This window comes from Sturnus vulgaris, chromosome W, assembly GCF_052056855.1.
Source record: "Sturnus vulgaris isolate bStuVul1 chromosome W, bStuVul1.hap1, whole genome shotgun sequence".
Lineage (NCBI taxonomy): Eukaryota > Metazoa > Chordata > Aves > Passeriformes > Sturnidae > Sturnus > Sturnus vulgaris.
Genome location: NC_142282.1, coordinates 19,369,066 through 19,441,154, shown reverse-complemented (window position 1 = coordinate 19,441,154; position 72,089 = coordinate 19,369,066). Strand labels below are relative to the sequence as shown.

At 45.5% G+C, this 72,089-nt stretch overlaps 2 pseudogenes; one reads left to right on the top strand and one right to left on the bottom strand.

The window, feature by feature from the left end:
- Positions 1–443: 443 nt before the first annotated feature.
- On the bottom strand, positions 444–4,038 carry LOC148220024 (uncharacterized; annotated as a pseudogene).
- Positions 4,039–36,466: 32,428 nt separating this feature from the next.
- On the top strand, positions 36,467–51,204 carry LOC148220023 (endogenous retroviral envelope protein HEMO-like; annotated as a pseudogene).
- Positions 51,205–72,089: the final 20,885 nt, after the last annotated feature.

The window sequence follows — 72,089 nt, the reverse complement described above, 5'->3', positions numbered from 1 at the left end:
ACTGAGACCTTATTAATACCCTACTGCACTAAAAAAAGAACTTTCACCATGTGCTCGGGAGCCGGGCTGCCGTGGGCCCGCCCCCCTTCCCCAATTCTTTTGCCTCTGCTCCAAGCTTTTGCTACATTGTAGCTCTGCACGCCCTGCCCTGCCGAGACCCCCCACAGCTCCAGCTACAGTTGCTGACTTCTGATACATCTCATCTACCACTCCGGAACTTTGCTCATCCCTGCCTTCCCAGCTTGCTACTCCGAGGTTTCCCTGCTACAGCTCCTTTTGGTATCCAGGGAGGACACTGGGATCGGCTGTTCCTCGGGTTTTGTAAAGGAAGCCCTGTTTCCATCCCTTCTGCCGAGCCCGTCCGCCATTGCTCATGTGGAGAAAGATGGACATACCTGTGCCACAGCGCCTCCTCCAGCCGAGGAGGAGTCATCGCACCTGCCTTACGCCGCCAGGAGCCTGCCCGCCCCCCCTGCCAACTGCAACCGTAAATACACCAAAGGGGAAATTGCCTGCAGTCAAGAAGGCTGCTACTGGGTTTCTGGTTTTGTTTGTTTGTTGTTAACGTTGTTGTTTGTTTGCCTTATTATATATACATACCAGTAGAGAACTGTTATTCCTTTTCTGATAACTTTGCCTGAAAATCTTTTAATTTCAAAATTATAATAATTTGGAGGGAAAGGGCTCATATTTTCTATTCCAAGGGTGGCCTTGCCTTCCTTAGCAGACACTTATCTTTCAAACTGAGGTAGATTTTAACACCCAATGTGGGGCTTGAAGGCATCAAGCGGAAAGGGTGAAAAAGGAATAACAGCTCCTGGGTAACCAATATTTGTGTGCGGAATATAGAAACCTCTTTAGGCAGCACCATGTGGCCTAGCTTACCGTGTTTTGGGTGGCATGTGGTGGCAGCTATATTTTTTCCATTTACAACTCATTATCTAAATATGGGTCCTATGACTAAGGCTACCATGGTTTTTATCCACTTTGCAATATGGGTCAATAGCGTGATAAATTCATGCATTTTTAACTTCCTCAGGAAGATGGGCACAGGGATACAGGGCTATCATACACTAAGTGTATGTTTTTGGGGTTATGTTAATAGTGGCACCTTCTGTGAGGACATGACACCAGGGGAAGTTTTCTCCCAACCCTTCACCCAGTTCTTTGGGCCTACCCCACCAGCTTTTGAAGGATTTAAATTTCCTCTAGATACTAATCAAGTGTTGCTGATAGGCCTAGTCTATTTAGCATTCAGAGATAAGGTGAGATTGACTTGGATAACCACCCAGACACCTACCCAAGAGACTAGGGGTGCTGCTCCAGAACCTGACCTTGCCTTACAGCCTGACCCTGCCTCAAGCCTGACATTGTCCAATGGCCCATTTCAGAAATGATCCACCCAGATTGGATGGGGGTAATGGAGGAGAACATACACCAGGTGCTGAGGGATTACATCTCCCCACCTGGTGGGACACCCTCTCCCTGCCTCAAAGAGAGAGAGTCTGATGGTAGCAGTAGAACCCATAGATGTTACAACCATCCAAGTTCCAGCTAAACCACAAGGGCAGCCACAGCCAGCAGCAGTCACTCCTCTGCAGAGGAGGAAGTATAAGACCAAATCAGTGCACCCAGTTAATGATGATGGAGAACCAGGGCCCTCACAACCAGCAGGGGAGCCAGAGATTGAAATCATCACTGACTAGCTGTCGCATAACAGTCTCTGTAATCTGTGAAAAGACATTGTGTGATGGGGGTGCAAGGCTTACACGACCTGGCTACTTCAGATTTTGGATCTTATGGGTACAGGCGTGCAACTGGATAGTGGCAAGGCAAGGTATTTGGGATCCTTGACCCGGAACCCGGGTGTGGATCAGGTATGTGTGAGGGAGCCAGGATCCCTTTCTCTCTGGGAGCAGCTTTTAATGAGTCTAAGAGAGAGTTTTTTTCACAGAGAGAATGCAGCAGTACCATCAGAGAATGTGCTGGAAGACACTTGAGGAAGGCATCCAACAGCTGAGAGAAGTGGCAGTATTATTCTTTGGGAGAGACAGACAGCATGATAATGACCTTGACAAGGTCAGGTACACAGGGCAAATGTGGAACCTGGCAAATCTAGGGCCATCCCAATACACCACCTTCATTGCAACGATTAATGTTGAGGACAACCAAGAGACAGTGGGTTCTGTCGCCAACAGGCTCAGGTATTATGAGAGTCTGGTCAATGGCTCAATGCAGGCTCATGTCTCTGCTGTGGTTAAGTGTCACTGGTGGGGTTTTTGGGGTCCCTTTGGGATCTCTGAGACTGCTTCTGCAGCCCTCAGTGACGGAGTACGTTCCCGAGTCTTGCCCAGATAGAATTGTGGCTCGCGGTGAGCTCTCAGACCAGCGGGGAAAAGAGACCAGCATATGCAGAGAGGCACAAATCCATAGTTTATTCTATGAAGGCATCCTATCTAGCATATACCAACGGCTATTGTTTTACAGGGGTTTTTATAACTTTTGAGGGTTTTACAATTTGCACCAATTACCAAGGGAATTCTGCTTTCTAACCAATCCCTGAGGGATTTTACATTCAAAGCTGGCCTATGGATACTAAAAGAAAATGAGCCACTAATACTGAAGATAGATAAGAGGGTCTACCAAGGGGGGGAAAACTAAATTCCTTTTGTATTCGTCATTTCACCAGCCATTTCTTATCTCTAAGCTATGGTTTTCCAAGGAGCTTATTCTGAGGATGCAGGGAGACTTTCTTCTGTATGAATGTTTTCTGCTCCCTCCACAACTCCTCTATCTGTATTTACTAAAAAGGTGCTTCCAGCAACTTTATTAAAACATTGAACAAAGCATGCAAACATAACTAGTACAATAACAACTACGATTAAAATCCATAGAAGTCCCTTGACCAGAGATGTGCCCCACCCCGTCAGTCCCCATTGTCCAAAAAGGTTGTTGAGCCAGTCTGGGGTGGTTTCTACTTTCAAATCCTTCACGATGTCCTTCAGCTTCTGGATGTTTGCCTGAATGGATGTTGAACGTGAGGACAGATTGAAGCAGCACATCCCCTCAAAGTCTTCGCAGCCATGTCGGTGGGCAAGCAGCAGGAAGTTGATTGCATCTCGGTTTTGTAGGGATGCATGTCTCATGGTTTCTTCATCCTTTAAAAGATCACTCAAAGCAGCAGATGTAACATTGGCTTGCTTACTGAGCCAACACCCCAAATGAGTAATTTCACCAAGGACTTTTGCTGCAGCCACCCATGGTAAGAACAGGGAGACAGCAGCCCTTGTGGGTTTGTTCCAATTGTACAATTTAGGGTCACAACTTTCATCAAATTCAGTGTAAGATCTTTTTTCACGTTTTGATTCACTCTCCTTTTAACAATTATGTAATAAGGTTATGGTGGGGATGAAGGTAGAAAGCTTGCCAAGGCTACAGGGTCCCCCCTGAAGACAAGAGGGGATTCCAGCCCAAACCAAATCACCACAGATAAGAAACATTCCATGGGGTAATGTTTTGGGGTGGATGGAGGATTCAGAGAGAACATGAGTGGTATAATTGCACCAGTGTGGATAATTGTAGGCTTTGTTGATTGGTGATATGTCTTTTCTGTATGTGTTTCGAATTTGACTCAATCCAGGCCAATTTTGCTTTCGAGTTTTGTAATAAAATTTGACACACTATGTTGCTTTGGAGGACCCCAGCAAATCTAATTCTTGGGGTTCCTCGGGGGCATTTGGCAGTATTTTTGTCCAATGGTCCCAAGTGTCAACTGGATTTGGTCTCTTACCAGTGGTGTGGAGGAGCTCTGAGTTTTGGACAGGCCATTCGTCTGCTAGAAAGGGAATTCTTACCAAACATGGCAAGTGGGTTATCAAGGTTGCCCATGGACAGGCACATGTTATCTTGTTTTAATGTCTTTGCTAAAGTCACCCAGACATTGTGTTTGGGTTGTGGACTGATCCAGCTGAAGGCATGTGGCACGGTGACAAGGATCCAGGCAGCAGTGAGGACAGCATCAACAGAGATAATTTTCATCTTTGGACAAGGATGGGCCTTCTGATAGGGAAAATAAGTCAGTTATTTTTATGATGGGGGCAGAGAGGGTTAGGGTTTTGTCTTTCATCTCCTTCCTTTGTCCCTTCCTCCCCACCTTTTTTTTTTGTTTTTCTTTAGGAATAGGGAAGTGAATATAGGATTAGGGGTTACAGTAAAATCATTGGTGGGGGGAACTAATACTAGGGTGTTTAAGTAGAGGTAGTAACATTTAAATAAAGATCACTTTGTGGCCAGATTATGTCTGGCTTATGATTTGCCTGAAGCAGCAGAGTGCTGCTTAGTTTTTTGTTTCATCTGCTGTCTTGTGACAGGATGATATTTTCTTTGATGTGCCGGTGTTCGGCAGCGTCTTCTTCTCCAAGTAGCGCTGGTTTGGTTTTGAGGAGGTTTTGTATTTGACTCTGGGGAGCTTTTGTTGTTGTCTGTTGGAGTAGGTATTGCTGTGCCTAGGTATGGTTTTATGTTTTTTCCTGGGAACCATCTTGGTCCAGATGGCAGGGAGACGCAAGCGTACCCCCTTCCCCAGGTAATTAATTGTAAAGGTCCAGAAACCTGATGTGTTTCAGGGTCTTTCACCAGCACTGGTGGTTTTTCAGTGAGCTTTGCTTGGGTTGAGTTTGCAAAGTGTCGGAGTACTGGGGGATCTGGTTCTGACTCGGTGCCATTTAGGAAATTGATGATGTAGAGAGCTTTGCAGAGTCTTTCCACTGGAGATAAAATTTCTGTGTCTCTTCACTGTTGGTGAAGGACTCTTGATGTTCTGATGAGTTCTCTCTACGATGGACTGTCCTGTGGAATTTCCAGGAATGGTCTGAATGTGTTCAATTCCCCATTCACCGAGGAATTCTTGAAATTTGTGAGAGATGTAGGCGGGTCCATTGTCAGTTTTGATCTTTTTTGGAACTCCCAGAGTGGCAAATACTAGGAGAAAATGCTTAATAACGTGAGTGGCTGTTTCTCCTGCATGAGCCGATGCAAAAACTGCTCCAGAGAACGTGACAATGGACACGTGCACATACTTAGACTTTCCAAAAGGTGGGAAATGGGTGACATCAGACTGCCACAGCTGGCAGCTGTTCAGGCCTCTGGGATTGACTCCCGTGCCCATAGAGGGCACTTGGTAGTTATGACAGTTTGGGCATGTTGCCACAATGACTTTTGCTTGGATTTTTGGAATTTTAAACATTCTCATGAGGGCAGGTACATTTTGGTGGAAAAATGAATGTGACAGCTTTGCTTGAGCAAAAATGTTGGGGATGTTTGCAATCTCGACTGGCATGGCCAGGGTGTCTGCTTTCCTGTTTCCCTCTGTAATAAAACCTGGGAGGTCGGTGTGTGACCTAACATGCATGATATGGTAGGGTAATTTTCTGTTGGAAATGAGGGTTATTAATGAAGAAATCAATTGGTGTAATTTTGGATTGGAAATTTCTTTGAGGAAAGCATATTCTGCTCTCTTAGCTATACCAGCTATGTAAGCAGAATCTGTGACTTCAGTTTGAGTTGCCAATTTAAATAAACTTATTTTTCCTGTTGTGAGACAGAACCAGGAGCAAAAGAGCAAGGCAGGCCTAAAACTTGAGAGAGTATAAAAGAAAATTTATTAACTACACAAACAAAAAGAGAGGAAAAAAAATTTCAGAATAAGATTTTTTAGATCACTCCTTCCCTCCCTCTCCCAATCTTCATAACAACAAAACAAACATATAACAAATACTTCGGTCAGTGCCCAATTTAGTCTTTCTCAGTTCACTTCTGGAGAGAGAAGCCTCTTCTTGTTGAAGTTGTAGGGATTTTTCCCACAAGAAGGAAAAAAACAGTTATATTGTGGTTTTATCCTTCACGATTTGCATCCGCCCGGGAACCTGCAACCGTGACGCTCCTCCCAACTCTACAGCTGTCCCAAAGTTGTAGATGTGGGCCATGTCTGTCTCATGGGGTATTACTTTTAAGAATGAAATGTTCAACCACAAAGATTCTCTCTGTCTCCTTTCTCTCTGCTCAGGCTTCATCTTCAGAAAACTGAAATCCCCTTCTTTTTTCTCAGGGCAGAAATTCTCAACACAGGTGCTTTTTAGTCAAATCATCTATTAAATGGAACATTTCCATCCCCCCATGTCTCTTTCCATGGTTTATAGGAATATTCAGTACATCAGTTCATTCCTACAATTTCACAAAAAATTTTCAGCCATTTCAGCATCTTCTCATTCTCCTTCCATCTTAAAAACTTAGCTCTTACATCACTGACTTCAGAAATCTTCTTATTCCCTTTCATATTCAAAGGAAAGGCTGGAGGCTTTGCAAATCTTATCTGAACACTAAAGAGTTAAAGTTTAACACAACTACAAGAGTTGGGCCAGGCTCAGGCCGTGCTGGGGGTGTAGCTGAGGTGTTAATCAGCCTTTCTGGGGCTGGGCTGCAGCCCCACAGTGCTCATGGCCACCCGGGCAGGCCCGGCCCGTCCGGCAGCAGCAAGAGTCGGCCTCCCCCCACGCCAGAGCCGCAGGCTCATGGAGGAGGAAGCCGTGAAGGTCTTATCACACAACTTTTTCTCCCCCCGGCCATCGGGTCCCCCTCGTTGGCAAACGGGGCCCAAGCGGCCTCCAGAGCCTCCCCCCCCACATGGGGGAGGGGGAAGCTCGGGTTGATGTTACCTGCTCAGCCGCCGGAAAGACAAAGAGCCTCAGTTCCGGATTACCTTCCTCAAAATGTGTGTGCACGGAGCGAACTAACTTTCTCTAATTGGCTGTTGCAGGTATCCCAACCCCCACAGAGGAAATTCCCTTAGGAAGAACCTCTTCTGAGTTTCTTCTTCCTAAGTCAACCTAACACATTGTTAAAGGGTTTGTCTTTGAATTTTTCAAAGGCTCTAACAGAGATCCCTCCACAATTTGGACATCAGATTCCCATTCATCAGTTTTGGGGTTTTTCCAAGTCATGACAGACTTGTGAGAGGAACCTGAGCCGTCTGTAAAAACAGAGCTTTGAGAGGTGCTGTGCTTTGAACGAGTTTTGGGACCAGATTGAAGGTTGCATTTCAATTAAAAAGTTTGTGTTTTGGTATGTGTCACGATCCGCTATTAATGCAGAGCGGGGGTCGTGATGGTTCTTTTGATCTCAAAGGTGCAAACAGGCAAAATGCAGGGGACAAAATCAGTTTATTCAACAACAGAAAATCAGTTTAGTCAACAACAGCAATGCATTTCATCAAATGCCAACAATTCAGTTACGGTAAAGGGGAGAGGTACAGGATAAGGAAAGGGGAAGGAGAGGAAGGGATGGGAGAATAGCTACCAACAGACGAGACGGGCGTCCTCGCGGGTCATCCGATAGACGAGTCCTCGTCCGTGGGGAGATCTCAGGGGTCTTCATCAGTGGAGAGATCTCAAAGGGTCCTTTCCAGAGGGTCGCTCTTTTATAGTCCTTCTCCAAAGCGAGTGGCTTCTGGCCAAAAGGTGGGAAGATTTATGGGCCATTGTGTGGTGCTGCAGGAGACAGGTATGGACAAGCAGTCCTCAGTTGATGCAACACAGTCTCTGGTTGGTGCCATGACAGCACAGTCCAGTGAACACAATACACCAGCACACAGTCATGAGCATCCACCTGGCCCGGCCAGTAAACCATTGTTAGAAGTCAGCCTGGGTGGGGGTCCTCGAGGTCTCCTTGCGACGGTCGGGAGGCAAAATCGAGGGGAACTTCGGACTGACCCTTACATAGAAATTTGGCCTGTGTAGCTATCTAGAGCAAATTGAAGATTTTCATTGGTTTGGAGCAGATTTTCCAAATCTCCCATGGTCAGGGGCAGGTAGATGCATGTGAACTCACACCCTGAAAGAGAGCGGAGGCGGGTTCTGGCCTTGTTTATCAAATGTGCCATGATTTTCTGAAACGTGGTAATTGTCTTGGTGGGCTGATTGCTTGTGAAAATCCATTCAAGGATCAACAAGGGGTCTGTGAGTTGAGGGTCCCATTGAAAAATCAGTCCATAGAAGCGAGGGGCCTTTCCTGAAATGACAAATTGGAAAGGCAGATTTGGCTCAAATCTGTGTGCTTGACGTGAAGACAGGGCTTCCTGAACTTTGATGATGGATTGTCGGGCTTCCGGGGTGAGTGTGCGTGGGGAGTCCCGGTCCTCGTTGCCACGGAGGAGGTTGAACAGAGGGGTGAGGTCTTCTGTTGTGAGTCCCATTAGGGGGCGGATCCGGTTGATGGATCCACACAGGCTGTGTAGGTCTCTTAAGGTCTTTGGGTCATCTCGAATGGAGAGCTGCTGGGGTACAATGGTCCTTTCTCGGATTAGAAGTCCTAGGTATTTCCAGGGGCTGGTGTACTGTACTTTGTCTTCACGGATTTAAAATCCTGCTTTTTCTATGGTCTGAATGGTTGTTTTGGCAGCTTTTTCTAATCTTGAGGATGCAATGGGATGCTGAAAAAACAATCTTTGATGTCAATGACCACAAGTGTCCAGTCTCGAGGTAGCATCGATGGGGAGGGCAGTCCAGGCTGGTGAGGGCCCATGTCTTCAATGATGTTGTTGATTTTGCGAAGGTCTTGGAGAAGTCTCCACCTGTCTGTTCCAGGTTTTTTCAAGACGAAAATTGGGGAATTCCAAGGCCTGTCAGACTCCACAATGTGGCCTTTTGCTAGCTGTTCTTCCACGTGGGCTTGCAATGTGCGCAGTTTGACCTTTGAAAGGGGCCACTGTGCCTGCCATTGGGGGTCTTCACTCTTCCAGGTGAGACGAGGAGTGGGCGGGACAGTGCACGCTTCAATGGCCCCCATCAAAAATCCTGACTTTGAACTCGGAGAGCAGCCCCCCATTGGGTCAGGGCATCTCTGCCCCATAGGGTGATTGGGGCTCTTACCACGAATGGTTGGATGGTTGCCAGTTATCCTTCAGGCCCTTCAATGACAAAGTTGAATCTGCTACTCATGGAAACGGTGACTCCCCCAATTCCAGCCAGCATGCCTGCTACAGGTTCAAGTTCCCAGTGTGGTGGCCATTCCAAGAGGGCAATGGCAGTGACGTCAGCGCCGGTGTCTATCATTCCTGGTTTCTGAATTTTTTCCCCTTAGCAGAAAAGGTTGCACTCTAGGATGGGTTTGTTTGGACCCATAGTTCGTGCCCACATTATTGTAGGGTTGAGAGGGATCCATTCCATGTGATTTTTTGGAAGCAGGAAAGCTTGTGCAATAGGTGTTTTCTGTGGAAGAAAAAAGGGAATGTCCGTGCAACACAATTGGACAAAGATTTCTTTTCCAGGTGCTACAGTTTGTATTTCAGGTAAAACGGAAATTTGTGGTGGACCATGGAAACTGTCACCGAGGATTAAAATGTCCCAAGGACCATCTTGTGGTCCATACTTTCCTGTAGGGATACGATAAAATTTTTCATCTGTAATATTTAAAGACAAAACAGTTACCAGCTGGTGCCTGGTTCCCATTGAAATCTCACCAAATGTTGGGTCTGCCTGATGTGATCTGGAAATTTCGAGGACCATGGGTTTTGATGTTCCTCATTTGTCATCATTGGGGCTGGGTGTAAGGCAGCTTTTGGTTTGTTGTCTGCGCCCGGAGCTGAAACCGGGCTGCATTGGAAGTTTTTTGGCTGCTGTTGTTGTTTTTGTTGCCTTTGGGATTTGTGGTAGTTGCTGTGGGGGGTTTGGGTGGGTGGTTTGTTTGGATAGTCTTTTATAAAATGTCCAAGTTCCCCACAATAGAAACAACGAGCATTGTCTTTGGAGACCATCGCTGCAAAGGCTCCAGAGACTCCATCAGCAATGCCCTTGGCAACTGCTTTGGCCACTGTGTTTTCAGTGGACATGTGGCGTGTGCAGCTTTCCACCATTTGCTCGATGGTGGGATCGGTGTCTATAGGTAAAGTTCTTAAAATGATTTTGCACTGTTCATTTGCATTGCTTAAAGCAAGTTTTCTTAAAAGTTCCTTTTGCGCTTCTGTGCTCTCAAGTTGTTTTTCAAGAGGATCCTTGAGCCTGTCTACAAATTTTATAAAAGTCGTGTCTATTCCCTGCTTGATATTGGAAAAAATGCAAGCTAGGAAGAGAGTCGTCAGGGGTAAGGAGGAATGAGTTTTTTTGCTGCATTAGCAAGGTCCTGCAGTGTTTCTTCAGGAATAGAGTTTGCTTGTTCTGAGGGTTTAGAAAATTGGTTTTCAACAGCGAGTTGTTCAACAGTAAAATTCTGTCAATTGGGATCTTTTGAATACTTATCATATAGTATTTTTAATTGTTTTTTCCAATACTTTTCACATAACATAAATGTGGCCAGTGACAGAAGGCAAGTAGCTAAATTTTTGAGACCATGGGGAACCATTACAAAAGCAGCAAAAAAAGCTTCAAAAAATTTCTAAAAATGTGTGCTGATCTGCCATGTTCTTTTGCAATTTTTGCTAATTCTGTTACTTGCTTGTGTCAATTGATTGCCATTCTCATCTTTTGGAGAATCCTCCTCTGCGGCCTCGGCCTCGTTTATAAATCACAGGAAAGGCAGAGATTCTTTGGGCTAATTGCCAATTTCCATCTTGAGTTGCTTGTAACTTTGCCTTGGCCCATGTCCTGGGGTACAGTGCAAAAATGTGTATTCTATCACCATCTGTTAAAATGTGGGAGGGGTGGTGATCCTTATCTCTGTGGGAGATATCCTCTGCTGATGTGCCATCTGATGAGATCGGGGGATGATCATCGTTATCTATTCACAACCCATCCTTCCTCCAGAAGATATATTCTGTTAATGGGCCATTAAGTCCTATTGTGTGACTGATAAGATTACATCATCCCATTGGGAGATGCCCCAACCAGGGGCAGGAGCCAAGCCTTTCCTACCTAGATAAAAAACTGGGGTTTGGGACCCGAGGGCAGACCTTTCTACTGGATCCCAGAGGAAAGTCGGACCTTTTCCACATCATCGCTGGACCTCCAGAGGAAAACTGCACCTTCTACAGGAGCACTGCTTCAACAGAACCACATCCGTCATCCAGGAGGACTGCAGCCACCATTTATAGGGACTGCTACCAACACCCTGACTGACAGGGTGTCAGGTTGTATTTCTGACTGTGTTGGTGGTTGTTTCTTTTATATTATTGCATGTATTTTATTTTTTCTCTTTTTCTCCTATTAAATTGTATTACTGACTTGGAGTCTCGCACTGGTTTTACTTTCAAACCAACACATTAATTGGCGCCCAACGTGGGGCACAAAGGGTACTGAGGAAAGTCAGTATTACAATTTTGTTTTCACCATGATTCTCAACATGCTTACATGGGTTTTATATCTTGTTCTCTATATTTTTCCACACATGGGGAACTATCTGCCAGCTGTAATGCTCCTGTGTAGACCAGGATATGGTATAAAAATTGCTTTACTGGCCTATTATGTCTACTGCATGATAACCTCTAAGGCAATGAACATAATCCGGAATATATACTCGACTTTGTTTGCTTGTCCTAGTCTAGGTTGCTACATCCGGGGTTTTAACAATCACACCCAGCCCTTGGGAGGAGGGGTAAAGAATGATTTTTTCCAATCTTTCCGGCCTGATACAGTAGTTTTTGGAAATGTTGAGTTCCCGCTGGATGCTAAGGACAGCATAATATTGTTGTTAGTTCTGCTTTGTCTCCTCTGCATAGCCTTTACAGCCTACAACATGCTTAGAAACAGAACACTACATGGCGTATTGATGCGTATTCTTGAGGAAGAGGAAAAAAGAAACAAATCAACTTCGTCCACGACTGCACACAATGTCACAAAGAGGAGAAGAACCAAACAAAAAGCAACAGTGTCCGTGTCTACGCAGACTGCCACAGAGGAGGAAAAAGACAGAAGCACCATCAGCATCTCCACACAAACCATCACTGAGCCAGAACAGCCTAGACCAGTAGCAGTTGCGCCCGTTCAGAAGAAGAAATCAAAGAGCAAATCAGTTCGCATAGTGACTGACGAGGACGTGGCAGGACCTTCGCACCCAGCAGAAGTGACAGAGCCAGAGATCATCACTCGCTCTCTATCCCTGGGTGAGCTGCGTGACCTGCGGAGGGAATTCACCCGCCAGACAAATGAGTCCATCTTGACCTGGCTGCTCCGCATCTGGGACACTGCAGCCAATGACACCATTCTGGATGGATGTGAGGCCAGGCAACTGGGATCTCTGTCCCGGGATGTGGTCATTGACCAGGGGATTGGGAGAACCCAAGAAACTCTCAGCCTCTGGCGGCGACTGCTGACAAGTGTGAAGGATAGATACCTTTGTAAAGAAGATCTCCAGGTGCACCAAGGAAAATGGAGCACAATAGAACAAGGTATCCGATGCCTGAGGGAATTGGCCGTGCTGGAGATCATTTTCTCAGAAGATGAGAGATTTCCTAAGAGCCCAGACTGTGTCCGGTGCACGTCACAGATGTGGTTGAGATTTGCACGGCTTGGACCAGAGATGTATTCCCGTTACCTGGCAACGCTGCAGTGGAGGGAAGGTGAAGACATGGTAGGCGTCTTGGCCAATAAACTAAGAATTTATGAGGACACTGTCACAGCCCCATTTCGTACCCATGTCTCATCTGTGGAAACAAGGCTGGTGGAGCAAGTCCGAAGCCTGATTGAAGAGGGCCATCAGAAACTAAAAAAAGAACTTAAGGAAAACAACTACCAGATCTCTCCTGAACCAACAAGAGTTTCTGCCATTAGGAGCCGGCGTTCCTCAGGCAGGGAGAGAGGACACACTCCACGAGGTAACCTCTGTTTTTTCCTTCAGGAGCATGGAGAAGACATGAGGAAGTGGGATGGAAAACCCACCTCCTCCTTAGCAGCCCGGGTACGTGAGCTGAAAAGAGGGACACCTACCCCAAGAAGCTCATCTAGAGTCAATGCTGCTCCAGTCTCTCGTGTACAGAACTCCAGACAGTATCAGAATGATGATATGACTGATCCTCTTGAAGGAACCTCAAGAACCTATTTACAGGGAGAGAGCAACGTGTACCAGGATCAGGAATAGAGGAGCCCTGCCTCTAGCCAGGTAGAGGAGAGGGATAATCGGATCTATTGGACTGTGTGGATCCGATGGCCTGGCACATCCGACCCACAAAAACATAAGGCTTTGGTTGACACCGGCGCCCAGTGTACTCTGATGCCATCAAAGTATGTAGGAGAAGAATCCATCTCTATTTCTGGGGTAACAGGAGGATCCCCGCAGCTGACTGTAGTGGAGGCAGAAGTGAGATTAACTGGGAACAGGTGGCAGAAACACCCCATCGTGACTGGCCCAGAGGCCCCATGCATCCTTGGAATAGACTATCTTAGAAACGGATACTTCAAAGACCCAAAAGGATATCGCTGGGCTTTCGGGATAGCTGCTGTAGAGACAGACGGCATTAGAAAACTGAGCACCTTGCCTGGTCTTGCAGATGACCCCTCTGCTGTGGGACTACTGAGAGTTGAAGAGCAACAGGTACCAATCGCCAGAACAACAGTACCCCGTCGGCAATACCGTACCGATAGAGACTCGGTGATTCCCATCCATGAAATGATTCTTAAACTGGAGAGCCAAGGGGTGGTTAGCAAAACCCACTCACCCTTCAACAGCCCCATCTGGCCTGTGCGTAAATCTGAAGGAGAATGGAGATTGACCGTAGACTATTGTGCATTGAATGAGGTGACTCCACCGCTGAGCGCTGCTGTGCCAGACATGCTGGAACTCCAGTACGAGCTGGAGTCCAAGGCAGCAAAGTGGTATGCCACTATCGATATCGCCAATGCATTTTTCTCCATTCCTCTGGCAGCAGAATGCAGGCCTCAGTTTGCTTTCACCTGGAGGGGCGTGCAGTACACCTGGAATCGTCTGCACCAGGGGTGGAAGCACAGTCCCACCATCTGTCATGGGCTGATCCAGGCTGCACTGGAGAAGGGTGAGGCCCCCGAACATCTACAGTATATCGATGACATCATTGTATGGGGTAGCACAGAAGGGGAAGTCTTCGAGAAAGGAGAGAAGATTATCCAGATTCTGCTGAAAGCTGGTTTTGCCATTAAGCGAAGTAAAGTTAAGGGACCGGCTCAGGAAATTCAGTTTCTAGGAGTCAAGTGGCAAGATGGACGTCGTCAGATCCCAACAGAGGTAATTAATAAGATCACCGCTATGTCTCCACCTACCAACAAGAAGGAAACACAAGCCTTCCTAGGTGCCATAGGCTTTTGGAGAATGCACATTCCTGAATACAGTCAGATTGTGAGCCCTCTCTACCTGGTTACCCGCAAGAAGAACGATTTCCACTGGGGCCCTGAGCAGCAGCAAGCCTTCGCCCAGATCAAGCAAGAGATTGCTCATGCAGTAGCCCTTGGCCCAGTCAGGACCGGACCAGATGTGAAGAACGTGCTCTACTCTGCAGCCGGGAACCATGGTTTGTCTTGGAGCCTGTGGCAGAAGGTGCCTGGTGAGACTCGGGGTCGACCACTGGGATTCTGGAGCAGAAGCTACAAAGGATCTGAAGCCAACTACACTCCCACAGAGAAGGAGATCTTGGCCGCCTATGAAGGAGTTCAAGCTGCCTCAGAAGTGGTTGGCACAGAAACACAACTCCTCCTGGCACCCCGACTACCAGTGCTGGGCTGGATGTTCAAGGGAAAGGTGCCTTCCACACATCACGCCACTGACACCACATGGAGCAAGTGGATTGCTCTCATCACTCAGCGCGCCCGTATTAGGAATCCAAATCGCCCTGGGATTCTCGAAATAATTACAAACTGGCCTGAAGGTGTGACTTTTGGATTGTCTTCTGAAAAAGAAGAGGAGCAAGTGGCACGTGCTGAGGAAGCCCCACCATATAATGAGCTACCGGAGGCTGAAAGACGATATGCCCTCTTCACTGATGGTTCCTGCCGAATTGTAGGCACTAACCGGAAATGGAAAGCTGCAGTATGGAGCCCCACACGACAAGTTGCACAAGCTACCGAGGGACAAGGTGGATCGAGTCCGGTCGCAGAGCTAAAAGCCGTCCAGTTGGCTTTGGATATTGCTGAATGAGAGAAGTGGCCAAGGCTCTATCTCTACACTGACTCATGGATGGTATCTAATGCTCTGTGGGGATGGCTGGATCGCTGGAAAAAGGCCAACTGGCAACGCAGAGGGAAACCCATAAGGGCAGCTGAGATTTGGCAGGACATTGCTGCCCGAGTAGAGAAATTGACCATAAAGGTTCGACACGTGGATGCACATGTACCCAAAAGCCGGGCTAATGAAGAACATCACAACAACGAGCAGGTGGACCGAGCTGCCAAAGTGAAAGTATCACAGGTGGATCTAGACTGGCAGCACAAGGGAGAATCATTCCTAGCTCGTTGGGCCCATGATGCCTCTGGTCATCAGGGGAGAGATGCAACGTACTGATGGGCCCGTGACCGAGGGGTGGACCTTACCATGGACAGCATCTCACAAGTCATCCATGACTGCGAGACCTGTGCCGCAATCAAACGGGCCAAGCGGGTGAAGCCTCTGTGGTATGGTGGACGATGGTCAAAGTACAGGTATGGGGAAGCCTGGAAAATTGACTACATCACCCTTCCCCAAACCCGCCAGGGCAAACGCTACGTACTGACCATGGTGGAAGCAACTACAGGATGGTTAGAGACCTACCCTGTGCCTCATGCCACTGCCCGGAACACCATCTTGGGCCTAGAAAAACAAGTCCTTTGGAGGCATGGTACCCCTGAGAGAATTGAATCAGACAACGGAACCCATTTCAAGAACGGCCTTATCAACACCTGGGCCAAAGAACATGGTATTGAATGGATATATCATATCCCTTACCATGCGCCAGCTGCCGGGAAAGTTGAACGGTGTAATGGACTCCTTAAGACTACTTTGAAAGCACTTGGTGGTGGAACCTTCAGAAATTGGGAAATGAACTTGGCCAAAGCCACCTGGATGGTTAACACCCGAGGGTCCATCAATCGAGCCAGTCCTGCCCACTCTGAACCCCTGCACACAGTGGATGGGGACAAGGTCCCTGTGGTACACATGAAAGGTATTTTAGGAAAAACTGTTTGGATTAATCCCACCACAGGCAAAGGCAAACCAGTCCGTGGGATTGTTTTTGCTCAAGGACCTGGTTGCACTTGGTGGGTAATGCAGAAAGATGGGGAAACCAGTTGTGTTACCGCAAGGAGACCTAATTTTTAGTGAGAACTGTATGTAAGGTTTCATTTTGTATTATATATCTGTAAGAGGGTATTGGTTTGGGTGTGATGCAGATGGTAATAGAATAAGGGGTGGATTATGTCCTGGGGTACAATGCAAAAATGTGTATTCTATCACCATCTGTTAAAATGTGGGAGGGGTGGTGATCCTTATCTCTGTGGGAGATATCCTCTGCTGATGTGCCATCTGATAAGATCGGGGGATGATCATCGTTATCTTTTCACAACCCATCCTTCCTCCAGAAGATATATTCTGTTAATGGGCCATTAAGTCCTATTGTGTGACTGATAAGATTACATCATCCCATTGGGAGATGCCCCAACCAGGGGCAGGAGCCAAGCCTTTCCTACCTAGATAAAAAACTGGGGTTTGGGACCCGAGGGCAGACCTTTCTACTGGATCCCAGAGGAAAGTCGGACCTTTTCCACATCATCGCTGGATCTCCAGAGGAAAACTGCACCTTCTACAGGAGCACTGCTTCAACAGAACCACATCCGTCATCCAGGAGGACTGCAGCCACCATTTATAGGGACTGCTACCAACACCCTGACTGACAGGGTGTCAGGTTGTATTTCTGACTGTGTTGGTGGTTGTTTCTTTTATATTATTGCATGTATTTTATTTTTTCTCTTTTCTCCTATTAAATTGTATTACTGACTTGGAGTCTCGCACTGGTTTTACTTTCAAACCAACACAATGGGGAAGATTTAACCCCATTCCTGCAAATAAGCTGTGGAGGGGTGGGAGAATGCTCTCCATTTAATGCACAGTGCCTAAAGGTTGCAAATGCACAGCCGCAGAGTGCCTCAGAGCCTTAAAACACTGATTGGATTGTCCAGAGTTAAAGAGTTCAGATCCCCGCAAAGGAAATTTTTCGCATGAGCTCACTTTCACTTTTTATAGTCTACTTATGCTGGTAGTTCTGGCTAAATGCTGTGGCTTGAAGCCTAGATAATTTGCCTGGAGAGTAGGAATTTCGGTATCGGCTTCCAGGACTAATAGGTCTGTTCCGGAGAGTTTTTCCTTTTTATAAGTAAGACATGAGTTGCATGTCCTTCACTGAAAACATACAAATACCCTGCCATTCCCTGTTAGATTTAATATTAAGACATTGGTGGTATCTAATGGGGAGAAAAAACCCCCTTGACATGCAAGAATTGATCAGATTCTCGATATGGGTCTAGCTGACTTTAAAGTGAAGGGAGCTGGGAAAGTGGCCTTGCTTTGGCAGTCTAGAACATGAATTACTCACAGAATTATTAGTAGAACTTCGGTCCCCCCTCAAATTTGATGAGTTCAAATATGCAGAACTTTTTTCTGTATTTCTAAATAAGAAGGAAGCATACGAACTAGAAAAAAAGCTGTTTAGAAATGGCTTTACGAGGAAAGAAAAGCAAAGGAAATAGCACTAAACAGCTGTTGGCTGATCCAGTCGGGACTGAAGAGACAAACATGACAGACATGGACACAGTGGTGCCTGCTTTACGTGGGGGGGAGTTCCCCCCTTGCTGTCACCAGTGCTACTCATACCACTGGGGGTGGGGGATGGTGGCTCACCACCCCTGCCACTGCCACCCACTTCAAAATCAGGGGCGGCTGGCCTTGGGCCGTCGCTATTGCCCCTGCCACTGCCACCACCCCTGTCATTGTCCTCTCCAATGAACATGGACAGAGATGGAAGCGGGCTCACTATGTCCCCGGCTCCTCTGAGCCTGGGGCCGGGGGAGCCATTCGCTGCTCCTGCTGCACCATGTGGCTAAGTGTTAGGGTTGGGGCAAAGCTGCCCTGATTAAAGGCAAGTGGGACAACTCTAATCCAGATGGCTCCTCTGGAGCTGAGGATGGGGTGGGGGCCAACCGTGGTTCCCACTGCACTGTGACGTCAGTGCCAGGGCTAAGAGCAAAGCAGTCTCTGACTGGTATTTGGCTGAGACAACCCCTAATACTAATGAAGCAGCCCAAATTAAAAGCAAACGAGATGATTCCAACACAGATGGTTCCTCCAAGGGAGGTAGCAAAAAAAAAAAAAGTAGCCTGAGAGGCCATAGGAGAGGCCAGTCCAATCGCCAAAAGCATGAGATCAAAGAAAGATGAAATAGAAGAAAAAAGGCCTGTATTAGAGGCACCTCTGAGACAAGCTGTGAAAAATCAGAAAATAGTTTATATAGAGAGACTGTTCTCCCTTGGACAATTACAGCAGTGGAAAAACTCAATTAAGAGGTACGGAGACAACACAGAGAAAGTAGCTATGCATGTAAAAACAGCTATCAAAGCACAAAAGCCAGACTGAGGTGATCTGAATGTTATTCTAGATGAATTATTAAATAGCACAGAAAAGGAAATGGTTAATAAGGCTGCTGTATCTGCTATAGAAACTCAAATTGCAACTGGTAGTCTCCAAGGGCCAGTTAATGATATTTTCCCTTTAGCAGACCCAAGCTGAAATCCCAGTGTACCAGAACAAATAAAAAAGTTATAGTGGTACCAGAAATGAGTGGTCTTTGAGTTGAAATATGCCGTTCTTAAAACAATAAATTGGTCTAAGTTATATGAAGTCAAACAAGACACAATTGAGACCCCTACAAACTTCCTGAATAGACTCAAAGAAGCTGCATGAAAATACACTAATCTGGACCTCGACTCACCTGACAAACAGTTCCCATCAGGCTTTCCTGTTTATAGGTCAATCTGCAAAAAACATAAGGAAAAAGCTGCAAAAGATAGATGGAACATATGACATAAGTAAATTGTTGAATGCAGCCTGGAGAGTATACAGAAATAAAGATCCACCAAATAGGGATAAACATGGTAAATACCATCACAAGAAAAAGCATGATAAGAGAAAGTCATCTAACACACCAAAAAAGGGTGCCCCTCCTCTAGACAGCAATCAGTGTGCCATCTGCAAAAAAAAGGCGACACTGGAAGAATGAATGTCCAACATGGGTGAAACAGACACCCATAGGTCCTGTGGATAAAAACTGATGGGGACTGAAGGTATCACCCCCAGTAGAGCCTTTGGTCGTAGTTAAACTAAAGAAAGATGATGGTAAATTTCTAGTGGATATGGGAACAACATATTCTGTATTAAATATTTAAAAAGTAAACTGAGCCATGATACTGTAGATATAATCAAAACCACCAAAGTAAATAAAACAAGGCCTTTTTGTTGCGTTCCCTAGATACATTGTAAATGGTACATCCCGTGACCCCTGCTGTACCCTGTATCTTGGTCCCTCTCCCCTCCTGGCCACACAGAGCTGGCTGGGATCCAATTTCTCCCCGCCCCCCCTTTCCAGACCCTAGAAAAGGTCAGGACCTGCTGACCTCGCTCTCTTTCCCGCATTTTTTCCCCCACTCTTTTCCCGCATCTCTTTTTTCCCCAGATCTCTTATCCCGCTCTTTCTTTTTCCCCCTTTTTTTCTCTTCCCCTGTTCTCTTTTCCCCCCCCACGCTTTTACCCTGTTCTTCCCCCTCTTTTCTCTCTCTTCCCCCGCTCTTTTCCCTTCCCTTTTCACTCACTACCCACGAGAAATAAACCTGTAACTTTATCAGGGGAAAGAGCCTCTTTTGATATCTTATCTACGTCTTTGTGGCTAAGGCCCAGAGGAATATCATCCCAACACCTGAGCTAGACCGGTGGAAGGTGAAAGACTCTGTATAGGCCGGGAAAAAGCCGTAACAGTTGGCGCCCCACGTGCGTGTTTCTTTAAAGCACCCACGTTTCGCTGTGATCCCTAATTTCGGGATTCGACCAGCATAGGAGCTGATCAACTAGCTAAAATTTCTTTAAGCTGCATTTTGTGCAGTTCGAAGACTTTTCAGCACGAACCGGCAGCCTGTCTGTCCCAGACAGGTCGGTTCACGACGTAGATCCACTACCATGTACACAGACGTGTCTGCCTGCAAGAGAAAAGGTGAGTTAAGCGTCCCTTTCCGGCGGGTAGTTCCCGGAGCTCCGCGGGGGGGTCTCACCGGTGGCATTTTTCCGGCCCGGCGCTGTTCTCGGGAGCAGAGGCAGTGCGGGCGTTTGCAGCGTGCGCGGGGCTTGGAAGCCCTCGGCCACGTGGTGCGGCGCGGGGGCTGGGGGGGGCTGGACGCGGCCACCCCAGGCGCGGCGCAGCAGGCAGGCAGCTTTGATCGGTTTCAAAGCTGCGGCACAGGGGAGGTTTTTTTGCGTTTTTGCGGTTTTTACGGGTGTTTGCGGCGCGGGGGCGGTCCCTACAGCGGCGCGGGCGCCACACGTAGGTTTTGCTGACAAAAAACGGCGAAATTAACATCGGTTCCGCATCTAGTAAAGCCTGAAAACCGTGGTGTACGTCTTAACAACTAACTCCTTTCCTGTGTTTTAACGGTAGTGGGGTAGATATAGTGCAAATTGCTAACACTATGGGGATACAGCAATCTGCTTTACAAAAGAGTATAACAAAACAACTCAAAGAAATACTAAGTTCAGGAAATGCTTTAATATCTAATAAAAAATTAGCCCGTTTTGCCAGCTGGCTGTCTGTTGAAATATCTGACCTTAAATTGCAAAATGTAAATTCGATTTCATTTTGGGATGAAATAGGGAATTTATTAACTTTAAAAGTAGAAAATGGAGATAAAACTGCCTCTGTATTCCTTCCGATATTCTTACAAATTCGGAAAGTTTTAATTCAGACAGAAAACAACAAACAGCAGCAGCAAAATGATTCAAGCTCACCTTCCCTTTCCAAAAATCCCTATAACCATAATCTGGAAAGCACCCTAGGGTCTCCCTTGGAAATACATCATGCTCAGCACGGCTGTAACTGTTCTCCTTCCTTGTTCCCTTCCCCCCCGGGCCACGAACACGTGGCCGTATCTGGACAAGTCAGGATTGGGGTCCCAGATAGCACTGGACATGCGGTTCAGGGAGTGGGGGAGGGCCGATATCGTGACAACCACGTGTCTCCTCCTTCATCCCACAACCCCCTTTACCCTCTGGTCCCTGCCCCTAAGCCTGTCCCCTCCCATAACTCATCCCTGCCCTCGGCTCCACCGCCCCCTCCCCCCTCCAAGACCCTGTCCTGCCTGGTACCTGTCGACCCCGCCCACAGGTGTTGCAATCCTGAATTCCACCACCCCTCCCCCTCTCCAGTTTCACATTCCTTCCCTCCAAGCTGCTGCAGGGTGGGGGAGGTCAATGTAGCCCCTGCTGGGTTCAGCGCCGGAGGGGGTGGGGGTGGGGAGGGATCGGCCCACAGCCCCTGGGGGATGGATGGTGCTCCCGTAGTGGGGGGGGGGCGGGCAGCCTCCTGGGCCCGGTGGGGGGGGGATGCCTAAACCTGAAAGTCAGCACCAGGAGAAAGAGTATGTACCATCAGTTGCTCCTGTAGTTTATCTTGGTAAGAAAAACGGAAAAAGAAGTTATCAACCTTTGTCCTACCAAGATAAAAAAGAAATTTGTAAAGTACAAAGAGAATTTGGTAGGAATAGTGAAATCTTTAAAGGCATAATGAGAGCCACTTTTAATTCAAACGAAATGGTTCCATATGATATCAAAGAGCTTTTCCGGTGTCTCTTAACTCCTTCCGAATATGATCTATGGGAAAGCCTATGGAAAAGATCTTTAAAAGTGCTTTTACAAGAGCTTTTAAAAAGCTCAGATAATGCAAAGGATGCTGATAATAATGATATCACATATGAACACCTATGTGGGGAGAAAGATTGGCATTGCCCTGAAAATCAAACCAGAGTACTATCTAAGTCTGTCTTAGATAAGATATGCAATGTTGCAGAAAAAGCCTTTAATCAATTACCAACAGTAGATACTAAAGGCAGTTATATTAACATTAAACAGTTTACTTCTGAGAGTTTCTTACAGTTTGTGGACCGCCTTCGTATGCAAGTAGAAAGACAAGTGTCTGATCCAGTATTACAAGCTGAATTAATTAAAGAAATGGCTCAGAGGAATGCTAATGAAACCTGCCGTAGGGTTATCCTTGGCCTTCCCCTGGAGCCAGCACCTAGCTTAGCACAGATGATTGAAGCCTGCGCCAGAAAAGCAGAACTGTTCAGTGGACACGAAAGAAATCCAGGACTGGCACACCCAAGGACCATGGCACCTGTAACACCAGAAGCCAAGAAGCAACCAGTGTCACCAGAGCAACTGCAGCACATCATCTGCTTCCAGTGCAAGCAGCCAGGACACTTCGCCAGGGACTGTCCACACAACCAGAAACAGAAGAAAACCAACAAACAAAAAAACTAACTTTACAGCGCGTACCCGCCATTAACACCATAGCGCGCTCGGCTATAAATACTGCGGGCTCCACACTCGCAAAGGACTCTCTCATCATAAACAAAAAGGGGGAGGATGGGATAGAGGGTGTGGGGATGTCTGTCAATGAAAATATCAAATGTTCAGTTAACAAGGTTTGGAAGCCACTAGGCCGTTTTAGGCTTGTGACTACCAGAGGTTTTCATTTCAGGTCACCTGATTGGACAGTCATAACAGTGGACTTACCTAACAGTACACAGGACGTGACGTTAAACCACATGAAACTGGACAGTGAGTACTTTGTTGTCGGTGACACAGCACACACACCCCTAGAGATTGAGGTGGTTCCCATGACCACCAAGGGAAGCATAACTAGCCTCATTCTCTTGGCACGATGTCCTCTACCACCATATTACCTGGCTGAGGGACAAATCCTTGCCCAGGCCATTCCTGTTCCACAGGAGGTCCCAGTAGATGGAAAATCACCTGAAGTCTACTGGGCAGAAGTGGTGGGTGAGGACAAGCCCTCTCTGGCATGCAACCTAACCCGTGGATCAGACCACCTCCATGTGGAGGGGGTACTGGACACGGGTGCTGATGTGACTATCATACCTGAAAGGATGTGGCCGTCACATTGGGAACTTCAGCCTGTGGCAGGCAGAATCCAGGGTGTAGGAGGAGTAAAATTGGCAAACATATCAAAAAGCATTGTACAAATTGAGGGGCCGGATGGAAAATTGGCTAGCATCCGTCCATTTGTTACAGATTATAAATGCCCTCTATGGGGGAGAGACACCATGTCACAGTGGGGGGTAAAATTAATTATCCCTAAAACTCCTCGGGATTTTTAGAAGCGGCCACTGTGGGGCGCCCTACCCAAAAGTTGAAATGGCTAGATGATACCCCAAAGTGGGTAGCACAGTGGCCCATGAGTAAGGAAAAGCTCAGGGCGCTTGAGGAGCTTGTGGAGGAGCAATTGGCTAAAGGCCACATAGAAGAGACCACAAGTGCGTGGAATTTCCCGATTTTTGTGGTAAAGAAACCAGGGAAAGACAAGTGGAGGCTGCTCCATGACCTCCGGGAAATAAACAAAGTAATTGAAGACATGGGGTCTCTCCAACCTGGAATGCCTTCTCCAACAATGCTTCCCAGAGACTGGCAATTGGCTGTTCTAGACATCAAGGATTGTTTCTTTCATATACCCCTACACCCAGAGGATGCCCCACGGTTTGCCTTCTCGGTTCCTACCATCAATCGAGAGGCCCCAATGAAGCGTTACCACTGGAGAGTTCTGCCACAGGGAATGAAATGTAGTCCCCCCATCTGCCAGTGGTATGTGGCTTCATTGCTGTCCCAGGTGCGTGCCCAGAGAGGGGAGGCCATCATCCTGCATTACATGGATGATGTGCTAGTGTGTGCACCCGATAACTCTCTACTCCAGGACACACTTGACCTAGTGGTTAAAGTTTTAACCTCTGCTGGATTTGAATTGCAGGAGGACAAAGTCCAAAGGATGCCACCTTGGAAGTACCTGGGCCTGGAAATCACTGCACGGACCATTTTTCCGCAGAAATTGGAAATTAATTGTAATCCAAAAACCTTAGCAGATCTCCATTCCCTGTGTGGGTCATTGAATTGGGTTAGGCCCTGGCTAGGCCTCACTAATGAGGACCTAGAACCTCTCTTCAATTTATTGAAAGGGGACAGAGAGCTGCTTTCTCCCAGGGAACTGACCCCAGAGGCAAATACTGCAATTGAAAAGGTACAAAAGACCTTAGGAGAGAGGCAAGCTCACCGTTACCAGCCCGAGCTGCCCTTCAAATTCATTATCCTAGGAAAACTGCCACACTTACACGGGTTAATATTCCAATGGATCAAGGAGCAGACAGAGTCACTCTTAATCATAGAGTGGGTCTTCCTCTCCCACCAAAGATCCAAAACTATCACTAAGCCACAAGAGTTAATAGCTCAGCTGATTCAGAAAGCAAGGGTCAGACTGCATGAATTAGCTGGCTGTGACTTCACATGTATTCACCTCCCTGTTAAATTGTCTGAGGAGGGAAAGAACTCTCCTGACAAATTGATTAAAGAGATGTTTGAGCATTTGCTCCAGAGCAATGCCAGTCTCCAATTAGCCCTGGACAGCTACAGAGGACAAATATCAGTCCATGCCCCGACTCACAAGCTGTTTAATGAGGAATTCCACCTCATTCCTCGTGAGAAGAGGAGTAGGAGACCACTCAAAGCTCTCACAGTGTTCACGGATGCATCTGGGGCATCCCACAAGTCGGTGATGACTTGGAGAGATCCTCAGACTCAGCATTGGGAAGCTGATGTTGAGTTTGTGGAAGGGTCACCCCAGGTAGCTGAACTGGCAGCAGTCGTGAGAGCCGTTGAAAAGTTCTCAGAGCCAATAAACTTGGTGACAGACTCAGCCTATGTAGCGGGGATAGTGTCCAGGGCAGAACAGGCAGTGCTCAAAAACATCGAAAATGAGCAGCTTTTCAGGTTGCTTTCCAAACTAATTTATTTGATTTCTCATAGATAACACTCGTTCTATGTGATGCATGTGAGATCACATACAGATTTGCCAGGCGAAATTGCAGAAGGGAACCGTCAGGCAGACTCCCTTGCAACCCCAGCAGAACAAGCCACCCCAGCAGAACAAGCACGCCTTCCTGACATCTTCCAACAGGCAAAGCTGAGCCACCAGCAGTATCATCAGAATACACCAGGTCTAATGCGTCAGTTCCAGCTAACACGGAGTCAGGCTCGAGCCATTGTGGCCACCTGTCCCAACTGTCAGCTGCACACCATGCCCTCAATGGGCATGGGGGGAAACCCCCGAGGTCTTGGCAGTTGTGAGGTATGGCAAACAGACATCACACACATTCCTAGTTTTGGTCGCCTCAAATATGTGCATGTTAGCATTGACACATATTCAGGCGCAGTCTATGCCTCTGCCCATGCAGGAGAAAGGGCTATGCATGCCAAACAACACCTAGTGCAAGCCTTTTCAGTGTTGGGGATCCCTAAGGAAATCAAAACTGATCAGGGCGCAGCGTATAAGTCCAAGGAGTTCCTGGAATTCGTCCAGCAGTGGGGAGTGGAACATAAAACTGGCACCTCCCACTCCCCCACAGGCCAAGGTATAGTGGAGCGAGCCAATCAGACGCTCAAACAGGTTTTGGCTAAACAGAGCAGTTCAACTGTGTGGATGTCTCCACAGCAGAAGCTCTGCAAAGCCATGTTTACTATCAATTTCCTAAATTGTTCATTTGAAAATATGAGTCCACCTGTGGTACGTCACTTTAACAGTAGCAAACAATTCAAGTTATCCCAACATCCTCCAGTTTTGATTAGGGACCCAGAAACCTGGGAAATCAAAGGTCCCTATGAGCTTGTTACCTGGGGGCGTGGCTATGCGTGTGTATCCACTCCCTCAGGCCCTCGGTGGATTCCCCAAAAGTGGGTGAAACCGTTCGTTCCCAAACATCCTGCTCCAACTGAGGAGAATGAGGAACAAGTAGCAGTGGCTTCAAAAAGAAGACGCCGCAGAAAAAAAGGAAAAGAAATCCTCATAGAAGGTGGCATTCCGGCAAATAGAGACTTTTAATAGGTTTTATAATGTTTGTTTTTCCTTCTAGAGAAAACCTTCTCTTCTCTCAGTCCCGTGATGAACCCCATCCAAGCTGTCTTCCTGCTAACACTGAACAGTCTAGCAGCTGCATGGATTGTCCCTCAGCCACGTCAGAACATCTGGCTGACCCTGGCACAGATGCTCCAACAAGAAAATAGATTTTCTCTTGCTACTACACGGACATGAGTGCCAGGAATTTGAAGGACTTTGCTGTATGGACCTGACCTCGAAAGCTCCTAACATCCATGCTGCCCTCCGAAACATGAACAACTTAATCGGACAAGTAAAGCAAGAATCTGAAGATTGGTTCAATGGACTGTTCAAAGGCTGGGGACTCACAGGGTGGTGGACATCTATAGTCAAAACAATTGTGTTAATTTTTGTTATTCTTTTCCTTGTAATAATGGCATTCGGGATCCTACGTCACTTGGTTTTCAAGGCTATTCATAGTCTCATTCCCTCTACCTCAGTAGTCAATCACATAGAAATGAAAGACTTGAAACAATCTAACCCTCCCGCCAGCTACAAGTGGTGGGCAAAATCGTAATTTGAATGATACCAATATCCTTCTTTCAACTTTGTTAAACAAAAAACGGGGAGATGTTGCGTTCCCTAGATACATTGTAAATGGTACATCCCGTGACCCCTGCTGTACCCTGTATCTTGGTCCCTCTCCCCTCCTGGCCACACAGAGCTGGCTGGGATCCAATTTCTCCCCGCCCCCCCTTTCCAGACCCTAGAAAAGGTCAGGACCTGCTGACCTCGCTCTCTTTCCCGCATTTTTTCCCCCACTCTTTTCCCGCATCTCTTTTTTCCCCAGATCTCTTATCCCGCTCTTTCTTTTTCCCCCCTTTTTTCTCTTCCCCTGTTCTCTTTTCCCCCCCCACGCTTTTACCCTGTTCTTCCCCCTCTTTTCTCTCTCTTCCCCCGCTCTTTTCCCTTCCCTTTTCACTCACTACCCACGAGAAATAAACCTGTAACTTTATCAGGGGAAAGAGCCTCTTTTGATATCTTATCTACGTCTTTGTGGCTAAGGCCCAGAGGAATATCATCCCAACACCTGAGCTAGACCGGTGGAAGGTGAAAGACTCTGTATAGGCCGGGAAAAAGCCGTAACACCTTTTTTCCAACCTTTCAAATTTAAATTGTAAAAACACTGGATAACTCACCAATTCCTGTATTTGCCAAATTCCCCAAAGCCATTATTAAGTAAAAATTGATTTAAGAAATTAGAAGCAGAAATTAAATTTTCTAAAAAAGGAAGAATGACGGTTATAATTACTGAATCTAAATTTGCCAAAGCAATTGCTATTCTCATACAGAAATGTTATGGAAAAATTCCCAAAAAAGTTAAAGATGCTGTCATTCCAATAATGTAGGCCAATGATCCTCCTAGGAAAACCAAAAAAGCTGAACCAGTAAATATTACACTTAAAGGCTACACCGATAAAACAGAGACAAAACCTTTTGAAATGAGAAGACCATAAAGAATTAGCACCTAAAATTGAAAAGTTTCTCAAATTCGAGTTATTAGTAGAATGTCTCATCCAGATACAACACACCCATCCGGCCAGTAAAGAAAACTGATGGTAGGAATTATCGGTCAATACAGAATTTAAAGGGAAATTTTAAAAATAACAGAAAATATACACCCAGTTGTAACAAATCTCTACACTCTTTTGACCACAATGACAAATCAATTAGGGTGGTTCACTGTTTTAGATCTCAAGGATGCCTTTTTCTGTATTATTGTGCACAGGAATAGCCAAAAACTCTTTGCTTTTGAGTGAGAGAATCCTGAGACAGGGAAGAAGACCCAGATCACCTGGACAGTTTTACTGCAGAAATTCAAAACCAGCCTAACAATATTCAGAAATCAACTGGCAAAGGAGCTGGAAGACTGGAGGAGACAGAAACCAGGAGGAGTTATTCTTCAATATGTTGATGACATCTTAATTGCAACCAAAACACTAGATGACTGCATCCAGCTCACTGTAAGTCTATTGAACTTTTTGGGCCACAGTGGGTATTGAGTCTTGAAAGGGAAGGCACAGGTTGCCAGAGAAACAGTAGTTTACTTGGGGCTGGAAATTTTCCATGGACATCGACAATTCAGCAGATAATGGAAAGAAGCCATCGGCTCTCTTCCAGACCCCCACACTGTGAGAGAGATACAGGCCTTTCTGGGAATGGTAGGTTAGTGTCGCCTATGGGTATCAAACTATGGACTACTGATAAAACCTCTGTATGAGGCCCTTAAAGCAGCCAGAAAGGGAACAATCCTGTAAAGAGAGAGGGCAAGGGCTGCATTTAAACAGCTGAAACATTCCTTGATGTCAGCCACAGCTCTGGGGTTGCCAGACTTAACTAAGCCTTTTGAACTTTTTACATATGAGAGACTGAATGTTGCTCTGGGAGTACTGGAGCAGCACCTTAAAAACCAGTGGAGAGCTGTGGCCTACTTTTCAAAACAGCTAGACAATATTAACCAAGGGTAGCCTGGGTGTTTAAATCTGTGGCAGCAACTGTCCTCCTAATACAGGAGGCCCATAAGTTCACCCGAGGGCAGCACACTGTCATGTATATACCCCATGCAGTGATATCTGTGCTGGAACAAAAGAGGAGACACTGGCTATTCCCTAGCAAAATCCTTAAATATCAATCTGCATTGTTGGAACAGGATGATGTTACTCTAAAAGCAACATCTGTGATAAACCCTACAATGTTTTTATCATCCACGTTACTTGACAACGTTCCTGAACATGATTGCTTATAGACAGTGAAGAAAGCTTATTCCAACAGATCAGATCTGAAGGACATTCCTTTAGAGAGCCCAGATTGAGAATTATATACCGATGGAAGCAACTTCATGAAAAATGGTGAGAAAATGACAGGCTATGCTATAACCACCACAGATAAAGTCATTGAGCCCAATGCCTTACCTTCAGATGTATCATCACACAAAGCTGAACTCATTGCACTTACAAAACCTCTAGAACTGAGCAAAAGAAAGAAAGTAAACATATGGAGTGATTCCAAATATGCTTTCAGTGTTGTTCATGCCCACAAAGCTATTTGGAAGGAGTGTGGCCTACTAACTGCTCAACATAATGAGACTAAACATGCTGAACAGATTCTTGCCCTCCTGCAGAGTATTTGGAAGTCTACAGAAGTGGCTATCATGCATTGCAGAGGTCATAAAAAAAATCAGACAACCCTCAAACTGGGAAATCGCTTTTCTGATGAAACAGCAAAAGGAATTGCAGAAAAAGGCATTCTTGCGGTAGTACCACAGAAAGAAATAGATTTGTCAAAGTATACCCCAAAATATGATCACAAGAACAACAAATTGATTAAATTTCTTAAAGCTAAAATTAAAGAAGGTGGATAGACTGTTACTCCAGCAAGACAAGTTGTAATTCCACCCTTGCTCCTTTGAAAAATAGCTCAGCGGGAGCATAAGAATACCCATTGTGGAACAGAAAATCTTTTAAAACATTTAAAGAAAATAGAGAAAAAGATGACTGATATTGTACAATCTATAACAAACAAGTGTGAAATTTGTTGTAAAAACAACCCTGACACAAGCAAGAAAGTTTTGTTAAAGGCAACGAAGACAAGAAATCTCCTGGGACATTATTAACAAATAAATTTTGCTGAGATGCCAAACAAAGAAGGATACAAATATATACTGATATTGGTGGATACCTTCAGTGGATGGCCTGAAGCTTACTCCATCACACCAACACAACAAAGTGGTGAAAATTTTACTCAGTCATATAATTCCAAAGTTTGTGGTTCCTTTAAGAATGTCATCAAATAAGGAACCACATTTTGTTGCAACACTGATTGAGAAAGTTAACAGAATTCTGAGATTTACCTGGGACCTGCACACACCATACAGGCCCCAGGCAAGTGGCAAAGTTGAATATATGAATGGAACCCTTAAAACCCCAATTAGTAAAATCTGTCAAGAAACATCCATGACATGGGTTCAAACCTTACCTATAGCCTTACTGAGAGCCCAGATACGACTGAAACAAGGGAGTTAAGAATAAATTGTTTGAACAATGTATGTTGCTTAACATTTGCTGTGCTTGCGAAGACAGGGTGAGAGAATTGCTGTGCTTGCAAAGACAGGATGAGGCAATACAAGTAGATTCTGCAAGAATATTCTGATAAGGAGGAGACTGCTTGCCAAAACAAGACAAAGGAATGCTAGACTTGCGAGGCCGTGTAGATAAAAAAGGGGCCTCTCGGATCCCTAGATCAGACTAAACCAGCCTTGCGCTCTGGACTGTTACCATGGGACCAAGGAGCATGTGCAAGGAGATGGGGTGAAGAGTTCAACTCTGAGGAAGATTATTTTCTTCATCCTGTATGACCACCATACGACCACCAGAGAGCACTGCGCAAGTGCAGGACTCCTTAGCTAATTATAATACAAAGTGGGGCTAGGCGGGGTTAGGAAGTGAATATGCATGCACATATTGCGAAACCTGATGCATATGTAACATTTTAGAGAACAAATGGAGGGTTGGGCTCTTTGGGAGGCGCGCATATCTTTGTGGAGAAATCCCACAAGTGCCTGGAGCTGAATAAACATACCTACTTTATACCTTCCTCTGTGAGTGAGTTATAGAGTCTTTCCATTAATCATTTTTGGCAAGCCAGGCAGGAGGTTCTTTGTCCAGCCACAGGATCGGCTGAGGGGGCGGATATCCTAAAGCATGCCCCCAGGGATTTTCCCCGGACGAACTCCGATTCTCTGCTTGCTCACTGTGAGGACATGCAACGACCTGTTGGACCAGCAGAGAAATACTATGTATCAAATCCAGGGGCCCCCCAAGGCATATGGTAGTTAGCCAGGGCTGCTGGTATGTCACTCAGTGACATCTGGTGCACAAGCATAGTCCCTGTGGTAAGGTAAAGGCTTGCAAGCAGCTGCTGGCCAGTAAAGTGGCTGACGGGGGACACCGCTCCGCTGACGGATAGTGCAGCAGCAGAGGGAGATTCGCTGACCAATGGGGTAGCCACTAGTGATCCTAGGGGTGGATTGAGTGAATCTTTATTTTTATTGCTGCTTTTAAACTGTGACCTTGTGATTGCTAAGTCTGGACAGTTTGCATGAGTGAGTGAGATGTACGCTCAGTATGAAGTGAGTGCAGTGCTCTATCTGTGTTTCCGACCTTGGGCGACTGAAGCAGCAGGAGAAAAATGAAGCTATCGGAGTAAGTGTGGTGCAAGTGTGAAATAGGAGTGTTGTACTTAAACACGGGGTGGTCGGCGTATGTTTTAACCGTGACCAGATGAATTGAAGGAACTGCACTCCCTCAGTGGTTTGTGCTTGATCCTTGGGAGTTTGTAAATCCGGTAAATCGTTGGATAGAAAGAGAAAATAAACAGGTTTATTTGGAAGGAATATATATAATTTCAGCAGGAAGGTTGGTAGCTTTAGATTGGGAACAGCCTGTGCAAGTGGATCTGGACATTTTCAAGAGAGAAGAAATGGGATAACCTTGTTTTGTGAGCGTTTTGGGGCTTTCGGTGCATCAAGAGGGTGGCATTCTGCGTGGATACTGTTACAGTGTAGGACTTGTGAAAAACGTTGGTATTGTTCCTCTGATAAATGGCAGGGTATATGCCCTCAGTGTAAATTGAAGTATTCAATCGAACCGACTTTGAACCTAAGATTCTAAAGGTTGTGTGTGGAAAATCACATTTAGTACATGCAATTTGGGTGTGTGTGTGGGAGGAAGATTGGGAAAGAACTGTGAGAATTTGCAAGGAGGGATTTGGGTGGAAACAGGATAGGACAAGAAGGAGGAGATAATGGGAGCTGGACAGAGTAAAGACATGCCCAAGGCTAGTCGACTAGGATGTGTTTTAGCCTATTGGAAGGAAATTGCAGGGACTGGAGGTACAGAAAACAAAAGAAATATGATAAAATTTTGCAGCCATTGGTGGCCTCTGTATAAACTGGAAGATGAAGTGCCCACCTAATGGAACTTTAGATTATGACACCCTGTTACAGCTAATATTCTTGAGAAAGGAAGGAAAATGGGATGAAGTTTCATACTCAGATATGTTTTTCTCCCTTCAAAATAACCCTAAATGGCAAAGGGATTGCGGAATTAGGGCCCCATCTGATCCTTTGGTACTAGCCCTCTGTACTGGTTTGAAAGTAAAACCAGTGAGACACTCCAAGTCAGAAATACAATTTAATAGGAAAAAAGAGAAAAAATAAAATAGATGCAATAGTACAAAAGAAAACCACTGGCAGAGTCAGAATACAACCTGACACCCTGTCAGTCAGGGTGTTGGTAGCAGTCCGATTAAATGGTGGCTGCATCCTCCTGGAGTGACAGATGTGGTTCAGTTGAAGCAGTAGTCCTGTAGAAGGGTGCACTTTTACTCTGAAGGTCCAGTGATGATGTGGAAAGGTCCACTTTTCCTCTGGGATCCAGTGGAAAAAGGCTGCTTTTGTGTTCCAAATCTCAGTTTTTATCTAGGTAGGAAATATTTGGCTCCTCCCCCTGGCTAGAGCATCTCCCAATGGGATGATGTAATTTTATCAGTCATGCAGTGGGACTCAATGGCCCATTAACAGAAGATATCCTCCTGGAGGATGGATGGGTTGTGGAAAAGATAAAGAACACTGCTCCACCTGGTTTTTAACAGATGACCCATTAGTAGAGGATATCTCCCACGGAGATAAGGATCACTGCCCCACCTCGTTTCAACAGATTGTGATAGAATACATACTTTTGGGCACATCTTTACATTGTAACCTAGGACACCCTCGAAAATGAGAACAAAGCTAGTAGAAGGAAATTTAAGAGATGTTGTTCAGCATGTAGTATCAGGCAAAGATGCACGAAACTAGACAAAGTTCATTGTACTGTAACCCAGGAACAAGATTTAACAGACTTACTAAGGCATTCCCCTAGGAGACAGGAAGAGGATGCAGATTCAGAAGGAACATCAATTCCAGCCCCTCCCACTCGTGGCAGTCCGATCTCGTTCCAGACTAGGGAACGTGCATTGCAACTTCCCCTGAGAGAGGCCGTGGGGCCAGAAGGAGAAAGAGTACTTGTTAAAGTACCTTTTTCCATGATTGATCTAGATGCATGGGAAAAAGTTGCTAAAAATTACCGAAGTGATTCAGTAAATGCTGCTAAACATTTAAGGTACATAATAAAGCAACATAACCCAGACTGGAGTGATATGCAATTATTATTAGATGACCTGACCAAAACAGAAAAGCAATTAATTATAAAAACGATAGGGGATTTGGCAGAAGACTATCATAAAACCCAATGATTGGATGTGAAACATTATTTCCCGCTTCAAAATCCACAGTGGGACCCAAACAGATCAGCAGAATTGAAAAAGTTGGAAAACTATCAGGAATGGATAGCCAAGGGGATGGAAAGAGCTATTCCCAGAACTGTAAATTGGTCAGCTCTGTATGAAATACAGCAGGGTCCTTCTGAGTCACCATCCAAATTCCTAGATCGCTTAAGAGATGCAATGTGTCGTCACACATCGCTGGACCCTGGGTCTGAGGTAGGAATACAACAGTTAGTCAATTTATTCTTAGGGCAGTCCATGGGAGACATCAGACGAAAACTTCCAAAATTTCGGGAGTCAGACGGGAGGAATTTAGAGACTTTATTGGATGAGGCATGGAGAATTTTTAGTAATTGGGAAGAAGGACATAAGCAGGGAATGAGAAAGTCAGTAGCAGTTGTAAGGGAAGAAGGAAAGGGAAGACGAGGGCAGGGACCACCCAGGTATGGACCGCCCTGGTAGGGCAGAGACCAGTGTGCAATCTGTAAGAAATTTGGTAATTGGAAAAATCAATGCCCAGAACGGAGACGAAATAATCATCAGAAAAAGGGGAGTCGGGAAATGGAAGGAGTGTTTGCGCACATGAAAGAAGACTGAGGAAGACCGTAGGGATTCTACCACAGCAGATCCACTGGTTATAACAATGAAGGTGGGGGAGGAAGGGAAAAAGGTGACATTTCTGATTGACTAGGGAGCAACATATTCAGTTTTAAATAAAGCATTAATAGCTGTGGGGAATGATTACACTGTAGTAAGAGAGGCAACTGGCCAATCTGAAATAGCATATTTCTCCAAACCATTAAAATATAAATATGGGAAACAATGGGGCATTCATGAGTTTTTATACATGCCCAATTCCCAAGAGTCACTTATAGAAAGAGACTTATTGGAAAAATTACAAGCAACCACTACATTTAAAAATGGGGAATTATTCTGGAGGTAAATGATCACTAATACATGGAAGTGTTAAGTCTAATGCTAACAGCTGTAAGAGCCTGACGTAGAGACAGAAGCTTCAGCCAGCTCTTAAAATGCTGTTTATTGCATAGACGAGGTTACAGCAGTTTAGGGTCGTGGGTGAGCCTATAGCTGCTGGCTATAGGCAAGCCATGTGTCCTGAAGCCCCATTCTAGTTCTGGTTACAATACATAATATACTTTTCATTGTAGAGCATCTTAACACATGACTACCAATCAACATCATACACAATACCTTTTACATTTACATATAACCTAACACAATACCTTTTACATTTACATGTAACCTATCAAAACTGCTAAAATTACCATATTATGTTAGTGATTAGCCAATCATTGGAGTTAGTAGTTACATGCTAGACTTTGGGACTTGTTCTGCAGTGGAAATGTCTGAGATCTTTTCTCTACTTGCAACATTGGCTTTCTTGCTTGCCTGTGAAAATCCTTTTGTTTGGTAAAAACATCTTTTGTTTGAGGTGGATTTAGCCTTTGCTCTAAGCCAGAAAAGCCCCTTCAAACTCACTTGCTCTTTGCCTTCTAGTTACCCAGTAAGACTGGCTCAGCAATTCTTCTATATCAAAACTTGCTTTCATTCCTATAGAACCTTCTGTATATCTGCAAAACTCTTCCATTAAATTCTCGTCCTTCCCAACAAACAGCTATATAGATTGAAGATGAATTTAGTGAGGAAATAATGAGCCAAGTATGGGTTTCTAATGTACCAGGGAGGGCGAAAAATGCACCTCCTATATTAATTAAACTTAAGGAAGGAAAACAACCAGTTAGAATTAAACAGTATCCCTTGAGAAAAGAAGCTAGAGAAGGAATTAACTCAATAATTGAGAACTTTTTGCAATTAGGGTTATTGAAAGTGTCAATCTGACTTCAATACTCCCATTTTATCTGTTCAAAAACCTGATGGGTCATATCGAATACTGCAGGATTTACTAGCTGTCAAGGTAACTGAAGATCTTTATCCTGTAGTAGCAAACCCATATACTTTATTAACATGTCTAACACCAGAGCTAACTTGGTTTACCGTTTTAGATCTGAAAGATGCCTTCTTTTCCCTCCCTCTCCATGAAGCTAGCCAGAAAATCTTTGCATTTGAATGGGAAAGTCCCAAAAGTGGACTCAAAACTCAATTCACATGGACCATGTTCTCTCAGGGATTTAAAAACTCACCTACTCTGTTTAGAGAACAACTTGCAAAAGACTTAGACACCTGGGAAGCTCCACGGGGAGAAGGAAGGCTGTTGCAATACGTAGACGACATCCTAATAGTCACCCAGACAGAGGAAGTGTGTGTGACTTGGACGATAAGCCTTTTAAACTTTCTAGGACTCCAGGGTTATAGAGTATCAAAGAAAAAGGCTCAGGTGGTGAAGCAGAAAGTGATCTACCTGAGTTATGAGATTAGTGCCGGACAACGGACTTTGGGGCAAGATCGTAAAGAAGCCATATGCCAAACCCTGAAACCTCAAACGATAAAGGAACTGCAAACCTTTTTGGGGATGACGGGATGGTGTAGGTTGTGGATATATCAATATGGATTGCTTGTAAAAGCTCTGTATGAGCTCATTACAAATGGAAACAGAGACCTCTCCAGTGGACAAAAGAGGCCACACGGGCCTTTCACCAACTAAAAAACGTCCTCATGTCAGCCCCAGCTCTAGGACTGCCAGAAGTGAGTACATCATTCTTTCTCTTTTCTCATGAAAAACAGAGGATTTCCCTGGGAATACTGGCCCAGGATTTGGGCCCATATCAAATGGCAGTTGCTTACTTTTCTAAGCAGCTAGATGCAGTGGCCAAGGGATGGCCAGGGTGTCTCAGAGCTGTCACAGCAGTGGTGCTGAATATTCAAGAAGCATGCAAATTCACCCTGGGCTAGAAAATGACTGTATTAGTGTCTCACACAGTGTCCACAGTGCTGGAAGTGAAAGGTGGCCACTGGCTTTCCCCACAAAGGTTCCTGAAATATCAAGCCATCATGGTAGAACAAGATGATATAGAGATGGTCATAGCTAACATTGTCAACCCAGCTTCTTTTCTCAGTGGAAATCAAGGGGAGCCAGTACATCATGACTGCCTGAAGACTATCGAAGCCTCCTACTCCAGCCACCCAGATCTGAAGGATACACCTTTGGATGATGCAGAAACCTGGTTCACTGATGGAAGCAGCTACATCGTCAGTGGAAAGCGACATGGTGGGTGTGCAGTTGCCACCTGCAAAGAGGTAATAGAATATGGACTTTTGCCAATAGATAACTCTGCACAAAAGGCCGAGGTAATTGCTCTAACCCATGCCTTTGAAATGGCAAAAGGGAAGAAAATAAACATTTATACAGATTCAAGATATGCATTTGGGGTTGTGCATACACATGGAGCCATTTTGAAAGAGAGGGGACTGTTGAACTCGCAAGGGAAGAACATCAAACATGCACAAGAAATAATACGACTATTGGAAGTGGTACAGCTGCCTGAGAAAGTAGCAATTATGAACATTAAGGCGCACCCAAAGGTGAGCTCAGAATTGGAGGAAAGAAACAAACTGGTGGACAGAGAGGCAAAAGAAGCAGCAAAAGGTGAGGTAGTAATTGAGGGATCCTTAATTCCAGATGGACAGACCTCCCTTGAAGGTAAGCCAGTATATAGCAAAAAGGATGCACAACTAATTAAGGATCAAGGAGGAACACATAACCAAGAAGAATGGGCTGTTACTGCAGAAGGGAAGCTGGTCATCCCCTCCCATCTATTATGGTCATTAGTAAGGGAGGAACACCAGAAGACACACTGGGGAATAGACGCCCTGTATAACTATCTAATTGAAAAGATTACTGCCAGAAATTTATACTCCACTGCCATTCAGGTAACCCAGCAGTGTGATATTTGCCTCCAGACAAACCCCAAGAATAGCCACAAACCAAAACTTGGTCAAACTGGAAAAGGCCATGGGCCCAGGCAACAGTGGCAAATTGATTTTTCAGAACTACCAAGAAAACGGGGGTATTGATATTTGCTGGTATTAACAGATACCTTTTCAGGGTGGCCAGAGGCTTTTTCCACCAGAACTGCCAAAGCCCAGGAGGTAACCAAAGTATTATTACAAGAAATAATACCACGCTTCAGTGTAGGTTATTTCTCTGGTGCTCTGGGCACCATTTGTCAGGTTGTGGTTATTTTCTTTAAAGAGCAGAGCAGCTAATAGCTGCTATGAAGCTGTTTATTGCAAAGGCACATCAGTCTCGAAAGGCAAAGAGTCACAAGCATTAAAGTCCCTGCTAAAGTTTTGGTATAAAGTCCCGATCAGAGGTAGAAGCTGTTCCTGAAGGTCCTGGCAGGGCCGATGTTACTGTGGTAGCTCCTATCTTCTTTGGGCAATGATGATGGAGGTGAGGAGAGAAGCTAGACAGCAGGAACAAAAGTTAAAAGCAAAAAGTAAAGACTAAAGCAAAAAGGCAAAAAGGCAAAGCTCTCCCGAATGCATAGATTCTTATATACAAACTTCCCAACACGCTAAAGACACAAACTCAAACCACTACTTCTTAACCAATTAGAATTCTAGTTTTCTAGCCCACCAGGTTATGTATAAACTACTCATATGGTCTATCTTGTTCTATCTAAAAAATGTAAGCAATATTCTTACTATAGTTTTATTATGTCTAAAACTGTGTTCCTGGAGCCTCCACGGAAACACTAGTATCTAGGACTATGTTTTTCAACCTTCACTAGAACTCGCACTTCTACACTGGTATCTGAGACCTTTACTCTCTAAAAGCACTTAAAACTTATTCTTACTTACTTACTTGCTTGCTTATTCTAAAACTTAAACTTACACCTCTACTTTATGTGTGAGTGGCTTAACATACTTCAATCCATCCAAAGGTTTTAATTCAATCCCTGCATTCTGATTTCTCTCTGAATTCTTCAGAGAGACTCTTGACTTACAGACTCCAACACATGGGAGTTCCAGCCATAATATCTTCAGATAGAGGGCCACATTTTATTTCAAAAATAGTGCAACAAATCAGTCGTCCCTTGGGCATAGACTGGGAACTCGACACTTCATACCATCCTCAGTCAAGTGGCCAAGTAGAGAAAAGGAATCATTTAATTAAGCAGCAAATTGTGAGGCTGGGGCAAGAAGCTAATTTATCCTGGCCTCAATCTCTCACACTGGCATTGATGCAGATCCGAACTAAACCTAGAGTTAAAGAAAAGCTAAGTCCCTTTGAAATGCTTTATGGGAGACCATATGGAGTGCAAAAGGGATTGTTTACCCAAGTGGGAGAGGAAAGGCTGACCACCTACATGGTAGCCTTAAGTAAACAACAGAGAAATTGAGAAATGTAGCTGGAACTCGGAGCAGAGGGCTGGATGGACCAGTGCATGACATACAACCTGGAGATTATGTATATGTTAAGTCTCTTGCAGAGAAAACTTTGGAGTCACAATGGGAAGGACCATTCCAGGTGCTACTCACCACCTTCACTGAGATTAAAATGAAGGAACAGAGTGCTTGGAACCCACACATGCAAGTAAAGAAGGCTCCAGAGGCCCCTTGGAAAGTAACACCAGGTGATAATGAACTGAAATTAAAACTTACTCAAACAAAATGAGTATATTGCAGTCTGGAATATTTAGTAATTTAGCTTGCAGAAATTTAATCAAGAAAATTGTTTTGTTTGTGATTACAATTGTAATTCAAGAATTAGAAAGCACCTCCAGCCAGAATAATGTTGAATGGCCTTGGTCCCAAGGTTTTCTTCGGTACACTGGATCCATGGGAAAGTATTCTGATATAATAGATTTAAACGGGTCAACTGTGGTCATGCACAAAAAACAGGTATATGAAAAGCAAGAATGGCAAGAACAAAGGTTGTGGTCCCTTCAAGGGACTACAGGAGAGGTAATCAGAATAGGATGCCGGATGATTAATGGGACTACCCATAAGAAAGGAATTCAAATTAGTGTTTCAACTTGTCCTACAGACAAGTATCAGGAGATTTGTAATCATCTAAGTGAATTAGATTGTTGGTATAATTTTGCATTAGTACAGACTGTTGAAGTAGTTTGCTTTTAGACCCACAATACTATTGAGCTCTCATTCAAACTTAAAATGAATGCCATACCTATTACAACAACTGAATAAACTGTAACCTATGTGTGGAGGGAGCAGAAACCATTTTTGAAGCAAAAATCCTCTCCAAGCCCCTGGAAGGGGCCCCATGGAAAACGATGCCTTAAAGATAAGAAATTGCTTGCTTAGGGTGATGAATACCAAAAGGTATTCTGCCCCCCTTGGTAGACCCCTGTGTTATCTTCCTGTAATATTAGTGGTCCATTTTTCTCTTGTATTACTGGTTAGTTTCAAACCTAAAAGTCCTTTGTAGATTGTTTAGTTTTAGAATTCCCTTGGTAATTGGTGCAAAATGTAAACCCCCTGAAACATATAAAAAACCCCTTAGAAATCCCAACAGTTGAATATGCTAGACTGGATCCCTTCATAGAATAAAGCTATGGATTTGTGCCTCTCTTCATATTCCGATCTCTTTACTCTGCTGGCTTGAGGGCACTTTGCAAGCCAGATTCTATCTGGGCAAGGCTTGGAAACGTACCCTGTCGCTGAGAACTGCTTGGGCAGTTTGGGGGTCTCAAGGAGGCCCCAACCCACCAACGACACCTCTGTTAGTACCCAAGCCCAGACCACGCCACCTAAGATTGAACCTAAAATTTATGAAGTTGGACCCTATGTAATAAGAAACATGGACCAACAACAACTGTTATTTAACCCAGAGTGGTCTCTCAAGCATGTTGAATTACTAATGCAAACTAACATCTCTGAAATCCAACCAGCCTGCTCCTCTTTCCTAAAGACATCCTTTGAGGGCTGGGCAACATGGTTAGAAAAGCAGGCTCACTTCAGGGGCAAAATGAGAAGAGATTTAACTGAGATATTCGGAACGGGATTGGGAGTCTTAAATGGAATTGATTCAGAAATATTAATGAATAAGCTGGCCACTGCAACAAGTGATTTGACAAAAGTAGAACAGCCCCTACAGTCATCTTTACTAGCATTGGTAACTAGTCAATGGGAGGTTTCAAAAGTGTTACTGAGATGGAAAAAAGCTGAGGACCAAGACCACAGATTAATAATAGATGCACTTACTATGGTTCAAGATAATGTGTCTCTAGCTTTCAATTGTATACAAGCACAGTTATGGATGCAGTCAACAGTTTCTTTAATTATAAGGGAAGGAGGCAAAGGTGCCTTTCTGATTGAAATCTGAAAAACTGTTTGGGACAATGCCACTGATTTTGAGACAAAATTCCAATCCTGGTGGACTCTAGTAAATTTTACCTATGATCCTACTGCTAACATGGCGACTGCCTTTGTGCTTACTATACGCATTGCCATAGTTTATGTTATCCACCCCATCATTGCACTAGGATTAAACCATGAGGGGACAGTGCTCTATCCCTTGGAGCATACAGCATGGGCACAAAGGGCGAATGGGAAATGTCAAACTGTAAACTTAGAATCCTGTATTACTCAGGAGCAACAAGGGTTTATCTGTGAGAGTAATTGTTGGAGGTTGAACTATTCCCTTTTCTTTCAGTGGAATTTTCTCCCATTGTTATGCTAAGTAATTGTGGCTACACCTTGAAACGACAGATAATGTTCTCTCCTAAGGGGGTGGCGGGAGGGAGGGGGGGGGGGGAACCGGAAAAGGAAAGGTGGGACGGGGGGTCTGGAGCGGGGCTTCTCTCTCTCGCTTGGCCCGTGGAGTGGGAAGACAACCTGGGCTCCGCTCTGGCATCTTCCCCTGCCATCCCAGCACTGAGATCCACGCTCCCTGCCTTTGGACATTGCTCTGCTGCTCTCCCACCTCACCCTACTATCTCCGGACACTCTGCTGGGCACCACGACCGACACCGTGAGGGGGGAGTACTTTCCCATCCCCTCTCACCCCTGGGCCGCGGCCACCATCACTCCAGCCCTCTTCAACTGCGCGGGACCTGCCCTGCCCCCACAGCACCGGTAACAGCACAGGGAGACGACCTGCGGCCAGAAGGGACTGGAGCGGAGCTAGACTGTTTCTGTTGCCAATTTTTATATCTGTTGTTGTTTTCTGCCTTGTTAGATACCAGTAAAGAAATGTTATTCTTATCCCCATATCTCCTGCCTGAAGGCGTCTGAATTGGACCTAAAATAATTAAAAGGGAGGGGGGTTGCACTCTGCATCGCAGAAAAGGGGCTCCTGCCTTTCCTTAGACCATACCTGTCTTTCAAACCAAGACAGATATTGGCGCCCGAACAGGGACATTGCCTGAGGGCATTGAGAGAGGGGTAGAAAAGGGGATAACAGTTCTTAAATTACCCAAGCTTGTGGTAGGTGACACCATGCTGTCCAGCTTACCCTGGATTGGCCTCCATGTGGTCACTGCTATATCTCTCCCATTTGCAAGCCCTTTTTTAAACATGAGTTTCATAACCAAGGTTACTGTGGCTATTATCCGGCTTATTATGTGGGTTGATCAGTTGAGGAATTCATGGATTTTTAATTTTCTCTGGAAGATGGCCACATGGATTCAGAGCTATCGCACTCTAAGTGTGTGTTTCTAGGGCTACTTCAATAATGGTACTTACTGTGAGGAAGTGGCAGCAGGTGAAATTTTTTCTCAACCCATCACAGGGTTTTTGAAGTTCACCCCACCAGTCTTCAAGGGGTTCCAATCCACTTTAAATGCTAATGACATTATATTGTGGCTAGTGTTGCTTATATCCCTGTTAAACCTGTTCTATCTAACATTCAGAGATAAGGGGAAATTTTTGATAACAACCCTGATACCGACCCCAGGGATTAGTGATGTTACCCCAGAGCCTGATCCTGTCCCAGAGACTAGGGAGGTTACCCCAGAGCCTGATCCTGTCCCAGAGACTAGGGATATTACCCCGGAGTTTGACCCTGCCCCACAGCCCACCTCGGAAAGGAACCACCCAGAATGGGTGGGGGTGCTAGCAAAGGAGATACGTGAGATGGGCCAGATGCTGAAGGAGTACCTTTCCTTAGCTGGTGAGAAACCCTCCCCCTGCCTTAAAGAGGGAGACTCTGATGGTGCAGCAGTCGGAACCACAGATGTTACATCTGTCCAGGTTCCAGATGAACCACAAGGGCACTCACAGCAGCAACAGTTGCCCCTGTGGAAACTAGGAAGTCTAAGATGAAAACAAGGCACCTAGATAATAAGGGTCAAGAAAAGGGCCCCTCACAAGCAGCAGGGGAGCCAGAAGTTGAGATCATCACCCAGTCCCTGGCATACGAGAGTCTCCATAACCTGCGAAAAGACATTGTACGACGGGGCCGTGAGCCTTTTACAACCTGGTTACTGCGGGTCTGGGACCTTATGGGTACAGGTGTGCAACTGGATGGTACTGAGGCAAGGAATTTGGGGTCCTTGACCCAGGACTCAGGTGTGGACCAGGTATTTGTAAGGGAGACAGGTCTCCTTTCCTTCTGGTAGCGACTTTTAATGAGTGTGAGAGAGAGGTTTGTCCACAGGGAAAGAATGCAGGAGTACCACCAGAGAACACGTTGGAATACCCTTGAGGAAGGGATCCAAAAGCTGAGAGAAGTGGCAGTACTGGAGGTGCTCTTTGGGAGGGATGGACAGCATGACAATGACCCTGACAAGGTCAGGTGCACAGGGCAGATGTTGTAGAATCTGACAAACCTAGGCACATCTCAATATACCACGTTTATTGCAATGATTAATGCTGATACCAACCAAGTGACAGTGGGTTCTGATGCCAACAGGCTCAGAAATTTTGAGAGTATGATGTCTGGCCCAGTGCAGGCTCATGTCTCTGCTGTGGCTAAGGACCTCAGAGACGAGTTTAAGGAGGAGATGAAGGAGATAACGGAAGAGGTGAGGAAGATCAGTGCAGCACCAGTGCTAGTCATGGACCCCAAAAGTAGAGCCCAACGCCCCCCAGCTAGGGAGAGAGGGTACACCCCATGTGCTGACCTGTGGTTTTTTCTACGTGACCACGGGGAAGACATGAGAAGGTGGGATGGGAAACCCACTTCTGTCCTGGCAGCACGGGTGTGCCAACTCAGGGAGCGGAACACCAACAGAGGGAACTCCACTAAAGTGAGGGTAGCCTCAGCCTCCCATGACCAAGGTGCAGGGTATTACAGAAGGGAGGATGATCTGTCAGATCCCCTTGAAGGTACCTCCACTATGTATGCCCAGGAGAGAAATAATAACCAGGGCTAGAGGGGCCCTGCCTCTAGCCAGGGAGAGGCACGGGAAAAACGGATCTTTTGGACGGTGTGGATCCGATGGCCTGGCACATCAGAGCCACAGGAACACAGAGCATTGGTTGACACTGGTTCACAGTGTACATTAATACCATCTGGACATGTCGGGAAGGAACCTGTTTCAGTTGCCGGGGTTATGGGGGGATCTCAGGAATTGACTTTGCTGGAGGCTGAGGTGAGCCTGACTGGGAAAGAGTGGCAGAAACATCCAATTGTGACTGGCCCAGAGGCACCATGTATCCTAGGCATAGACTTCCTCAGGAACGGCTATTACAAAGACCCAAAGGGACTCAGGTGGGCTTTTGGAATAGCTGCTGTGGCGGCAGAGGGCATTAAGCAGTTGAACACCCTGCCTGGGCTATCAGAAAACCCATCTGCAGTGGGACTACTCAGGGTGAAAGAGCAACAGGTGCCAATTCCTACCTCGACAGTGCATCGCCGGCAGTACCGGACAAATCGAGATGCCGTGATCCCCATACACAAGATGATCCGGGAGCTGGAGAGCCAAGGGGTGGTCAGCAAAACCCACTCACCCTTCAACAGCCCCATCTGGCCTGTGCGTAAATCTGAAGGAGAATGGAGATTGACTGTGGACTATCGTGCATTGAATGAGGTGACTCCACCGCTGAGCACTGCTGTGCCAGACATGCTGGAATTCCAGTATGAGCTGGAGTCCAAGGCAGCAAAGTGGTATGCCACTATCTATATCGCCAATGCATTTTTCTCCATTCCTCTGGCAGCAGAGTACAGGCCTCAGTTCACTTTCACCTGGAGGGGTGTGCAATACACGTGGAACCGACTGCCCCAGGGGTGGAAACACATCCCCACCATCTGTCATGGATTGATCCAGGCTACACGGGAGAAGGGTGGAGCTCCAGAACATCTGCATTACATTGATGACATCATTGTGTGGGGGGACACGGTAATGGAGGTATTTCAGAAAGGAGAAAAGATCACTGAGATTCTGCTGGGAGCCGGCTTCGCCATTAAAAAGAGCAAAGTCAAAGGGCCTGCCCAAGAGATCCAGTTCCTGGGAGTAAAGTGGCAAGATGGTTGGCGCCAGATCCCTAGTGAGGTCATTAATAAGATCACTGCAATGTCTCCACCAACCAGCAGGAAGGAAACACAAGCCTTCCTAGGGGCCATAGGCTTTTGGAGAATGCACATTCCTGAGTACAGACAGATTGTGAGCCCTCTTTACCTGGTCACCCGCAAGAAGAACGATTTCCACTGGGGCCCTGAGCAGCAGCAAGCCTTTGCCCAGATCAAGCAGGAGATTGCTCATGCAGTAGCCCTTGGCCCAGTCAGGACGGGACCAGATGTGAAGAATGTGCTCTACTCTGCTGCCGGGAACCATGGTCTGTCCTGGAGTCTGTGGCAAAAGGTGCCTGGTGAGACGCGAGGCCGACCACTGGGGTTCTGGAGTCAAAGCTACAGAGGGTCCGAGGCCAACTACACCTCAACGGAGAGGGAGATCTTGGCCGCCTATGAAGGGGTCCAAGCTGCCTCAGAGGTGATTGGCACGGAAACACAACTCCTCCTGGCACCCCAACTACCGGTGCTGGGGTGGATGTTTAAAGGAAAGGTTCCCTCAACCCTCCATGCCACTGACGCCACATGGAGTAAATGGATTGCCCTCATCACGCAACGCGCCCGTATTGGAAACCCGAATCGCCCTGGGATTTTGGAGATAATTACCAACTGGCCGGAAGGGGAAGACTTTGGTCTTGCCGACGAAGAGGAACAGGAACAAGTGACCTGGGCCAAAGAAGCCCCACCGTATAACCAACTGCCAGCAGATGAAACATGCTATGCTCTTTTCACTGATTGTTCCTGCCACATTGTGGGGATGAACCGGAAGTGGAAAGCAGCCGTATGGAGCCCCACACGACAGGTTGCAAAAGCTACCGAAGGAGAAGGTGGATCGAGTCAACTTGCTGAACTCAAAGCTGTTCAGCTGGCCCTGGACATTACTGAAAGAGAGAAGTGGCCAAAACTCTACCTTTACACTGATTCATGGATGGTAGCCAATGCTCTGTGGGGATGGCTGGAAAGGTGGAAAAAGGCTAACTGGCAACGTAGGGGAAAACCAATCTGGGCTGCCAATGAATGGAAAGACATTGCCACTCCGGTAGAGAAGCTGCCTGTGAAAGTCCGTCATGTAGATGCCCATGTCCCCAAGAGTCGGGCTAATGAGGAGCACCGACACAATGAGCAGGTAGATCACGCTGCACAGATAGAGGTGTCGAAGATAGATTTAGACTGGCTGCACAAGGGAGAGTTGTTCCTGGTTCGATGGGCCCTTGATGCCTCAGGTCATCAGGGCAGAGATGCCACATATAAGTGGGCACAAGACCGAGGGGTGGATCTAACCATGAACAGTATTTCTCAAGTTATCCATGACTGTGAGACGTGCGCTGCCATCAAGCAAGCCAAGCGGGTGAAGCCCCTCTGGTATGGGGGGCGATGGGCCAAATATAAGTATGTAGAGGCCTGGCAGATTGACTACATCACACTGCCTCAAACTCGCCAGGGCAAGCGCTATGTACTGACCATTGTGGAAGCCACCACTGGGTGGTTGGAGACCTACCCTGTGCCTCATGCCACTGCTCGGAACACCATCCTGGGCCTGGAAAAACATGTTCTTTGGAGGCATGGTACCCCTGAGAGAATTGAGTCAGACAATGGGACTCATTTCAAGAACATCCTTATAAACACCTGGGCTAGAGAACACGGCATTGAGTGGGTGTACCATATCCCCTACCATGCACCAGCTGCAGGGAAAGTTGAACGGTGCAATGGCCTGCTTAAAACCACCTTGAAGGCACTGGGTGGGGGAAATTTCAAGAACTGGGAGATTAATCTACCAAAGGCCACCTGGTTAGTGAACACCCGAGGTTCCACTAACTGAGCAGGCCCTGCCCAATCTGAGCCCTTGGAAATATCAGATGGAGATAAGGTTCCAGTGGTACACATGAGAGGTATGCTAGGAAAAACTGTTTGGGTAAATCCTGCCTCCAGCAAAGACAATCCCATCCATGGAGTTGTATTCGCTCAAGGACCAGGTTGCACCTGGTGGGTGATGCAAAAGAATGGAGAGACCCCATGCATACCCCAAGGAGACCTTGTTTTAGGGTGAAATACCTATAGTACTGTGCCTATGTCTCTAACTGCATGTATGTATATATAATGTAACAGTTTAATTTGATATAGCATATTAGTATGGGAGAAATTCAGGGGTGGATAATGTTGGAGGTTGAACTATTCCCTTTTCTTTCAGTGGAATTTTCTCCCATTGTTATGCTAAGTAATTGTGGCTACACCTTGAAACGACAGATAATGTTCTCTCATAAGGGGGTGGCTGGAGGGGGAGGGGGTGGGAACCGGAAAAGGAAAGGTAGGATGGGGGGTCTGGAGCGGGGCTTCTCTCTCTCGCTTGGCCCGTGGAGTGGGAAGACAACCTGGGCTCTGCTCTGGCATCTCCCCTGCCATCCCAGCACTGAGATCCACGCTCCCTGCCTTTGGACATTGCTCTGCTGCTCTCCCAGCTCACCCTACTATCTCCGGACACTCTGCTGAGCACCACGACCGACACCGTGAGGGGGGAGTCACTTTCCCATCCCTCTCACCCCTGGGCCGTGGCCGCCATCACCCAGCCCTCTTCAACTGCGCGGGACCTGCCCTGCCCCCACAGCACCGGTAACAGCACAGGGAGACGGCCTGCGGCCAGAAGGGACTGGAGCGGAGCTAGACTGTTCTGTTGCCAATTTTTATATCTGTTGTTGTTTTCTGCCTTGTTAGATACCAGTAAAGAACTGTTATTCTTATCCCCATATCTCCTGCCTGAAGGCGTCTGAATTGGACCTAAAATAATTAAAAGGGAGGGGGGTTGCACTCTGCATCACAGAAAAGGGGCTCCTGCCTTTCCTTAGACCATACCTGTCTTTCAAACCAAGACAGTAATACAACTGATGCCTAAGACGTATGTCTTGACACTAAGCAAGGTGTTTGCCACTTTGAAATTCATCGAATACTAGTCAAAAGATTGTGCTTGTATATATTGGTCATGGTTGTGTGTTTAAGAACTGCTTGTATTTTTGTAGAGATAGATAATGTCAATGTAAATCTGTCTAGTAAGAATTATTCTAACTTTTGTATTTGCGATTTTGTTTGAATTGTTGAGAGTGACTTTTTATATCTGACATCAGTGATATCCCACCAACTGATCAGGTCCAACAACACAATGTATCGCAAGTTATCACCTACACTTATTGGAATGAATCTTACTTTAGTAAAGCGATTAAACACCAAGACCTGATTAGAATTCTGAAAGAAATACAACAAAGTGGATAGAAAACTCTACTGTCCATCATGATACAAAGGAAATAAGCAGTTTTGCAAAGAATAAAACCAGATGCAAGTCATTACTGGTGGGATGCACTCTTTGGATGGTCACCAATTGCAACTTTAAATACATTGTATGACACCATTATTTTATTGATATTAATTGGTGTTAGTTTAGTATTCTCTCTCTTAGTATTTGTTTGGAATTAGAAAATGTTGCAACGAATAGAGATATTAACTTCCTTGTCGAAAGTACATGATAAGGCATTGAGGGATACATATCGTAGAAATTGGGAAGAGGAATCTGTATTAAGTAAAATAATTTACTAATTTTCTAGAAAAAGGGAGGGGAACGAAACAACGGGGTTAAGAATAAGTTGTTTGAACAATGTATGTTGCTTAACATTTGCTGTGCCTGCTAAGACAGGGTGAGACAATACAAGTAGATTCTACAAGGATATTCTGATGAGGAGAGTGCTTGTCAAAACAAGACGAAGGAACGAAGGAATGCTACACTTGTGAGGCCATGTAGATAAAAAGGGGCCCCTCAGACCCCTAGATCAGACTAAACCAGCCTTGCACTCTGGACAGCTATCAAGGGACCAAGGATCATGTGCAAGGAGATGGGGTGAAGAGTTCAACTCTGAGGAAAACTATTTACTTCATCCTGTATGACCACCATACGACCACCAGAGAGCACTGCGCAAGTGCAGAAGGACTCCTTAGCTAATTATAATACAAAGTGGGGCTAGGCAATGAATATGCATAGACGTATTGTGAAACCTGATGCATATGTAACATTTTAGAGAACAAATGGAGGGTTGGGCTCTTTGGGAGGTGCGCATATCTTTGTGGAGAAGTGCCTGGTGCTGAATAAACATACCTACTTTATACCTTACTCCGTGAGTGATAGAATCTTTCCGTGAATCACAACCAAGGCAGAAAAACAACATAAATCTCCATGAAATATTATATGGCAGGCTATATCAAGTTCCACATATCCCAGCAAAAATTAATATGAACAATAAAAATTATTTACAGAAATACTTAATAGCTTTAAGATCCACTTTGCAAAAGCTCCAAAAATTCGTTCTGCTATCCAAATCCACAAGATTACACAACCTGCTCAACCATTCTAGCCTTGAGATTAAATCTATATCAAGTGGTGAAATGGTGACTCCTTGGAAGTTAAGTGAAAAGAACCATTCCAAGTTATACTGACCACCCTCACTGTGGTCAGAGTTGCTGACAAACGACCATGGATCCATTACTCCAGAGTAAAAAAACCCTACTGCTCTTGAAACCATTAAAAAAACAGAAGCTGCTACAAATCAAGATGATGTGGTTTAAAGTGTTCTTTATAGGTCTGTTGTCTGCCCAATTGGCAACCATGATTCAGGGTTCACCCCATGATTTCCATAGTACTGTAGTCCAAAATGTATCCAAAGTTCTTAATAAGAACAATTGCTGAATCTGTACTCAGCACCTCTTTATGGGGGTGGTAACTGGCTATTGATTGGCAATGTAATGAAAGAGAACTGTTGGATCTCAAGAATCTGAAGTTTTTGAGCTTTCTGTGCTTCCTGGCACAGACCCCCATAAAAACACTGCACTGGACCTGAAACCTTGGAGAAGACTTGTAAATATGAATAATAAGTTAGAAATCACAAATGTGTAGTGGGTTAGATGTGTCTGTTTTCACCGAGTGATGGGTTTTAAATTTGAGGTTTTTTACAGTATAGTGGTAGTTAGGGGACAAGATGGAGAATTTTGGGTGGTGTCTTTTCTTCTTGTTCATCTTCTTCTCTTCCTTCTTCTTCATGGAACTTAGGTAGTTACCTTTGTATTGGTCAGCTGAAAGTCACTAAGGGTCATGGGAATCTATTATTGGGTTAAAAGTATAAATAATATAGGTGTTAAACTTTTATTGGTCTGTTTAGCTTTAAAAGGCCTTGAAGCAGTCTCAGCTTGGAGCCATTTTTCCTACTTCTAGCAAGCAGCTAGAGGTAATGTTGTACTTTCTGCAAATTTTGATAAGATATAATAAACATCCAAGTCCGAACAAGAGGATCCGTCTCAGTCGCCTTTCTAATAATCCTGGCTCTGAACAGAAACAGACAAGACTGATGACAAACCACTAATTAGTGGTACAAAAGCTCTGCACGCTCCAGCAGAGAACCATACTAAAAAGTAGAAACCAATCAATAGTACCCTTCTGCCTCCTATACCCCTGAGCAGGCTAATAAAATGCAGGAATTATACAGTTCCCTGTGTGGTTGTAAATGTCACAGGAAAAGCCATTCTTCCTTCATATTACCATAAGACCAACTTCAGGAAAATACTAAATTCAAAAATTGCAACAAAAATGAAGTTGACAAGACAGAGACTAGCTCTACCATGTAGGACAGGATTATATTGGGTATGTGACAATAAAGCTTGGAAAGTCCTGCCTGTAAATAAAGATCAGGCTTGAGCCCTTGAGGCTGTGGTTCCAAATATAACAATATTTGATAAACTTGAAAAACCAAATGAGAAGAGAAAAAGATCTCTTAATGCCCTCACTGAATGTCCCACGCTTTTCCATAGTATAGTCAGAACTCTCCTTCCCTCTTAGAGAGTAGTTGAACTAAAGAGAGCAATTATAAACATCTCAGCCATCATTAAACATATTAAACAACATACTACAAATGCAATTTCAGCCTTACAGGAAACAGTCAACGGTCTGTCTAATGCAGTTATGCAGAACAAGATAGCTCTCAATTTCATACTTGTTGCACAAGGAAGTGTATGTGCTATTGTCTATACCTCTTATTACTCTTCTGTAGACCAAGGTGGAAGAATTAAGAAAAATTTGAATGAAATCTGGAAGGAGACTCAATTTTGACATGAAGTAGCTTCCAGAAATAACACCTTAAAATTTGACCATATCTTCCACACCGTCGCTTCATGGTTAGGAAACTGGGCCTAGATAAAAGAAACATTTATAGTAGCTGTAATTGCAGTTATCTGTGCAATAGCCTGTGAAATAGTCAGTTGTGTAAACCAGTGCTGCAGCTAATGCAGAGTAGATACTAGACAAGGTAGAGTCTTGTTAGTCTCTAAAAGGGGGAAAATGATGCCATGATTTTTTCCTTTTCTTTTTATATACCTTTTATGCATTCTCAGTACCCTTAGCATGCATAATTGCAATTCTTTAAGCCTGATATCTTAGCATAGTCCTGGTATTCTGCTAGGCCAGAAGACCAAACATACTAAAGGCCTCACAGCTGGAGGCCGGAAAGTCTTAAAGCTATCTTGAGAAACAAAGGCCCCTCTAGAACATATCCTGTAAACTAAGATTAAGCCCATCTGGAAGAGAATACTTTAAAATAGGGAGATGTCATGCTATTCATTTAAGCCTCTCATTAAGGCATCTTTATTAGATATGTTAATTTGCAAAGTCTATAAAATTACATACATGGTCTACTGTGGGTGTACATTTCAGCATATTCCACCTTGATGAATTGTTGTACCATAAGAATCAAATTTTTAAGTCACGGAGATTTATCCAGTCTTTAATTAACCCTTTGCATGGTAAAAAGCAGGATTGTCTCTTTCCCCCAGCTTCTAAATACATACTGCTTAAATATTTATCAGAACTTTAATGAGGGACTGCATTAGTGCTGAGTTCTGGGGGAGTGGCACAGTGCAGAAATGGGTACTGTAAGTGCTAAAATTCGAGATTGAGCAGAAGGTCCACTGACCACTGTGACATTTAGCTTTAAACTATGCCACATGTTGAGTAACCATTTGAATGTGCAGACAAGTTTATTTGCCTGCTGAGAAAAGCTTCCTTTAAAAAAAAAAAAAAAAAAAAAAGAAACTTAAACAAAAGAAAACAACCTCCAACAATTACAAAGCCAGCCATCACTGTGAATAGTGCAGCCAAATATTCCCCAATCAAAATGATGCCTTAACGAACCTAGAAATAAAACAACACACTTTTGAGATAACATTATTATTGGAGGTAATATAAAGATTGATTTTTATTGGAAGCCTGTAACGGCTTTTTCCTCGGCCTAAAACAGAATCTTTCACCCTCCTCCGGTCTAGCTCAGGTGTTAGGGTGATATTCCCCTGGGCCCTAGCCACAAAGACGTAGTTAAGATATCAAAAGAGGCTCTTTCCCCTGATAAAGTTACAGGTTTATTTCTCGTGGGTAGTGAGTGAAAAGGGAAGGGAAAAGAGCGGGGGAAGAGAGAGAAAAGAGGGGGAAGGACAGGGTAAAAGCGTGGGGGGGGGAAAGAGAACGGGGGAAGAGAAAAAGCGCAAGGGAAGAGAGTGGGGGGGAAAAAAAGAAAGAGCGGGATAAGAGAGAGTGGGGGGCAAAAAGAAAGAGGTGCGGGATAAGAGAGCGAGGTCAGCGGGTCCTGACCTTTTCTAGGGTCTGGAAAGGGGGGGCGGGGAGAAATTGGATCCCAGCCAGCTCTGTGTGGCCAGGAGGGGAGAGGGACCAAGATACAGGGCACAGCAGGGGTCACGGGATGTACCATTTACAATGTATCTAGGAAACACAACATCTCCCCGTTTTTTGTTTAACAAAGTTGAAAGAAGGATATTGGTATCATTCAAATTACGATTTTGCCCACCACTTGTAGCTGGTGGGAGGGTTAGATTGTTTCAAGTCTTTCATTTCTATGTGATTGACTACTGAGGTAGAGGGAATGAGACTATGAATAGCCTTGAAAACCAAGTGACGTAGGATCCCGAATGCCATTATTACAAGGAAAAGAACAACAAAAATTAACACAATTGTTTTGACTATAGATGTCCACCACCCTGTGAGTCCCCAGCCTTTGAACAGTCCAATGAACCAATCTTCAGATTCTTGCTTCACTTCTCCGATTAAGTTGTTCATGTTTCAGAGGGCAGCATGGATGTTAGGAGCTTTCGAGGTCAGGTCCATACAGCAAAGTCCTTCAAATTCCTGGCACTCATGTCCGTGTAGTAGCAAGAGAAAATCTATTTTCTTGTTGGAGCGTCTGTGCCAGGGTCACCCAGGTGTTCTGACGTGGCTGAGGGACGATCCATGCAGCTGCTAGACTGTTCAGTGTTAGCAGGAAGACAGCTTGGATGGGGTTCATCACGGGACTGAGAGAAGAGAAGGTTTTCTCTAGAAGGAAAAACAAACATTATAAAACCTATTAAAAGTCTCTATCTGCCGGAATGCCACCTTCTATGAGGATTTCTTTTCCTTTTTTCTGGCGTCGTCTTCTTTTTGAAGCCACTGCTACCTGCTCCTCGTTCTCTTCAGTTGGAGCAGGATGTCTGGGAACAAACGGTTTCACCCACTTTTGGGGAATCCACCGAGGGCCTGAGGGAGTGGATACACACGCATAGCCACGCCCCCAGGTAACAAGCTCATAGGGACCTTTGATTTCCCAGGTTTCTGGGTCCCTAATCAAAACTGGGGGATGTTGGGATAACTTGAATTGTTTACTACTGTTAAAGTGACATACCACAGGTGGACTCATGTTTTCAAATGAACAATTTAGGAAATTGATAGTAAACATGGCTTTGCAGAGCTTCTGCTGTGGAGACATCCACACAGTTGAACTGCTCTGTTTAGCCAAAACCTGTTTGAGTGTCTGATTGGCTCGCTCCACTATACCTTGGCCTGTGGGGGAGTGGGAGGTGCCAGTTTTATGTTCCACTCCCCACTGCTGGACGAATTCCAGGAACTCCTTGGACTTATACGCTGCGCCCTGATCAGTTTTGATTTCCTTAGGGATCCCCAACACTGAAAAGGCTTGCACTAGGTGTTGTTTGGCATGCATAGCCCTTTCTCCTGCATGGGCAGAGGCATAGACTGGGCCTGAATATGTGTCAATGCTTACATGAACATATTTGAGGCGACCAAAAATAGGAATGTGTGTGATGTCTGTTTGCCATACCTCACAACTGCCAAGACCTCGGGGGTTAACCCCCATGCGTATTGATGGCATGGTGTGCAGCTGACGGTTGGGACAGGCGGCCACAATGGCTCGAGCCTGACTCCGTGTTAGCTGGAACTGACGCATTAGACCTGGTGTATTCTGGTGATACTGCTGGTGGCTCAGCTTTGCCTGTTGGAAGATGTCAGGAAGGCGTGCTTGTTCTGCTGGGGTTGCAAGGGAGTCTGCCTGACGGTTCCCTTCTGCAATTTCGCCTGGCAAATCTGTGTGTGATCTCACATGCATCACATAGAACGGATGTTCTCTATGAGAAATCAAATAAATTAGTTTGGAAAGCAACCTGAATAGCTGCTCATTTTCGATGTCTCTGAGCACTGCCTGCTCCGCCCTGGACACTATCCCCGCTACATAGGCTGAGTCTGTCACCAAGTTTATTGGCTCTGAGAACTTTTCAAAGGCTCTCACGACTGCTGCCAGTTCAGCTACCTGGGGTGACCCTTCCACAAACTCAACATCAGCTTCCCAATGCTGAGTCTGAGGATCTCTCCAAGTCATCACCGACTTGTGGGATGCCCCAGATGCATCCGTGAACACTGTGAGAGCTTTGAGTGGTCTCCTACTCCTCACGAGGAATGAGGTGGAATTCCTCATTAAACAGCTTCTGAGATGGGGCATGGACTGATATTTGTCCTCTGTAGCTGTCCAGGGCTAATTGGAGACTGGCATTGCTCTGGAGCAAATGCTCAAACATCTCTTTAGTCAATTTGTCAGGAGAGTTCTTTCCCTCCTCAGACAGTTTAACAGGGAGGTGAATACATGTGAAGTCACAGCCAGCCAGTTCATACAGTCTGATCCTTGCTTTCCGAATCAGTTGCGCTATTAACTCTTGTGGCTTAGTGATAGTTTTGGATCTCTGGTGGGAGAGGAAGACCCACTCTATGATTAAGAGTGACTCTCTCTGCTCCTTGATCCATTGGAATATTAACCCGTGTAAGTGTGGCAGTTTTCCTAGGATAATGAATTTGAAGGGCAGCTCGGGCTGGTAACGGTGAGCTTGCCTCTCTCCTAAGGTCTTTTGTACCTTTTCAATTGCAGTCTTTGCCTCTGGGGTCAGTTCTCTGGGAGAAAGCAGCTCTCTCTCCCCTTTCAATAAATTGAAGAGAGGTTCTAGGTCCTCATTAGTGAGGCCTAGCCAGGGCCTAACCCAATTCAATGACCCACACAGGGAATGGAGATCTGCTAAGGTTTTTGGATTACAATTAATTTCCAATTTCTGCGGAAAAATGGTCCGTGCAGTGATTTCCAGGCCCAGGTACTTCCAAGGTGGCATCCTTTGGACTTTGTCCTCCTGCAATTCAAATCCAGCAGAGGTTAAAACTTTAACCACTAGGTCAAGTGTGTCCTGGAGTAGAGAGTTATCGGGTGCACACACTAGCACATCATCCATGTAATGAAGGATGATGGCCTCCCCTCTCTGGGCACGCACCTGGGACAGCAATGAGGCCACATGCCACTGGCAGATGGAGGGACTACATTTTAATCCCTGGGGTAGTACTCTCCAGTGGTAGCGCTTCATTGGGGCCTCTCGATTGATGGTAGGAACCGAGAAGGCAAACCGTGGGGCATCCTCTGGGTGTAGGGGGATATGAAAGAAACAATCCTTGATGTCTAGAACAGCCAATTGCCAATCTCTGGGAAGCATTGTTGGAGAAGGCATTCCAGGTTGGAGAGACCCCATGTCTTCAATTACTTTGTTTATTTCCCGGAGGTCGTGGAGCAGCCTCCACTTGTCTTTCCCTGGTTTCTTTACCACAAAAATCGGGAAATTCCACGCACTTGTGGTCTCTTCTATGTGGCCTTTAGCCAATTGTTCCTCCACAAGCTCCTCAAGCGCCCTGAGCTTCTCCTTACTCATCAGCCACTGTGCTACCCACTTTGGGGTATCATCTAGCCATTTCAACTTTTGGGTAGGGCGCCCCACAGTGGCCGCTTCTAAAAATCCCGAGGAGTTTTAGGAATAATTAATTTCACCCCCCTCTGCGACATGGTGTCTCTCCCCCATAGAGGGCATTTATAATCTGTAACAAATGGACGGATGCTAGCCAATTTTCCATCCGGCCCCTCAATTTGTACGATGCTTTTTGATATTTTTGCCAATTTGACTCCTCCTACACCCTGGATTCTGCCTGCCACAGGCTGAAGTTCCCAATGTGACGGCCACATCCTTTCGGGTATGATAGTCACATCAGCACCCGTGTCCAGTACCCCCTCCACATGGAGGTGATCTGATCCACGGGTTAGGTTACACGCCAGAGAGGGCTTGTCCTCACCCACCACTTCTGCCCAGTAGACTTCAGGTGATTTTCCATCTACTGGGACCTCCTGTGGAACAGGAATGGCCTGGGCAAGGATTTGTCCCTCAGCCAGGTAATATGGTGGTAGAGGACATCGTGCCAGGAGAATTAGGCTAGTTATGCTTCCCTTGATGGTCATGGGAACCACCTCAATCTCTAGGGGTGTGTGTGTGCTGTGTCACCGACAACAAAGTACTCACTGTCCAGTTTCATGTGGTTTAACGTCACGTCCTGTGTACTGTTAGGTAAGTCCACTGTTATGACTGTCCAATCAGGTGACCTGAAATGAAAACCTCTGGTAGTCACAAGCCTAAAACGGCCTAGTGGCTTCCAAACCTTGTTAACTGAACATTTAATATTTTCATTGACATACATCCCCACACCCTCTATCCCATCCTCCCCCTTTTTGTTTATGAAGAGAGAGTCTTTTGCGAGTGTGGAGCCCGCAGTATTTATAGCAGAGCGCGCTATGGTGTTAATGGCGGGTACGGGCTGTAAAGTTAGTTTTTTTGTTTGTTGGTTTTCTTCTGTTTCTGGTTGTGTGGACAGTCCCTGGCGAAGTGTCCTGGCTGCTTGCACTGGAAGCAGATGATGTGCTGCAGTTGCTCTGGTGACACTGGTTGCTTCTTGGCTTCCGGTGTTACAGGTGCCATGGTCCTTGGGTGTGCCAGTCCTGGATTTCTTTCGTGTGCACTGAACAGTTCTGCTTTTCTGGCGCAGGCTTCAATCATCTGTGCTAAGCTAGGTGCTGGCTCCAGGGGAAGGCCAAGGATAACCCTACGGCAGGTTTCATTAGCATTCCTCTGAGCCATTTCTTTAATTAATTCAGCTTGTAATACTGGATCAGACACTTGTCTTTCTACTTGCATACGAAGGCGGTCCACAAACTGTAAGAAACTCTCAGAAGTAAACTGTTTAATGTTAATATAACTGCCTTTAGTATCTACTGTTGGTAATTGATTAAAGGCTTTTTCTGCAACATTGCATATCTTATCTAAGACAGACTTAGATAGTACTCTGGTTTGATTTTCAGGGCAATGCCAATTTTTTTCCCCACATAGGTGTTCATATGTGATATCATTATTATCAGCATCCTTTGCATTATCTGAGCTTTTTAAAAGCTCTTGTAAAAGCACTTTTAAAGATCTTTTCCATAGGCTTTCCCATAGATCATATTCGGAAGGAGTTAAGAGACACCGGAAAAGCTCTTTGATATCATATGGAACCAGTTCGTTTGAATTAAAAGTGGCTCTCATTATGCCTTTAAAGATTTCACTATTCCTACCAAATTCTCTTTGTACTTTACAAATTTCTTTTTTATCTTGGTAGGACAAAGGTTGATAACTTCTTTTTCCGTTTCTCTTACCAAGATAAACTACAGGAGCAACTGATGGTACATACTCTTTCTCCTGGTGCTGACTTTCAGGGTTAGGCATCCCCCCCCACCGGGCCCGGGAGGCTCCCCACCCCCCCCCACCACGGGAGCACCATCCATCCCCCAGGGGCTGTGAGCTGATCCCTCCCCACCCCCACCTCCACTGGCACTGAAACTAGCAGGGGCTACATTGCCCTCCCCCACCCCGCAGCAGCTTGGAGGGAAGGAATGTGAAACCAGAGAGGGGGAGGGGTGGTGGAATCCAGGGTTGCAACACCTGTGGGCGGGGTCGCCAGGTACCAGGCAGGACAGGGTCTTGGAGGGGGGAGGGGGCGGTGGAGCCAAGGGCAGGGATGGGTTATGGGAGGGGACAGGCTTAGGGGCTGGGACCAGAGGGTAAAGGGGGTTGCGGGATGAAGGAGGAGACATGTGGCTGTCACCATATCGCCCCCCCCCCACCCCCTGAACCGCATGTCAAAAGCTATCTGGGACCCCGATCCTGACCTGTCCAGATACGGCCACATGTCCGTGGTCCGCGGGGGAAATGAACAAGGAAGGAGAGCTGATAATTTTCGAAAAATCGTCAGAACTGGGATACTGGGGAGGATTTGGGGCTTCAGCACAGTTACAGCCGTGCTGAGCATGCTGCATTCCCAAGGGAGACCGTAGGGTGCTTTCCAGGTTATGGTTATAGGGATTTTTGGAAAGGGAAGGTGAGCTTGAATCATTTTGCTGCTGCTGTCTGTTGTTTTCTGTCTGAATTAAAACTTTCCGAATTTGTAAGAATATCGGAAGGAATACAGAGGCAGTTTTATCTCCATTTTTAACTTTTAAAGTCAATAAATCCCCTATTTCATCCCAAAATGAAATCGAATTTATATTTTGCAATTCAAGGTCCGATTTTTCAACAGACAGCCAGCTGGCAAAACGGGCTAGTTTTTTATTAGATATTAAAACATTTCCTGAACTTAGTATTTCTTTGAGTTGTTTTGTTATACTCTTTTGTAAGGCAGATTGCTGTATCCCCATAGTGTTAGCAATTTGCACTATATCTACCCCACTACAGTTAAAACACAGGAAAGGAGTTAGTTGTTAAGACGTACACCACGGTTTTCAGGCTTTACTAGATGCGGAACCGATGTTAATTTCGCCGTTTTTTGTCAGCAAAACCTATGTGTGGCGCCCGCGCCGCTGTAGGGACCGGCCCCGGCCCAAACACCCGTAAAAACCGCAAAAACGCAAAAAAACCTCCCTGTGCCGCAGCTTTGAAACCGATCAAAGCTGCCTGCCTGCCGCGCCGCGCCTGGGGTGGCCGCGTCCAGCCCCCCCCCAGCCCCCGCGCGGCACCACGTGGCCACGAGCTGCTGAGCCGTGCGCACGCTGCAAACACGCCCGCGCCGCCTCTCCTCCCGAGAACAGCGCCGGGCCGGAAAAATGCCACCGGTGAGACCCCCCCGCGGAGCTCCGGGAACCACCCGCCGGAAAGGGACGCTTAACTCACCTTTTCTCTTGCAGGCAGAGACGTCTGTGTACACGGTAGTGGATCCACGTCCTGAACCGACCTGTCTGGGACTGACAGGCTGCCGGTTCGTGCTGAAAAGTCTTCGAACTGCACAAAATGCAGCTTAAAGAAATTTTAGCTAGTTGATCAGCTCCTATGCTGGTCGAATCCCGAAAATAGGAGTCACAGCGAAACGTGGGTGCTTTATAGAAACCACGCACGTGGAGCGCCAACTGTTAAGGCTTTTTCCCAGCCCAAAACAGAGTCTTTCACCCTCCTCCGGTCTAGCTCAGGTGTTAGGGTGATATTCCCCTGGGCCCTAGCCACAGAGACGTAGTCAAGATATCAAAAGAGGCTCTTTCCCCTGATAAAGTTACAGGTTTATTTCTCATGGGTAGTGAGTGAAAAGGGAAGGGAAAAGAGCGGGGGAAGAGAGAGAAAAGAGGGGGAAGGACAGGGTAAAAGCGTGGGGGGGGGAAAGAGAACGGGGGAAGAGAAAAAGCGCGGGGGAAGAGAGTGGGGGGAAAAAGAGAAGTGCGGGAAAAGAGATTGGGGGGAAAAAGAGAGATGCGGGAAAAGAGAGTGGGGGGAAAAAAGAAAGAGCACGGGGGAAGAGAGCTTGGGGGAAAAAGAGAGCAAGGTCAGCGGGTCCTGACCTTTTCTAGGGTCTGGAAAGGGGGGGCGGGGAGAAATTGGATCCCAGCCAGCTCTGTGTGGCCAGGAGGGGAGAGGGACCAAGATACAGGGCACAGCAGGGGTCACGGGATGTACCATTTACAATGTATCTAGGAAACGCAACACTCTCCTGTGGACACACTGTTAGAGACCTAGGAAAATTACAGCCAGGAAGATCATTCCCAGGCTGGGGTTTCTCCTGTTGTCTCAGCTCCGTTCCCAAGCTGATAATGTGTCAGCTTCAGCAAGGAGATTTTCTCCCAGGATGATAATTTGGTCAAAATAGAATGGAATTAATAACATTAGATTAACACCTGATACCGACAGTGGGACTCATCCTGAAGTACTGTCCCAGAGGCATTTTCTCAATTATCCAATGAGCTACTGTCTTGTCTTAGCTCTGTGGAAGATCCTATAAGTATGAATCATGCTTTCAATAAAGTTGTCTCTTTCCTATCTTGAGACGGACCATGTAGCTGTGTGTCTTATTTCTTCCGCTCCAAAGGGTTAAATCCCAAACCCACAGCTACACTCTTGAACAACTTTTAGTGTTAGAGAATCAAGGCATTACTTTATTCTGGTCAGGATGCCGTTCTGGTCAGGATGTGCAACAGAAATCCTTTCATCCACATATTGCCCGGGTGTGCGGAGAAAATAATTCCATCACACATGACTCTCTGCTGCGCTTTTCACATACTTATACAGTCAAAACCCATAGAAATTCATTGGTTTGATGTTCATTGGTCCCGAGTTACACAGTTCTTAGTATTTGGTTTCTTATTGATTATGAATTTCTTTGCCTCCGATGCTAATTTGGTCCTCATTCCTTGTTTCTTTTATCAATCTTTTCTGGACCAGGTGCCTCTGCTGATGGGCCATCTGATAAAATCAGGTGGGACAGTCATCTTTATCTTTTCCACAACCCATTCTTCCTCCAGGAACATATCCTCTGTTAATGGGCCATTAAGTCCTATTGTGTGACTGATAAGATTACATCATCCCATTGGAAGATGCTCCAGCCAGGGGCAGGAGCCAAGCCTTTCCTACCTAGATAAAAAACTGGGGTTTTTCGATGCAAAAACAGCCCTTTCCACTGGATCCCAGAGGAAAGTTGGACCTTTTCCACATCATCGCTGGACCTTCGGAGGAAAACTGCACCCTTCTACAGGACCACTGCTTCAACTGAACCTCATCTGTCATTCAGGAGGACTGCAGCCACCATTTAATCGGACTGCTACCAACACCCTGACTGACAGGCTGTCAGTTGTATTCTGACTCTGCCAGTGGTTTTCTTTTGTACTATTGCATGTATTTTATTTTTTTCTATTTTTTCCTATTAAATTGTATTTCTGACTTGGAGTATCTCCCTGGTTTTGCTTTCAAACCAGTACAACTAGCCATTATATTGTATGGAAAGTTATTTATATCAGGTTATATAGGTATAAAACATAATGATTCAGATTATATTGATATCAGTTATATAGATATATAAAAGTAATGATTTAGCTTATATAGATATATCAGGTTATATAGATATCTTATGACTCAAGCTATATAAGCACCTTGTAACTTTGACCTAAGTTATATAGGCATCAACAGACAGTTTGAGGAGGAATGCCATGTTGTAGGGAAATGCTGGGCCCAGGGTGGTGGGTGGCTAACAGAGGGCTGAGAAGACAGTGGGAAAACCAAACTGCTAGGGCTTAGCCCTGTGCAGAAGGAGTTTGGGGTCTAAGGGAAGCAGGGAGACAGCAGATGAAGGGCAGTAGAGGAGTTAGCCACATGGAGGAAGCATTTGGCAATGTGGTGAGCTGCTCTATATGACATCCCCAATGCCCCCACCCCCACAGACATGGACAAACTGGGCATTACAGAGATGAGTAGCAGCAAGGAAAGGTTTTTTGAGGCTGGCAACCTTTGTTATAAGGAGTCCAGCCCCCATTGAGTGTTTCTGAAGAGGTTAATAGTTTCTTTGGTGGGGAAGAACTCAGAGCACCCCATTATTTCAGTTGTTCTAAGATATAATAGAAGATCTCTTAATCAGATTATAAATGTGCTTCCTTGTGCAGAAAGTCTCAGCCATCTCTGCTCATTTGTATTTATTGCAAAATCACTAAGTCATTAGGTGCTGGAGTTCAGAATTCCAAGTACGTTTGGTATAGACAAGTCAATATGTTTTTTGGGACTTTTTCTTAATCTGACTTCTTGATTGACTTATTATGTACACTGACTCTTTTAAGAGCTTCAAATAAAACACACTGAGAGTGCAGAATAAATGTAAATGGCCTAAAAGAAAAGGAAAAAAATCCTACAATCTTTTTTTAATGACTATAAAATGTTGAAAGGGCATATCACAAGCTCCCTACATGGGGTCCTTGTCTGTGTTCAGTCCAGCATTGTGCTTTAGACATGACTTTTTATTTAATTTCTGACTGAGAAAGCTGTGTTTAACAGAATCTGGCTTTTAGTGGGGGCTGAGGAAGCCACAGATGCTGCTTCTGAGAGAGCTCCTCAAAACTTCTACTATGTCCAGCAGAACCAATCCCTGAAGACTCTGATGATTGGCTGGCCCAATTAGAGAAGTTAGCAATGTTTCTGTGATGACATATTTAAGAAGGAAAAAAGGCGCACAATTGGTCTTTTTTCCTCCTCTCAGAGGAATGGGGAGGGGACTGCCAGACCCTTTCCAGATATGGCCACCAGGGTCACGCCATCCCAGCTCCACAAAGAGCAACTGCTAGCGCTGAGAGTGCCCATGTGGCCAGGAGCAGCCACACAGACAAGGGGACAAGGCCAGGGTGTTCCCACGTGGCTGCTGCTATCTTGGCATGGCTCGCAATGAACTTTATATGCTTAGCAGCTTTTAGCAAGCCATGCTGAGAACAGAAGGGCAAAAGTTGTGACAGTAGCTTTTCATTTTCGGCATCCCGTATGAATAGAGACACTGAATGAGGCCACTGACCAGCACGGCTCGCACAGTGCTGGCAGGGACCAGGTCACCAGCAGCAAGAGGCATGGTGAGCAATGCCCCGATGTGGAGCCTGGACAGGATCAAACTTTGAGGGCTGCAGAGCTCTATAAAAAATTTTCAATTGGTAGAACGTAAGAAAAAACGAACCTATGAACACAAATTCTCTCCCAAGTCAGAGAAAAGGAAAAGGAGAAGACACGTGAGGAGAACAACATAGTGACACTAAGGTAGGTGAAAAGGAGGGAGGAAATGAAAGTTTTAATCAATCATCTAATCCCAAGGTTTGGGGTTCCTCTGAGGTTGCTCCCCAAGTGATGTGAGAAGTTAGTCAAATGTTGGGAATTGTTTGGGATCTGTAAATTCCCTATATACCCCAGATGAGGGATAAGGCTGAATGTGTGAATGGAACCCTTAAACACAGATTAGTAAAATTTGTTAAAAACATCCATGTCATAGGTTCAGGCTTTGCCTATAGCCTTGCTGAGAATCCTCATACAACCAAAGCGGAGAGACCACTTAAGTCCTTATGAAATATTGCATGGCAGTCCATATCAAATTGTGTATATTATTAATTCATATGAGGGGGAAAATTGACTTACAGAGATATGCAATAGTTTTAAGTTCCATTTTGCAGACGCTCCAGAGATTCATTGTGTTATCCAGACCAATAGGACCGGACACACCTGCTCACCTGTTCCAGCCGGGAGACTCAATCTATGTTAAATGATGTTGAGGGTTGAATTGTTCCCTTTTCTTTCTGTGGAATTTTTCCCATTGTTATGCTAAGTATTTGTGGCAACACCTTAGCTAGTAACAGTTTCTCTCGCAGGGGGATGGGGACAGGGGGAACACTGGAAAAGGAGGTGGGAAAGGGGCCTGGGCTCTCTCTCTCTCCCTCTTGGAGTGGAAGACGGCCGGTGCTCCTACCTAGCATCCTCTCCGCCATCCCAATGCTGGGAGCCATGTTCCCTGCTGTCAGACATTCCACTGCTGCCTTCCCGCTTCATCCTACTACCTCCGGGCACTCTGCTGAGCACCATGACTGACACTGTGAGGAGGGAGTCCTCCTCCATCCCTCTCACCCCTGGGCTGCTGCCGCCATCACTCCAGCCCTCTTTGACGGCCTGGGACCTGCCCTGCCCCCACCACTGGTAACTGAGCCCAGGGAGAGGGAGTCTGCGGCCAAAAAGGGACTGGAACTGAGCTATACTGTTCTGTTTTGTTGTCAATTTTTATAGCTGTTGTTTCTTTTGTTTGCCTTGTTAGATATATTAGTAAAGAACTGTTATTTCTACCTCCCATATCTTCTGCCTGAAAGCCCCTGATTTCAAACTATAATGATTGGAAGGGAGGGAGTTGCACTCTCCATCTCAGGGAAGGGGTTCTTGCCTTTCCTTAGCAAATACCTGTCTTTCAAACCGAGACAAATGGTGAGACAGTGACCCTTACAAGCTAAGTGGAAAGGACCATTCCAAGTCCTGACTACCCTCACTGAAGCCAGAGTTGCTGGCAGGGAACCCTGAATTCATTACTCCAGAGTTAAGAAGACCTCTGCTCCTGAAACAACTGGAAAACAGAGACTGATACAAATCAGGATGATGTGATTTAAATTGTTCTTTTTGTGCCTGTTATCTGCACAGTTGGTAACCATGGCTCAGATTTGGTCCCAAAATTTGCATGTGGCTTTAGTCCAAAATGTATCCAAAGCTCTTCATAAGAACAACTTGTGAGGGTGGTGTTGGATATGTGAAAATGAGGTCTGGTAAGTTTTGCCCCAAGATTAAGATTGGGCCTGTGCCCATGGGGCTGTAATTCCAAACATAACAATATTTGATCATATTAAAGATGATTAAACATATTGAAAAGCAAACTTCAGATGCAATTTCAGCCTTACAAGAAGAAGTCCATGATTTGTCTGGTATAGTTTTACAAAACAGTATGTCTCTCAATTTCCTACTAGATGTAAAATCATTAAAACTAGGTGTACTTACGCAGATCAGAGTGAAAGAATTATTAAGAATCTGGTTGAAATTTGAAAGCAAACTCAAATTCTACATCAGGTAGCTTTCAAAAGGCTCACTGAACTTTGAATATATCTTCTATACACTCATCTCATGGTTACCGAACTTGACCTGGATAAAAGGAACTGTTCATACTACTTATACCTGTAGTTAGTCTTTGCATAATAGTTGTCTGTATGATACGATGGTGTGGTTAAATATGGGGTAGAGACTAGACAAGGTAAAGTCTTTTTAGTCTTTAAAAAAGGGGGAAATCATGCCAAATGCTTTTTGGCTTTTTTTCTTTTATATATTCTCCTTATTCTTTACACATATATCTGTAGCTCTGTAGCCTATTCTTGTATCTGTGGCTAGTTTTCCCAGTACTTTTCCCTATCTTTTCCCTGTGCAGAAAGGCAAAACACATTCCAAAGTCCCTATCCTATCTTGGTTCTTTCTGAGAACCAAGGCCAAAAAACAGCTCTATGAGATACATTTTCATCAACAAAGTAGTGCCATCAAAGAGGGAAGATTTAGAAGGGGCTTGAACTGGGAGGGAGTATTGTATCACCACTTCTACTTCTAACTGGTGTTTTTTGTTAATTATGCTAATTTGCTAAACCTCTAAAACTGGATTCACCCTGTAGGAGGTGGACATTTTGTGGACATTTTCCATATCTGACCCTGGAGGCTTCTGTTGCGTTTCCTAGATACATTGTAAATGGTACATTCCGTGACCCCTGCTGTGCCCTGTATCTTGGTCCCTCTCCCCTCCTGGCCACACAGAGCTGGCTGGGATCCAATTTCTCCCCGCCCCCCCTTTCCAGACCCTAGAAAAGGTCAGGACCCGCTGACCTCGCTCTCTTTTTCCCCCAAGCTCTCTTCCCCCGTGCTCTTTCTTTTTTCCCCCCACTCTCTTTTCCCGCATCTCTCTTTTTCCCCCCAATCTCTTTTCCCGCACTTCTCTTTTTCCCCCCACTCTCTTCCCCCGCGCTTTTTCTCTTCCCCCGTTCTCTTTTCCCCCCCCACGCTTTTACCCTGTCCTTCCCCCTCTTTTCTCTCTCTTCCCCCGCTCTTTTCCCTTCCCTTTTCACTCACTACCCATGAGAAATAAACCTGTAACTTTATCAGGGGAAAGAGCCTCTTTTGATATCTTGACTACGTCTCTGTGGCTAGGGCCCAGGGGAATATCACCCTAACACCTGAGCTAGACCGGAGGAGGGTGAAAGACTCTGTTTTGGGCCGGGAAAAAGCCGTAACAGGAGAGTTTTTGTTTTTCCTGCAATTTCGATGACACTATGGGAGAGGATGTGGGTATAGCCTGTCAACTGTCCCAGGATACAAAGATGAAGCCTCCTCTGACCTCTGTCCTCTTTTAAATTATATTTATATTGTTTACTTTGAGAGTAGGGAAAAGATAAATTTTCAGTTGATGTAATTTAATGATCACATGGAGTTTGAGTGACTTTAGTCATACATGTAAATCATGTACAGTTTTTACTTCATTAGCATATGCACGGGTATGAAAAATAATATGTATTTTTGAGTTAATGAAACAAAGTTTAGTTTTCAGTCACCAGTTGGGTCATTCCTTTGGCTTAGCTCCCATCAGCTGCATTGTTTTCAAGACATGACCAGAACACCTCTCTGCCTCTCCATCCTTTGTTTCATGCCTCTCTCAGGGAAATACACCCTATCAGGGAATCTTGCCCCAGAAGAGCTTATCTGTTGCTCGTTAGCTGGTGAAATAACTCAGGGCATCTCGTCCCTCACAACAGCTTGCTAATTGGTGAATTAACTCAGTCAGGATAGCTTGTCTAGTAGGTAGTTACTTTGAAGCCATGGGAGTAACACTTCCAGCTGACAATAGACATCTTGCTGTGGAAGTGAGATCTAGAAAGATAAGCTGGAATTTCTGACTGACAGACTGTTGTGAGTTTGGGGTTTTCAGGGAATTTTGTCCCATCTGAAAGGAAGACACTGTGAGGGGAGGGGGTTGTCCAGGAAACAAATGGGGTAATTAAGAAACAAAAAACATGGACAAGCAGTCTTACATACCACGGTGATGATTCAGCCAAGGGAAAGAGAATTTGAGAGTCATATCTGGGGTTTGGGGGGGGTTCTGGTGTTGCAGTTAATACCTCCAGAAGTGGTGGAGCTAATCGGAGACTTGGCTGAGGGGGAGGGGATTTGCACTAATACTCATCCTGCTTGTCTCCCTAGCTCTATTCTCCCCCAACCTCCTAGGAGACCCGGAAAACTTTACACCAGCAAACCCCCTAGCCACACCCCCTCACATTAAACCTGAATGATACTTCCTATTCGCATACTCTATCCTCCGATCCATCCCCAACAAACTAGGCGGAGTCCTCGCCCTAGCCGCCTCCGTCCTAGTCCTATTCCTAATACCCCTCCTTCACACCTCCAAACTACGCTCAATAACCTTCCGACCCATCTCACAAATCCTTTTCTGAGCTCTAGTCGCCAACCTCCTCATCCTCACCTGAGTGGGAAGCCAACCCGTTGAGCACCCGTTCATCATCATCGGCCAACTAGCCTCACTCTCCTACTTCACAATTATTCTAGTCCTATTCCCCCTCGCAGCCATACTAGAAAACAAAATACTAAAACTATAGCCCACTCTAATAGTTTATAAAAACATTGGTCTTGTAAGCCAAAGATTGAAGAATTAGCCCCTTCTTAGAGTTTACCCCCTCCATCAGAAAGAAAGGAATCGAACCTTCCTCACCAACTCCCAAAGCTGGTATTTTCAACTAAACTACTTTCTGACAACCCCTAAACTGCCCGAATAGCCCCTCGAGATAACCCCCGCACAAGCTCCAGCACCACAAACAAAGTCAACAGTAACCCCCACCCACCAATCAAAAACAACCCCGCCCCCCAGGAGTAAAACATAGACACACCACTAAAATCCGACCTCACCAACGACAATCCCTCATTATTGACCACCCCCCCAGTCACTAAAATCTCAAACCCCCCTCCTACCACCGCCCCCACCATTACAACCAACCCTAAACCCACGCCGTACCCAACCACCCCCCAATCGGCTCAAGCTTCCGGATAAGGGTCCGCCGCTAACGAAACCGAATAGACAAACACTACCAGCATCCCCCCAAGATAGACCATAACCAGAACCAGACCTACAAAAGAAACCCCCAAGCTTACCAATCAACCACACCCAGCAACAGAAGCCAAAACCAGCCCTACAACCCCATAGTAGGGAGAAGGGTTGGAGGCGACTGCTACACCCCCCAAAATGAAGCAAAACCCTAAAAATAATACAAATTCTATCATAATTCTCGCCCAGCCTCGATCCGGAATCTGCAACCTGAAAAGCTGCCGTCATAGTACTTTGACTATGACTTTTCTCACTTTTCTGCCCAGCAACTGGGGAGAGGGATCGCGTGTGCTGCAGGGAACACAGCTTGTTTCCAAGACAGTGCTATGTTGTAGCTTGCTGCCCATGTCTGCCCTCTTTTCACCATTTCTGCCAGCTGCTGGTGGGTGATACCAAGGTCTATTGCTGCCCAATTGATCTCCCTGCCTTCGCTGTTTGCTGGCCCCTGCTGGGGGGTGATGCCAAGACCATGATTGCTGCTCGTGAGTTTACAAAATTAGTAATTTCCCACTCTCTCTGCCTTGCCTGACTCCACTACTACCTGGAGAGGTTGCAAAGCTCATGTTGGAGAGCACCCTGCAGCTGAGGGGTAATCATTGCACCTTCCTTTCCTCACAAGAGCCCACTAGTGCCCTCTGTCGGTTGTAAGAGAGTCACTGTAGTCATTGCCTCACAGGGAGCCAATGGTGCCCCTGAAGCTGCATAGTCACTGGGGCCTCTCTGCCTCAACACAAGCCAATGGCACACCCTGCCTGTTGTGGTCGTAACTACACCAAAAGGGGAAAGTGCTTGATGGGGAAAAAAACTGTTATTTGGTTTTCTGGGCTTTTTTGTTGTTACTGTTTGTTTGCCTTGATATATACTTTTTTTTTTCTCTCCCTAGTAAAGAACTATTATTCCTTTTCCCATATCTTTGCCTGAAAGCCTCATAATTTAAAAGTTATAATAATAGAAAGGGAGGCAGTAGTACTTTCCATTCCAGTAAGGTTCCCGCTTTCCTTAGCAGACACCTGTCATAAATCAGGACAGTTTTGGCACCCAATGTAGGACTTGAAGCCATTGAGAGGGAAGGGTGAAAAAAGAATAACAGTTCTTGGGTAACCCATTTGTGTACTGGGTATAAAAACCTCATTAGATGGCACCATGTGATCAAACCTATCCTGGTTCAGTTGGCACATGATCGTGTCTACGTTTTTCCCATTTGCAGCTCCTTATCTAAACATGGGTCCTATGACTAAGGCTATTGTGGCTGTTATCCAGTTTGCAGAATGGGTCAATAAGATGACCTCTGGAATGTGGGCACATGGCTATATAACTATCACAGATTAAGTTCATATCTTTGGGGTTTCCTTAATAATGGTACTCGTGAGGAAGCAACATAGGGGGCAGTTTTCTTCCAACCCTTCATCCACTTCTTTGAGCCTACCCCAACAATTTTTGAAGGGTTTAAATTTTCTCTAGATGCTAAGGATATTGTACAATGGCTGGTGTTGCTGATATGCCTATTCTATTTTGCATTTAGAGATAGGGTGAGATTTTCTTGGGTAACTACCCTGACATCTACCCCAGAGACTAGAGATGCTACCAAGGAGCAGGTCACAGAGGCCAGTGACACTGCCCAACAGCCAAATGTGGCATATGGGTAAAACCTTACAAAAGAAAGTCCTTGTAAAGTCATGGTTCAGACCTTGCTGCTTCGACTGCAAAACTCTCCAGTGCTAGCGCTTCATTGGGGCTTCTCAATTGATGGTAGGAACCGAAAAGGCATCTTCTGGGTGTAAGGGAATTTGGAAGAAATAGTCCTTTATGTCCAGGACAGCCAATTTCCAGTTTCAGGGAAGCATCGTTGGGAAAGGCATCCCAGGTTGGAGTGACCCCATGTCCTGAATTACTTTGTTTATTTCCTGGAGGTCATGGAGTAGCGGCCATTGTCCTTCCTCAGCTTCTTTATTACAAAAAGTGGGGAATTCCAAGGGCTGGTTGTCTCTTCTATGTGGCCTCTGGCCAATTGCTCCTCCATGAGCTAGCTCCTCGAGTGCCTCAAGCTTTTCCTTACTGAGTGGCCAGTGATTTACCAAAACTGGAGTGTCATCCAGCCACGTTAACTTGTGAGTAGGGAGCTCCACAGTGGCCGCCTCTAAAAATCCTGGGGAGTCTTAGGGATAACTAATTTGATCCCCTACTGGGACATGGTATCTCTCCCCCATAGGGGGCACTTGTAATCAGTGACAAACGGATGAACACTGGCCAATTTCCCTTCCGGCCCCTCAACTTGTATAATGCTTTTTGAGATTTTCGCCAGTTTGACCCCTCCTACACCTTGGATTTTTCCAGCCACGGGTTGCAAGTCCCAATGTGAAGGCCACACCCTTTCAGATATGATGGTCACATCTGCTCCTGTGTCAAGCAACCCTTCCACATGGAGATGGCCTGACCGACAGGTTAGGTTGCATCCCATAATGAGTTTGTCCTCGCCAGCCACTTCTGCCCAGTATACGCCAGGTGCTTTTTCATCTACTGGGACCTCCGCTGGAATGGGAATGGCCTGGGGATGATTTGCCCCTTGGCCGAATAGAAGAGTGGCTGAGGGCAGCGCGCCAGGAGAATGAGGTGAGTTATGTCTCCCTTGATGGTCATGGGAGCCACCTCAATCTCCATGGCTGTGTGTGCAGTGTCCCCAATAACAAAATACTTACTGTCCAGTCCTGTGTGATTTATCGTCAATTCTCGTAACTGCAGCTTCAGTTAGGGACGAAGTCTCCCAAGGTGATAATATGGTGAAAAACAGTGGAATTCATAATAAAGTTTAACACCTGGTGTCTTTCCCGTGGGATACATCCTGAGATACTGTCCCATGGATGTTTTTCCCAATTGTCCAATGAGCTACTGTCCTGTCCTAGCCGCACGTAACACACTTTAAATACGGGCTGTCTGTACAATAAAGTTGGCCTTTTTCCCCCAGAGAGCTCCGTGTGTGTTGCTGTACTTTCTCTCTCTTTTTTCGCAGTAACCACAGGTTTGTTGGCATACTTCCCCAGCAGGTAAGGCTAAGACTTGGCCAGGGTCAAGGCCTTAACTTGAAGAGTCTCCCTAATATATTCTAAAACTCTCAGTAACAGTAGTTAGTAAAGTTTCTTAAAATGATACATGTCTTGTAGATAGCTATACAATGGTATGTGAAGGTTTATAAAGCAGCTGGCTTTGTAATTTATCCTTAGCTAAGTAGCAATAAAGCAAAAAAAAACCCCAAAAAAACAGCTTACAACTAATAGCAGTCATAAGATGGAATTGTTACTCATTCTTCAGTGCTACGTATAAAAATAAAACAGCAGAGATTGTTATTTATTTAACAAAATAGCTGTATCTCATAATTTAAATTATCAAATTTCAACTAAAATTCATTCAGGCTTTATGTCATTCGTTTGTATAGCAAAAGAATTGTATCTTATAATTTAAACAAGTATATTTCAACAAAACTTAAAATCAATTTCACTGAAACTTCACTGAAATGTAACACAAAATACACCTAAGAGAAATTAAAGTTAACAACACTAAGACTGAACAGAAATTGATCTTAACAGAAATTAACTTATTTAGACTCTATCATTACAAAAAAGGTTACTGAAAATTTGTCATACAACAGCTAAACATGCAAGTTAACAGCTATATTCATATAGTAGCAACATGAAATTACTGTAGGAATTAAACTGCTGCAGCTTTTTAAGATTGCTTGTACAATACATTTGAGTTTGGCCTAATAAAACTAATGGAATATAAATACTGAAGGCTAAAACAAAAAGAATGAGTTTTACACAAATAACTTGCTTAGGTTGGTGGGTATGTAAGATTGATACTTGCATACAAAGTTAGGGGTTCTTCATCAACCTAAACCGTTTTTTCTGTTTTCCAGGTTAAAGTGTCATGCACCTCAATGGTCCCCATTAAAAATCTGATTGAATTCTAAAACCCCATTAAGAGACAACATCCCTCCCCCA